This window comes from Peromyscus leucopus, chromosome X, assembly GCF_004664715.2.
Source record: "Peromyscus leucopus breed LL Stock chromosome X, UCI_PerLeu_2.1, whole genome shotgun sequence".
Lineage (NCBI taxonomy): Eukaryota > Metazoa > Chordata > Mammalia > Rodentia > Cricetidae > Peromyscus > Peromyscus leucopus.
In genome coordinates, this window is record NC_051083.1 from 79,561,472 (window position 1) to 79,633,560 (window position 72,089).

At 36.0% G+C, this 72,089-nt stretch overlaps 1 long non-coding RNA gene across 2 annotated transcripts; it reads right to left on the minus strand.

Moving 5' to 3' along the window:
- Positions 1-19,019: 19,019 nt before the first annotated feature.
- LOC114686082 lies at positions 19,020-45,080 on the minus strand. Of its 2 annotated transcripts, XR_003733525.2 has the most exons (6): positions 44,428-45,080; positions 37,116-37,228; positions 33,620-33,766; positions 29,227-29,305; positions 28,222-28,421; positions 19,020-19,247 (listed from the first exon to the last, which is right to left on the minus strand). It is a non-coding gene; the product is annotated as an uncharacterized LOC114686082 (long non-coding RNA). The 2 variants fall into 2 exon arrangements; XR_003733523.2 differs by lacking the exon at positions 19,020-19,247 and having other exon boundaries at positions 24,773-28,421.
- Between the last annotated feature and the right edge of the window lie 27,009 nt (positions 45,081-72,089).

A 72,089-nucleotide genomic window follows, 5' to 3' on the forward strand; every position in this document is an offset into this window, starting at 1 on the left:
AGATCAGCCGAGAAACTGACGAGGTGAGGTTGGCTGTGGCTTATTCTGTCTCTCTGATTTTTCAGAATTTACCCCAATAGCTGGCACTGTGTTTTTTATTAATAAGACCTTTTAAGATTCATATTACATTATGCAGTGTACTATACTACCTTAATTTCCTGTTTGGACCTAGCAAATGGTAATAGTAGCTGAAGAAAGGCAGTAAATGAAATCTCACTCACCACTTAAAGCTGAAAAAGCTCTACCTTCTTTGTCCAATGTACTACCAAAGAGTAGTAGCATAGGAATTTCTGACTCAATAAATGTTAGTAAACCATAATGAAAACTAGTTTTAATTTTAGAAGTGCCATAAATAAAAGTGAAGCACATTAAGTTAGTTTTAAAATCTTTAATATAGTTACTATTGCCCAGTTTTTACAATAATGAGAGTGAGTAGTTAGATTAAAGTTACATAAACCTGAGTGAGATCTTTTCAGTGCATATTTCTTACTTGCTGAAGCAGTTCTTTTTTTATAAGGCAGGAGCTAAAAGCATACTAGAGTAAAAGAAAACTATAAATATTAAAATGCAAAACTATTATGGCAAGAGTACAAACTTGTCTCAACGAACTGCTTGCCTTTAAAATCTGAATTTTCTTATTAAAGGTTTATTTTAAGAAAAGTCCAATTCCATTCAGTGCAAATACAATTCTTACAGTAACAGCCTGTCTTTCACAGTTAATTGCTGCTTGTCTCCTTGGATATAATCATTTGCATAATTGTGATTCTTTTCAATAATAAAAATGGATTATATAATCTTGGAGAAGCAAACATCATAAAATTTAAATTTACATGAAATTAAAGGAATAAATGTTCCATGGTAACAGAACTATTAACATCTACCAAAAGAATAAAGTCTTTAATGCTTTAGCCTACATATTAACAGAAAATCACTTTAGCATACACTGCTCTTCCAATGTCATTCAAAGTTTTAAATCTCATTTTGAAATTAAAGTACTAAAAGGAGTATCAGTAGTGCCAGTCATAAGATAATATTTATAATAAGTGTAGCCATGGGTTAGGAAGTATAAATACCAGAGCAGGTTTGCCTAACTGAACTACCACAGCAAGAACAGAAGCCATAGTCCACTTGAATGTCTTTCTAATTTGTACGTTCCAATCTATTTACTCTCCACACTCTGGCACTCCAATCCAGTACCCAATAGCCCTGAACAACCTCAGTCCCCATTCTCTGTAATTCTAAGATTGACCCAGATGCGTCTCCAAGCCTTCAATGATAGGTACCAGGGCTGTGTGGAAGCTGACAGTCAACTCTTGAGGAAATTTAAGGGAATAGAGCCAAGTTATGGAGCTGTGACCCTGGCAAAACATAGCACATTGTTGGTGACATACTGTGTTCCCCCTCTGTTCCTAAACCAGAGTCAGAATGCATTTGCTTTCTGTATTAACTGTCCAACTCCCATATAAAGAAAGCATCACCTGGGTAGGATTTTGATGTGTACAGTAAATTGCTTTCATGTCACATAAAATATATCTGTTAAGGAATTTAATTGGCTAATGTGGTATTGAGTAATAAGTGACTATAAATGCAGTCATGTATTTTGTATCTCAAAAAAACTATATGAAAATACTTTAAATGTTTTCACCAGGAAGAAATCATAGGTATTTAAGGAAACATATATGTTTAACATGATTTAACAGAAGGTAACATGTACATATTTAAAAATGATGTTATATGGTATTCTATTAATATGTATATTGTTTGTATTATATATCAGTTAAAAATGAAGATCATTGAAATTATAATCAGTGTGTCTTAGTTAGGGTTACAATCAATGACTGTGATGAAACAGAAAGACCAAAGCCACTTTGGGGAGGAATGGATTTATTTGTCTTATACTTCCACATCATTGTTTATCACTTAAGGAAGTCAAGACAGGAGCTTAAGGGTAGAAACCTGGAGGTAGGAGTTGGTGCAGAGGTTATAGAAGAGTACTGATTTATTGGCTTGCTTCTCAATACTTTCCCAGGCTGCTTTTTTATAGAACCCATGATTACAAGCCTGAAAGTGTCCCTACCCACAATCGGCTGGGTTCCTCTCCTCCACTCCCCGCACCAGTTGCTAATTAAGAAAATGCTTTACAGACAGATCTGATGGAGCCACTTTCTCAATTGAGGCTCCCTCCTTTCAGAGAATTCTAGTTTGTATCAAGTTGGCATAAAATTATTCAGCACAAGAATGTATATTTTATTTCACAAAGCCCCCTTAACATCCAGTCCAGAGGTGTACCAGGATGACTAAGCTGCTTTAGCAGAATGAGATGAACATCATAATTCACTGGTCTATGAAAAGCTTGGAAGGTTGGACATGCTGAAATTGTAGGTCCAATATTGTTAAGTTTCAGATAAATATGAATAAAGATCCGGAGTACATAAATTCATGAACAAATTATACTTAAACACTCAGGTTTTTAAAATACGGACACATTAAAAGATTGAAAAACTGTATTTTAACTTATGAAGACAGAAAATAGTGGCTTTATTGTTGTTTGGTTAAAAGGTCAATATTTTGGCCTTTAGGCTTGGCCAATTAGCTATGCCACTGTTGGGATGCAGTGATAGAGCACTTAGAAGAAAACTAATGCAAGAAAGTTTGTGGAGGAGACCCTTAAAAATGTTATTGTGATCCTAACCCTTCTGCTGTCTACCTCCCTTTGCTTCCCAGGTGTAATGAAGTGAATATGCTTGCTTCACAACATACTTCACCGTCATAATGTACTGACTGTGCCTCTTTAAGGCCAATAGGATGGGGCTAAACAGCCATTTGAGTGAAAACTCTGACTCCATGAGCTGAGAAAACCTGTTCTTCATTTTAGGATGAGTATCTCAGTTACAGTAACAGAAAGCCCGATAATATAGATTATAGAAAAGTCTTTAAAGAAGAAAAATTTAAATGAGTTGCCAGTAATTCAGCTTAGATTACAAACCTTATAAATGATATACAAATACTCTGAGCAAAGGTTCCAGTTTATCAACAACAACAAAAAAGTTGCAGCATATATAATATATGATTGCTAATAGTATAAGATAATGTATTTAAAATCAAGATGGTGACTGATATAATAGCTATTGAAATTTTGTTTAATATTTTCATTATTACTATTGATGTTGTAGTGTCAACATCAAATAAGATTGGCACTCTAGAGTGCAAATGCCAAAATTGTGGGGTTCCCTTTCCTTTCCATTCAATCAAAACCACCATACTCTGAAAGTGCCAGTGAGTTTAATCTCCATTTATTTGCACATATGTATCCTCTTCTATGATTATGGACAAGAGAACTTTATACACATGTAAGTCATTGTTATGCTTCTCTTTGCCCTGTCTCTTTTCCATATTCCCATAGGACTGGTCACATGAGTTTTAGAAGGACAAGCTACATTTCCATAAAATATCACTCTTGAGAAAGCTGAATAATCATGAAATATAAGCATGTAAAAGATTCAGCTGAGAAGAACTTATGTAAGGGTCATTAATTTGAACAGAAAACTAACCTCAAAACCATGTCTGCATAGTCACGGAAAGTATTATACATCTATCAAGTAAAAGAAAAAAATGTTTGGCTTCTTTTCACACAGTTTTACTTTTAAAACAAAGGTACAGATTAACTATAGCCTCAATCTGTCATTTTTATTACATTAGTAACTGGGTAAATCTCTAAACTATAGAAGTATTAGGGGAAATATTTACTCTTTAATCCTGGTTTCACTGAAGAACATTTAGCCTCTATGCCCCTTAACCTACCACTTACTCCATTCTATTGATGTAAAGTAAGATACCTAGAAGGTGGATTTTGCATACAGCCATTGTTTTTAAAGTAAGGTAGTGGATCAAGAATCTGAAAATTTTAAGTATTCTTCCAGCTTTCACATCTGAATAGTGTGAGACAGCAACTCTGAATAATTGGCATGCTCTGAAGAATCAAATTTACCTTCAGTTAGGCAGTTCCATGACTGTGAAAGGGTGATGCTAAGCCACTGCTTCAAAAACACCTTAATTTGGATACATTACTATTCATCTTCTACTCACAGTGATCCTTATTAATTGATTCTGAAACTGGATTAATAATGTGTGTTATTAACAATTGAACATCTGGAGCCTTATTTGTTCAAATAAGATCCCTTGTTATTTCTGTGTTTGTAAAGTTAGGGCAGAGCCATGTCTTCAAGGTTCATGAAGCTCATTTAATGTACTAACTGCAAACAAAAAAGCATGATATAAGCATTTTACAGAAGATACAAATGAATCTTACAGAAATAGCTTGTACTTGGTTTACTCTGACACTAGAGGTTTTAATCTTCAGTGCTATCTTTTTCCCTCACAGTCTTCAACAAACAGTAGTGCTTGACTTTTTTCAAATATATTTCAAATAATTTAAACACTGTTTATTCAAATTAAATAAGGTAAGGCCATATGCTGTGAGAATGGTTCTAAACGGCCTCTTATACTTACTCCAGTGCTCATGGAGAAGGTAAAAAAAATTTATTAGGCAATATATTTAACCTAATTGTGTGACTTTTCAAAAGGATGACTTTGACATTTCAAAGTGAGATGGAGCATTAGAAGGATACATATAGTTGGCATAAAAAAGACAGAAATTTATGATGCTGCAAAAGAATGTAATTTTTCAAAGAAAAAATCTTATCTTCTGAAAATCACCTGAATATATTATATATTTGCAACACTGAGAAAAATGAACAATTTTGGCAATTCTTGCTAACACTGACTTTCTTTAGTGCCTGTCAATGAATCATTTCTAAATACATTCACAATTCTCTCTACATGCAGATGCACACACATAAACAATATATACATATAAATTTTTCACAGATTAAAATAGACTATAAATTCTTTCACATACCAGCCTGAAACTGGACCTGCCTAGAAGTGAAATGGCTCACATGTGACACAGATCTGCTGAAGCAATTATGAAAAGACCATAATAAAAACATCAGTATTAGGGTTTTAAAAATGCTTTCAAAAACTGGTAGTAGATAAAATTCAAGAAAGTGAACATTCAACTTCTGTTAAGTGTAACATCAAATGGAGATTAGGACTTACCAACCTGTTAAGATAAAGACTCTAACCCCAGGAGAAAGCAAACTGGGATATTGGCCAGCAGGATCCTAGTTGTAAAGGACTGATATTGAAATTTTAAACTCCAGACAAAGTTTTTATAGTGGAATGAGTGAGAAAATTTAAAACTACCTTTGTTTTTTCTGGTTTCTTTAAAACGTAACTCTATTGAAGGTTATAGGAATGAAGTTTCTCAACTGTTGGTGAATACACCATTTTTTAAAAAGGTGGTAATAAAATATGTACTGTGGAACATTGAATTGGAATTGAAACTATCTGTTTGAATTGAATGTATTATATATAATCTCAACCCAATACTCCCCTCCCTCTAAGAGACTGAGAAACAATACAAACAACTGGTGAATATGAATAAAGGATATATGGATTTTCTTTGAATTATTTTTGCATGTATTCTCATGAATTTAAATAAAAATAAACATTTAACACCAACAAATACAAGGGTAAGACTTGTGATATTTATTCCACCTTAAGCACATCAGTTCTTTTGAGTATCTGTTATATACATTACGTTCAGAATCCATCATAATACCTAAGTATACAACAGATAATGGGAAAACCATTTTTCCATCTACAGGGTTCAAAACAATTATCAGTCAATATTGAAGAAGGCAAACTCAATTAATAAAACCAGAGTACAAAATAAAAAGAGAAGCAGTGAGTAGGCAATTTCCAAGTGTAAAACTCTGTATGGTACTCCTGCCTAGTGACAGGTAAGTACAAGATTTTGAAAATTCTATGTAGCAGCAACATGGTTCTGCAATGAAAAGAAGGGCTGTGAACCAAGTCCACCATTACAGTTAGGTTAGAGGAACGATTTTGCAGTTGCACAACATAACAGTCTGAAATCAGCTGGAAGCAATTGGAGAATAGATTTTTTTTTATAACTTATTTCTGTAAATCTCAAGAAAGAAACTTTGGAAAGTATAATCATCCTCGATTTTTCCAAAGCATCACCCTTTTCCCCTGGTGACAAAGCATGAGCCAATGCATGGACAGACAGAAACATTTGCTTTCCATTTCTCCCTCATCCCCATGTTTTTCACCCTTTTTTGTGTCCTTTAGAACCAAAGGAAAAATATACTCTTTACTTTTATACTCTTGGTTCTCAATCACAGCTACATTTCAAAATCGCCTAGACAGACTTTAAAAAAAAAATCACAATACCCATGTCTCACACTCACAGATTATATTTCATTGGTCTGAGATGAGGCTCAAGCTCTGGGATTTCTTAAATCTCCTCAGATGATTCAAATGTGCATTTGTGGTTACAGACTGTCAGTCCAGACATTGCTTCTCAATGTGTCATCACTGTATCACATGTATCAAAACCATCTGGTGGATTTATTAAAAATGTAATGTTCTGGATGTTACCTCATATTAAATTAAAATTTCAGAGAACAGAGAACTTATAGTTAACACATTAACAAGTGCCAGTTTTTCATATCGAGAATGATGTAGTTCTCTGTAGTTTTCATTTTCAAATGGCAATATACATTTTTCAAAGGCAATAAATACATACATTCATACATACATACATATAGTATATATGTAAGTGTTATGTGTATTCACTCTTTTACTCAGTCGGCCCCCCTCCATCATTCATGATAATTACCTCATTACTCCTTTGAAAATTGCATGGTATTCAGGATACAATTCATAAGAAAGGTGGCATTTCTTGGAAAAATCAGTGCATTGTGTAAGGATAACGCAAGGCTTTCATTTTTATTTTAACACAGAAAATAATTATTTTCTTGAATTCTATTATCAGTCAAATGTAGTTGGACTAATCCTGTGTCCACCCAGATCTTGCAGCTGCTCAGACCCAATTAAATACACAGAGACTTATATTATTTATAAACTGTATGGCCATGGCAGGCTTCTTGCTATTTAGTTCTTATATCTTAAATTAACCCATTTCTATTAATCTATAAGTTGCCACATGGCTTGTGGCTTATTGGTACTTTACATCTTACTTCTCACAGCAGTGGCTGGCAGTGTCTCCTGACTCAGGCTTCTACTTCCCAGAATTCTCCTTTCTCCTTATCCCGCCCACACTATTCTTTCCGCCTGGCTACTGGCCAATCAGTGTTTTATTTATCAATCAATCAGAGCAACACTTTCACAGCATACAGAAAAACATTCCCAGCAGTCAAATATAACAGAAGCCAAAGAAAATATTTAAGTATTGAATTCATCAACAGGATTGCTGTTATCTGATGATGGTGATTGTGACAAATAAGTCACTCTTAATTTATACCCTCCACTGTGTCATGCTTTTAATTTTTTAAATGGTGATGGTTAATTTGCTTAAATCCAGAGTTAATATTGCTAATAAAAGAATATACATACAAGTTTGTGAAGTCCATGATGTGTTTTGAAAAGTATAAAAAATAAGAGTTTGTGTTCTGAATCCTGCAGCCAACTCAGAAGGAAATTATGGACATGGCAAATAAGAAGGTCGTATAGAGAATTAGAAAACACTCAGTTTTAATACTCAGTCCAATAACTAATTGTATATAAAGAGAGACATATCATGTTGCTCAAAATATTAATTTCTTTTACCTCTATATAGAGAAATAAATAAATTTAAATGAAAGCTCACATCACCGTCTTTTTACAAAAAGAAGTACCAGAACACTGCTGTGGTCATTGCAGCTTCTAGACTATAAGCAAATCTACATTTTAGAATAATTATTCTGAGTCATTAATATACACTTAAATGACAGCATAACATATTTAATTGGATAGGACACATGCATATCACATTTCAGGAAATTTTAACCAGATATTCAGTGAACTAAAGCTCTGGTGTACGGAATGTAGGAATTCTTGAGTGAATGTGTATTGTTGACATGGGCACAACAATGTCAAGAATGAATGCCTCAGACCCATGGGAATTTTGCAAAGTCTTCCTCTGGTCTGGGTAAGAATGTTGGCAATGTGTTCAAAAACCAGCAACCCCAGCTCCCTCCAGGATGTTCATAGCCAGAGACTGCTTGTCTATAGAGACCTTCTAATGAGAATGGCTAACTATGCCCCCTTATGCTGTAAATAATTGGCACAATAAAATTTGATATTGCTGGTTAGTAGACACTGTTGTGTCAGCGTGTGCATGATCTGCTTGACTCCATCTTTTCTGCATTTGTGCCTGTATATCTGTCCTTTCTTCATCTTTTCATGGCCCTATAGTAAGGTCAAGGAGCCAAGCTATTGGACAAAACACTCTGGCCTACAGAGAATTAACCCACTATATGGCAATCATAACTATACAATTTGTCTTATGATCCTTAGTTTTGTGGAATAAACTCTATAAACTGTTGGAAAGGAGAATAATGGAATTATTTGTACACTTCTTTAGCACCCAGGATTGCAATTCACTTTGTTTTATTTGATTGCATTAATGTGTCTTAAGAAATCAAAAATTTCATTTTTATCTATGTATTAAAGAGTTAAGGAGCAAAAAAGATATTAGCATCCTCTCTAAGTATTCCAAACCCATGCAATTCCAACTGGAAATTGTCACAAAGGAAAAGAAATACCATATGTTCAATCATGATCTTTAAGTTTTATATTGCAATGTTTGTTTGCTTGTTTGAATTCAAGGCATTACCACAATTAAAAATTTCATCCCATACACTGGAATGTGAAACTGGCTGCATTTGGGGAAATATAAACAGACTCTTTAGTTACTCAATAATGTTTGTTTATAATGGTTACATTTTGAAAATATTATTTTATTCCACTAGATATCAGCATTCTGTTACAATAAACACAAATTCCATCAAAGTTGGATATAGTTCTTCTTTCCTAATATATTTATTATCCACATGTCATGATAAATACAAATGCCATCAAAATTAGACATACTTACTCTTTCCTAATATTTATTACCTATCTTTTCAGATACAGCTTACATAATTGCAGTTGGCTATATATGCATTTTCCACTGGGTATTTATTAATAGAAAAAAGCATATATATTCATACATTTGTAGACTGGAAAAGTAGTGAAATTTTTTTAAAAGAAGTAACCAGTGAATCAGAAAAAGGTAAATGGTTAACATCCCAGCTTCTTTCACACTATTTCAAATGGGGATAATACCATAGAATGAGATGCAGACAATGTGGATGGGAATTATATTAAAACCATGTCTTGAAGTGCTAATTACATTTGAAATATTTAGAATTTCTTGAGGGAAAAAAAAGAAACCAAGCTGTGTAACCCTTAACAAGCAGGGTTTTTTTTAGAACAATTTGACCAAGGGAAGTGATCATAATTATTGCCAGGTCATACTAGTCTTTTTAAATCATAATTCAAGGAGAATTCAACCAGAATTTCCCTCTAACAAAAGACAACTTTCTTTTTCAATCATTGAACAAGTTGCTCTTTTAAAATGAGTCAGCAAATGATTTTCAAGTAACTATTTTGAGATTGGCCCTGGGTAAGCACTGCAAACATAGTCTTTATTTTTTATTACATTTACTTATTTATCTGGTGTGTGTGTGTGTGTGTGTGTGTGTGTGTGTGTGTGTGTGTGTGTGTGTGTGTGTGTGTGTATGTGTGTGTTGCACTTTCTGTCTTTTATATGAACATTACTCTGTGCCAACATGAAGGCTGTCTGGTGAATCTGTCCCTTTGTCTGTGTTTGTATCTGTACCCATGTGTCTCTAAATGCCTTTTTGTTTTGGGACCATGTGAGTCTGTACTTCACAAAGGGTTTTGCTCTGTCTTTATGACTAGCACAGAGAGTATCACATGGAGAAGGAATGAGATACTTTACAGAAAATTTTAACTGAACTTTACAAGGGAATAAGTTACTAGCTCCAACTGACCCTTCTGACCCAGATAAAAAACCGTACTACAAACATTATTATCAACAAATATCTATAAATGCTGTGTTCAATATTTATAGTTGATGTTCATTTTATATGATTACTTTCAACTTCTATTGTTCCTGTTTTCAGCAAATGATATACATTCATTAGTCTGGGTCAGGATCATGGAAGAATACTAATATAAAATTGCAGCTACGTATTAGCTTAGGTTGTAAAAGTTGATTACATGGGAAATTCAAGGCAAGTAATGTTGATTTTCACATTGTTCTCTTAAAGGCAGGTCAAACAAACGGAGTATACAGTAGAACAGCAGTTTTAAGTCCTGAGTGACATCAAAGTGTATTATTAACTTTGGCTGTGAAGTTCAGCAAAAGTTCTAGTCTCAGCATGTAGAAGATATTTTTTATAATATTACATCACAATGTGGTGTGTGTGTGTGTGTGTGTGTGTGTGTGTGTGTGTGTGTGTGTGTGTGTGTAAACACCATGGTGTGCATAATGGAGCTAGAGGACAACTTGTAGGAGTCAGTTCTCTTCTTCCACCTTATTGGTCCCTGCAATATAACTCAGCAATCCATTTCTCTCTGGTGAGCCATTTTCCTGGCCCATAAAAATAATACTGATCAAGGTAAATGAAAAATTGGAGCATCTGGAGGACTCAACTATCATATTCATAGGCTAATTGTAACTAAAGAGATGTCATTAACCTGTTCATATAATTCCAAGAGCAGTTATTTCCTGTGAGTAAAATAACACAGCTGATATAAGTGCAATATCCATCAATTTCTAGTCTGAAAGATTTTATGTGAGGCTGGTAAAAGAAAAAAAATCAATTGTTATGCTAAAGAGTGTATATAAATTCTTCATGATTAAGATATGTTAGAAACTTTACAAAGGATTGATCTCATCAGTCTTATATTGCATAAAAGTGGACACTGGCTAGAAATAGCTGCTTAAATATTAGGGAAAACATTCTGTAATGGAACTAGATCATGCTTTTACTTTTAATGACACCAGCATCACATAGAATAATTTTTGGAAGCTAAACAAGGTACATAATTGAAAAAGTAAAAATACTGTTTAGAATATTGGTGGAACCAGGGGGAATTAGCAATTCAACATGATGGGGACATTTAGACAGAAAAGAATAGGCTGAAAAAAATGAATCTTGTTTTACATAAGAAATCATGTTTTTTATATGTATGATAATTGTAAATATAACTCATAAATTTTTCCTTATACATGGAAGTCCTTTCTATTGCTTAAAGAAATCACTGAAACTATAAATCTTGCCTTATTTAAACAAAGAATTTATTTCAGCTATGATTAAGTTAAATGTGTTGAGTTGGCATATATTGAGTTTTTGAATTGAACCTAAATACAAACCCAACAATAGTATGAAAATGAGAGTATGGGAGACTATACACACATACAAAAACACAGAGGAGAAAGGCAATACAAAATCAGAACATACATTTGGGTGACGATGCAAATCAAGTCACAGATTGCCAACAACCACCATCATGCCAGAGGGAAAAAAAAGGTTTTCCTCTTGAGCCTGAACAGGCCAATGATTAGCACTCTTCCATAACTTAATTTCAACCCAATGGTAGTGAGTTTGGACTTCTGCCTTCATGACTATGAAAGGTTAAATTTCTTTTTTATGTATGTGAGTGTTTTGCCTGCATATATGTCATTGTGTCATATGTGTGACCTGGAATTGCAATCACAGATGGTTGTGAGCCACCATGTGTACTAGGAATCTAACACAGGGATTCTGCAAGAGCAGCCAGTGGTCTTAACTCCTGAGCCATCTCTCTAGCCTGAATAAATTTACACTTTTAAGGAATCAGTCCTATGGTAATTTGTTTGAGTAGCTCAAAGAACTTGATAGAAACACATTGCAGAATTGACTGGTTTAGGTGTTAAGACACTACTGAGAGATACAAATAAGAAAAGGAGGCAAAGATGAGTTCCTACATTTACAGCTTCTAAAGTAAGAATTCCATAAATCTCTGATAGAGGTTGGTGACAGGAAGCTGAAATGGTCGGAACTTTTGTTATGGCTCCTAAGAGCTGTTATATTTTACAAAAGTTTCTTAAAGGTACAATGAAAGAACAAATATATTCATTTTCCCCATTTCCACAGCTTTTAATATTTCTTCTTATTTTTCTTTTCTTTCTGACAGAATCTTCTACATACATAAATAGTTTAAAGAAATCTCTCAGTCCCTGCTATCAAAATAGCTTTTTTTCTTTGATGATTCTTTTCCAAGAAGAAATAGGTTATGTCTTTTAAATATTGATAGCACAGACAAAGAGAAAGAGAAAAGCAACAGATAACCTAGGTTACTTACAGAAGCATAATATATTTACAGCTAGGTGGTTCCCTGAAACTCACATCTGAGAATGAGGGTGATATATTTGAGGAAAAAATCACAGGTTTTGTTTGTGGTAGGATTTTAGATTATTTTATTGATGCTTTGACACCTGAAACCCAATTCAACGTTGCAGACACTTTAAAAGACCAAGTTATGGCAACTTCCTTAGTGAACAATTCCTTCCTAGTTCACTGCACAAGCATAAGCCTGTGCTGCCCAGTCTACCTTGCACATTAATAACTATAGTAGATGTTTCCTTCATATATTTGGCATCTCATTATGTCTAGTACCCACTAATTTAAAGTGGGAAGTTGATAAATTTGTTGTGTTCAACTTTGGTTGTGTGTAGGAGTCTCTTAGGAGAAGCTTTACAAATACTGTGTCTAGGACTAAGTTCTAGGTATTCAAGTCCATGCTATTCTCGAGATAGTGTGGTTTCATATGATGTTCTGATATTAAGTGGTGAGGCTGCATGAAAACCATGTGTGCACAAACCTATTGCTTAATCCAAAGCTTTTCAATTTTACTACATTTGTTTATTTATTTACTTGTTTGTTTGTTTAATGTGTGTGTGTGTGTGTGTGTGTGCACATCTACATAATCATGCCATGGCACGTGAGTTGAAGTCAAGGGACAACTTTTGGCAATTGGTTCTCTCCTTCTAACCAATGTGTCCTGTGGATAAACATCAGGTCTTCAGGCCTAGCAACAAGAGTCCTTACCAGCTAAACTATATCCTATGGCTCCTTTTCGTGTTTTAATTTGAATATGTACCACCTGGAGGAATTTGTACAAATATAGACTGATTCATCAGAAAGGAGGAAATTTCATATTTCCCACTGTCCCACTAATAAAATTGTGACTTGGTTTTAGTGCTATAAACTGGGTAGTAAGAGCCATGATCATTGTTTCTCTAATTATAGAAATTGACTCTGTGCTGTATCTATGTACATCTGTGATTCACTTTGTTGAAGAACAGAGCATACAATTTGCATATCTTTAGTTTAGGTCCATAATATAGAACCAGTACTCATTGATAACACAAATACATAGTCATGTCCATAAATACAGAAGTAAGGGATATTTTGGAGCTAAAATAAAACAAGGGAAGAGAAAAGGTAAAGGAGATTTGAAATAGCTTATAAATCCAAACATTTTCCCCTTAAGCTGGATGTTCAGTATTGTCTCCCCTAAATTGTGATTCTCGATGTGTAAACTAATCTCAGTAAAATATTCAGCTATTTATGGACAAATACAAAGGAAATAATCAAGACTGGATATAAAAATATTTTAACATTCTTGCAGCACTGGAAATGTCACTGGTATTTTATATTCTGGAACTACACAACATAGATAGATATACATATGTAGCAATGTAATGCTTTTGACTGGTCTCAAACACTGGTAGACTAAATTGTGTTTCAAGATGTTGGAGTTGAAAAACTCTTTTATAATAATGGTAACTTGCTTCTACATAGTTGCCTATAAATCTTATTCTTCATTTGTTTTGTGAATGGTAAAATTAAATTATTGCTGCCACCAACAGGATGTTTTCATTTCCATTTGAACAAAATGCAGATAAAAGTTTAAGGATAAAATTTTTAAATAAGTAGTGCAATATCTAGCATTTGCTGAGCATCCTACAAATGCTAAGCTTATAAAATATTTTGCATATAAATATGGGTATATAGGATGATTGCATCTTCCATACAGACCCAGTTTTAATGTGACAAAATTAGCTGATTAGTGGAAGATATACATGTCCCCAGATTCCTATGTGTTATTTTATCAATAATTAAATCACACAATTTTGTCTCTTTGTTTTTATTCTTTTCATTATAACACCCATAGTAGGTATTAGAATTCATATGTTCAAAAGACAAAAGAATATTAAAAAGCTCATGTCGTATTTCATGTGTGTAAAAATGGAAACTCAAAATCCTATGTGGTTGTCTTGAGACTATATAGTTCAAAAATAATACAACAGGACTATAGTCAAGTTCCCTTGTGTGGGTGTCTGTTTACCCTTAGGTGTTACAATGACATTTTTTAAAGTTATCTTAATTATTAACCAAATATCCTCATCAGTAGAATGATTTTATCGCTTTTATCTAAAGGAAGACTGAAAATTTTAGAGACCAGCAGCATATTTTCAGTCAACATTATTCTTTCTATACCTCATTCCTGTGAAAATATGTGAAATTCCAACACAAAGGTTTCCTGGTTCAATGCTTTCTTGGATTTAAAGCATTTAATTTAATTTTCACATTTAAGGTAAAGCATTTAATGAATTTGAAGTATGTATATGACATGATATTTTTCCAAAGCTTAATATTAAAATTTGAATTAATTCCTTGAATTTTTTCAATAGTGCAAAGAATAAGTGTAAATACAATAAAATATGGTATTCATTCAACATTTTAGTTTAATATTTTGGCATGCATTTGAGACTTGAGGGGATTTACCTCATCAGTTTCTGAACAAACTGAAAAACAGAACAAAGGAGAGTTAGGTTCAGAACCATCTCACCTTTATTAGTGATAAAGGGTTAAGAATATATCATTAGTTCAGTTAATCTGGTTGGTTTGTTAATCACACATTCTACAGTCAGACATTTATTCATAAGTTCACAGCAGCAGCATTAAGCAGGATAGGCCTCCCTTTCTAAATAGGCAGAGCACAAGTAACTTCCTCTAACAAAGAAAAACAGTTATGGCCAAGTCTAGAAGTTGTTTACCAATCAGATAATAAGCAGCAATGTCCCCTGGGCAAAAACAATAAAAGAGTTAAGAGGTACTAAGTATATGTTGATGAAATACTCTACTTAGAGAATTTTGTGGAATGGCATAACTCTGCTTTAACATGAACTGACTGAGACTGGAGCCAGTCTTAATAACATTGCTTTATATCTCTACCAGTTAAATCTGTCATCATCTACTCTTACCTCTTCTCTGAATCCTATACCCATTTTTCACTAGGAGAAATGAGAATCTTGTTCTCTTTGGTTTCCACGCATAAGATGATAGATGGCATTTAATGAACAGCCTTGAATAACTGGATTCATGGAGACATTTCAGTCTTTAACAAAAACAACTGTAGAATTGAAAGGTCATGATAATATAACAAATATGAGAAATATACTACTTGTTCAAGGAAGTAAACAGGCACATCCAGAAACATTCAGAACAGATGAACAAGTTTATCCTTAAAAGGTACTAATATTCAAGAATTCCAGACATTTTCACATGTGTAAAACCTCTCTTGCTTTTCTTCAGGACATGGTTTGACTTCCATGGCACGAGTTACACTGTGTGGTTAGCAAATTTTCTAACTTTTTTTCTAGCCTAGAGCTATAAGAGCAAAAAATTAGTGTGGACTAAAATATATAAAAGGGGAAAAAGAAACCTGGCCCACAAGCATAATCTATCCACATAGGTAAATATATAATGAGTTGATTATAAAGAACTCAGTGACTCCATAATTATTGTATTTTAGGGTAAAACATTGTTTTCACAGCTGTTATTAATACTGTATATTCTAAAGCTGATTGATCTATAGTAATCAAGAAATTTTTGTTTGAAACAAAATGTTTACTCTTCAACAGAGAAGCTATGGAAAAGACAAAATAGACAGTAATTCAAAATTTCACTGCTTTATGTCTTGTCATCAAGCAGTGATTTTCTTCCAATATCTCACCTCCTCCTGTACTCATGAATCTATGAAACATACTGTGTTCCAAGACATGGCTTTATTGTCATTTTCAATGTGGTAATCATCTTTTGATAAGGGAAGAAATACATGTATCTGATCTATAGGCTCATAAGATGGCTTCTTACATAGGCTATTTTAATCAAAATTGATAATGTATTATTGAAAGCATTCAAAGAAAATAACATGTTATCCAGCGATTTTTTTCTATCTTCTAGGTTATGAGAATATTTTAGCATTTCCTTGAATGCAATAATTCTCTTAGAGGCCATAAGCAACACAAAATCTGTACCTTAAGTTGAAGAGCAACTGCTGTTAGAACCAGTTAATCACTGTCAACATTCTAGGGCAAAAAAGTGCATTCTGAGAAACAGTGACTATACTGAATCTACTGATGATCCCTGTCTCCTGGACCAAAGGGAGAGGGTAAAGTGCACTGGGAAGTGTCTTCAGTGCTAGAACTTTGGAGCAAATTGAAAAGAAAGATAAATTACTAGGAGAAAGATGAAAAACTAGGACAGTTATTACCTAACACTCTTGAAGAGAAGTTTTCTTGACTGTTTTGATAAAATTCTTTCAACTAGAATTTGTTTCTTTTAAATAATAAAAATTGCTCAAATGATTTAGGATGTATCAAAGAAAAGTAAGTCTCCACTCAAACATTCCACCGTACTTAGCACAATTAATACATATTTTGCTTTAGCAATATATATGTATATATATATATATACATATATATGTATATACAGATATCACTTTATATGTACAACTGCCCCATGAAATATGCAAACAGTTGCTCTTTTAACCCAACAACATAAAGTTCCTTCTGCTACTTTATCTCTAAGATTTCTTACTAGAACTCATATTTCTGGATGCATTATATATTATAATGGAATTATAAAGCAAAATCATCTATGTGGCTCCAGAATTTGAGCTATTTATTTGTTCATTTGGAATTAGTCTGTTCATAAAACTATTAATTCAAAAGTCTGGGAAAATGTTGTTCATTAAATAATCATGTCTGTTTTAATCATACACTCCATTTTTCTACAATCATTTAAGACCATGGGTGTTCTGTTAAGATGTTCTAGACTGAGTACTAAATATGTCTTTTCTTTCTAAAAAAACTTCACATTGTAAAGTGCTGACTCACATTTATTTTCATTCCTAATCTTTGGATCTTTCAACGTTTTCTAAATTAGATTGGTTTGCCTAATGGGTACCTTACACTTCAGTAAACAAATGTGATTTAATTTTAGTTTACATAAGTCTATCCTTATTAAACTTATCCAAAGAAAAGCATTAAGTTACTGGGCTAAAAGATGTTAACAACAGAGTCAAGCCAGAAAATATTAATGATATTCTTAGCTTGATCTTTCAATAATCTAGGCTATGTTCATAATTCCTTAACAATGTAAGGAAGGAAAGAATTCTGAAGATAAATTTAAATCTATGAAATACTGCTGTCACACACACACACACACACACACACACACACACACACACAGAGGCACTCCATGTAAAATTACAGAATATTTTTTCTGGCAATGTGTCATCATTTACTATCCTGTTTCCAAGAATAACCATTAATAGTTAAATCATTAACTGGACAGTTAAAGGCATAAACTCTGGAACGTCAAGATTTAAATTCTATCTCTTTCATCATTGGTCTATTTAAGTCACTTCATCTCATTGAACCTCTAGTTCCTCAGTTATTCACTAATAGTGATGATACTACTAGTAATAATAAAAGCACAAATGTACACAATCACACACATAAGTACAAACATGTATATCTCATGGAATTGTTTTGGCAGACAGTATTAATAATTTTGGAAATGAAATAGTATTTATTGAACAACAGATGTCAAATTCTGTGATGGCAACTTGGGGGGAATCTTTCAGTCATCTAGAGAACTGTATATGTTAGAGAGAGGCATCTAAGATCACTGGTAGAAAGCTTTCTTAGTATGTCTAAGGTCCTCTGTTTGATTCCAAGGACTGGAAAAAAAAGCAAATAGCAAAAAGGAACAAAGAAAGAAAAAGAACGAAAGAAAGGGAGGGAGAAAGAAATGAAGGAAAGAAAGAAGGAAGGAAGGAAAAAAGAAAGAAAGAGAGAGAGAGATAAAGGTAGTAAGAAAAAGATAAAGAAAGTAAGAAAAGGAGAAAGAAAAAGGAAACTGAAAGAGAGGAGGGGCAGTGAGAAAGAGACAGAGATAGGAGTTAGAGAAATATGAGAGAAAGACAGAGAGACAGACAGACAGAAAGAGAAGGAAGAGGGAAGGAAGAAAGGAAAGAAGACAAGTCAAATACTTAGATATCTATATTCTTATTTTTTTCAGCAAAGGAACTGAAGTTTGTGAATTACTGAAAGACACTGGGTAGTAAATCTAGGATTAGAATCCAGTGAAAGTTTATATGATCAGAAAACCCATGCTTTCTCTCTCTCTCTCTCTCTCTCTCTCTCTCTCTCTCTCTCTCTCTCTCTCTCTCTCTCTCTCTCTCTCATTTGCTTTTGTTTTTTGAGACAGGGTTTCTCTATGTAGCTTTGTTCCTTTCCTGGGCACTTTGGTAGCCCAGGCTGGACTTGAACTCACAGAGATCAACCTGGCTCTGCCTCTGGAGTGCTGGGATTACAGGAGTGCACCACCACTGCTGGGCCGCACTTTCTTGTTATATCATTGGTTTCTTACATGGAAGGTAATAGGCACTGATAGAGGAGTGGAAAAGAGCAATTTTAACAAATTCGCTTCTGCCCATTTACATTTTGTCCCAGAACAGCATTCTACACATAAACATTGAGTACTAATTATGTTTGTTGTGGTTTCTTCCTCAGCTATCAAGGGAACACTTGTACAATAACAACTCTTTGCAAATATATATATATATATATATATATATATATGAACATATTTCATCATGTATACCTGAAATAATTAATCAGACTTTTATTCAGTTTGCTTTTATGTTGTGCACCGTGTTAGACTGTGAAGCCAAAGCATATTTCAAAAAACATAAGAGAAAAACACACCAAATGCAATCTGAGAAAACAAATAATAGACAAAACCCAATAGCTACCTTCAAGAGTCACTTGTATTCAGACAGATAGAGAAGGAATAGGTGAAGCAAAGCCATTTATCCAGGAAAGTCTTCTATTTCTCTTCTGGCTCCTAGAACAGAATGGTACCTCTGAGAATTAAAGCCTTAAGATGCAAAGAATCAACTAAAATAGTCGCCCCAATTCACCTAAATTCAATTTTCCAAGGGAGTAATCTCCCAAGACCTAGTTAGTAAACACCTATAGGAGTTCTCAACATTCTGACACATCTTTCCAAAACTAGATGAAAAGCTCATTTTTAACAGTGTCTTCATATAAAAAAGTCTGAGTCTATTTTTAGAAGTTTAAGAAGGTTAAACAATTATTTAACTTCTTTTAACCTCTTTGCCCCCTTCATACTATTTTTTCCTAAACACCACAAGGGGAAAAAGAAAACAAGAAACAAAGAAAAAAGCTATTTGAAAAGTCATAGCAAGAAAAGGAAGATGACTCTCTTACAGTCATGAGATCACAGAATCAAAACTACAAAGTAACATTTAAGCTAAGGCTTCTTTTTTATTATTATTTGTCATGAATGCATGCTTTTCATTGTTGATAGCTAGCTGCCTGCATCCCCAGCATGAAGTATGTTTTATTAGGATTCTTTTCAATTAAATGTCTAAAATCGTGGTCCCAAAACAAACTTCAAATATATGTAGCCCACTCTCTTATTTATTTCCTATTTCTGTTAAATAGCTTGAAATTGATCGTAAAAGCTAACTGCTTATTGGACACTTACATGAAAATAACAAATTCATTAATAAAGAAGAATAAGACAAAATATAAATGGAATAAAATCTAACTACACGTGTTCCAAGTTATAAAAGAAGGAAAGTGTGTCCTACTGAAATGGTTAGTTAAGTAACACATTCCCTGCATGCATTTCTTAGCTTATAAGTCATTTCTTTGAAGGTCAAAGCTGCCAAGGCTCTCTTTGTATGTGTGTGTGTGTGTGTTCATTTGATTGTGCTATGTTTTCAAAAGCCTAACATGTGCTAAATTGCTGAAATTCCACACAAAGCTCTAAATAATTCAACCTTTGGTAAAAATTTAAATTACAATAGAAGGAATTCACAACTGACTAGCTACTACTATTACTAATTGTTGCAAATCATGTGTCTTCATATCTTAGAATGTTTCTCTGGAAAAAATCTACAGTTTTGCCTTATCTAACTAGGAAAATAATATTAAATGCAGTTTTCACCTTTTTATTTCTGAATTTGCCTAACCTAGGTTATTTTACAAAGGCCTGTTTCACCTGTTTGGCTGCTAATCACCTTCCTTATCTTATATTGCCACCTATTGGTAAGTCTGAAATATTGCACATTTTAAAACTTGGAAACAAAGGTAGAAATACATCTAAAACTCAGTTCACTTCACTGGTGAAGCTTTGATGAGCGGCACAAAGGCCTATGCTTTTCCCTATAACATTCTAATGGAAAGCAAAAAAAAAGTTTGCAAATTTTCTCATTGCTTTTCTTCAAATAATTTTATAGCAGTGTTTTTTATAGTGGTGTTCAAAATTAAACCTAATCATTCAGTCTTCTGTATTGGAACTTTCTGTTTAACAGTAAGAAGAAGGTAAAATAAAATTTCTTAAGGACAACTTTGTGTTTTTCAATCAAATGAACAACAACAAAAAATAATAAAAAGGTAAGACGTTGAAAAGAGCCATATTTCACAAGTTTATACATACCTGGAAGAGTGGATGGAGAAGATGTTAGCAGATAAATACAAAGGTTTTATTCTTGGATTCAATAATGCTCACTTCTGCAGGGATGACTCACTATGGATCCAGCTATAAGGCTGGTATCTACCTTTGTAACTAAGTGGTATAAATCTGGACATCTGACTGTTTTTTCCCACTAGCATTGTAATACATGGGCTTAAAGAGAAATAACAGAAAAAGGGCACCAAAAGGGCACTTATCCATGGCTAGATTAAGGGTTTCATTGGTTTTCCTTTGTTGATTTCAAAGTCGTGGACAAAGCCTACATTTCATGCTCTTAACAGAGGGTTTTTATGCATCATACTCATTCATATTTGTGTTAAACATTGTATCCAAAATAAAATAAATTGTCAGAGAACATTTACTAGACTTATGGGAAATTTAGGGACAGCCATTTGATAACCTTATCATATCTCATTGTACTAATTCTATTTCATTTATAATGGATTACTAATGAATTACTACCAAATAACAAAAAGATATTAAGTTACATAAAAGGTAGCAATGATATGTGTGTCTCTGGTACCTTAACATCAAACCATGCAACTATAGTCAGAAAAGAAATCTCAGATTGTTAAACAAAGAAATTATATGATGTGGTCTTCTGAGAGCTGAACACAAGCCTTTATAATTTTGTTCAGTTATAGTTACTCTGAGGATATTTGCTAAACATTTGGCAAAAGAGTGCACTCTAAGAAGAATACAGTTCCATCTCAAATAGTATGGAAAATATTTTTTACTCTATTAGCTACTTCCTCTGATAGTTAATCAAGCAGCTGATCTCCAAAGACTGGGTAAATGGAGCCTCTATGGGATTATTTAAGCATAGGAAATTACTCTATAAAGTACAGGCAACCTCGGATATTGACCAAGACAATCACTTAGCATGGTATCTTAATATCCACGCATAAGAGAGTGTATGCCTTCTGCATATAAATGGCACCTCTATAATTAAGAGACACAATGATCTGTGCCCTCGAAATGTTAGTTCAATATGTTAAATATGAGTTCTATATGTTGAAAATATTTTGTTCAGTTAGACCAGTTTCACTAAACATTTCCAAAGGAATGGAATAAAAATGGCTGGTGCATTAGGAAAATCAGAGTATTTGTCACCATGAATAGGGGTCCTTTCACTTATTTAAAAAAGCTTAATGTTATAGAAGACATAAATGTTTCACAAACCTGAAAATGTAATGGAAATCTAGAAAAATAGTCTCTGTAAGCAAAGTATCATTTATTAAACACCATATCATCATGCTATACTAAAAGCATCTGAACTTAACAATATAAGCAGAGTGTTGTAATTATAATTCAACCTGCCCAAGGTCACTCCTTTACTGGCTGGCAGAGCAGATGCTCAAATCCACAACGGTCTGACAACAGTCAATATGCTGTGCTTTCATGTTGTGTGAGAGGAAGCAGGAAGTACTATGGAGGAGCAGTTTGGGAGAGGTCTGCCAGTATTCCCAGCAGGGATGAGCATTTAAGCTGAGACTCAAAGGACAAACAAAATTTGGCTAAAAAAGGAGGAGCCGAAATAAGAATATGCCAAAATAAAGTTAAAGTGAGAGGAATCACAACAAGAAAAATGTGGTTTGTTTTAAAAAAACAAAAAAAAACTGAATAATTGAATGTAACTGAAACACACACAGAGAAGATCAGAAGGCCGTGGAAAACTACATTTGCCATTTTAATGGAATCTGAAATTGGTCAAGAAAGCAATAAGAGACAAATTTAAGGGGGTATGTAACACGATCCTATTTGATTTGGAAACAGTCCATTTTAGATCAAGAGGTCAATGTTGCTAGAGTTTTCCTGCCTTGCCCACAGTCAGGACAAATCTTTGTCACCTGCCAGTCCCACAGCCGCTCAGACCCAACCAAGTAAACACAGAGACTTATATTGCTTACAAACTGTATGACTTTGGCAGGCTTCTTACTAACTGTTTTTATAGCTTAAATTAATCCATTTCCATAAATCTATACCTTGCCACGTGACTGGTGGCTTACTGCCGTCTTCACATGCTGCTGGTCATGGAGGCGGCTGGCAGTGTCTCTCTGCCTCAGCCTTCCACTTCCCAGAATTCTCCTCTTCTCCTTGTCCCACCTACTTCCTGCCTAGCCACTGGCCAATCAGTGTTTTATTTATTGACCAATCAGAGCAATTTGACATACAGACCATCCCACAGCAGGTCAAAATACATTGAAGAAGGGCATCACTTCAAGTAAGAACAGTTAGTAATGCGCATCAGTTATCCATGAAAGAAATCATGGCATCCAAAACTAAAAGAACTTTTAAAGTATCATATAGAGAACAGATTTGAGAGATATTTGGGGAATCAAAAATAAAAGACATGGCTCAGAAACATTGTGGAAGATGAAAAAGTGAGGAGGGTAGTGTCAAGCATTATCTTTAGATTTCTGTCTTGGATTGCTAGTTGCTACAAAAATTAAGACTGAGAGAATGATTTGGGAGCTTATGGGTTTATAGAAACCTTCTGTGACACTCTCTGATGAATTCTGATAAGGATTCAGCTTTTAGAAGGGATCCTGTAAGGAAAGCAGTCTCTTATAGATCTAAAATACTGGAATAACTTCTTCATTTGATTAACATTCACTAGGGGCATTGTATGCATTTGGTGTTATGCATATGGTTGGTAAGTTAGGACAACCACCCTCTGAGATTTGCATATATATTATATGCATTATATGTTACATATGTATATACTTCAACTAGTCTATACAGATACATACACATACACATTTAAATGCCAATTATACTGTGAATCCTGATATACTACTGTTCTGGTCTAGTCAGTTCTTTAGAAGTTCTCAGCAAGATGGTTGTAATTCCAAAATATGTGCACCTTAAAGCATTTCCCTTTCATTAGCAGGACAATTTGGAACCTATAAGGTGAAGTAGACAACCCAAAAGCACTGAGACCCTTCTGTATGACTTAAAATAGAAAGGCATTAAATACTGGTGAACAGCTGTGATATTTATATCACATTTTGATCACTAAGTCACCATAAATATTAGCTTCTTTAATCTTTCACTGAAATCAATGAGTTACTCACTTTTAGAAGCCTCCTTTTACGTTGTACTTTATAAATTGTATCTTCCTTTTGAACTAAAATTGTAGAAATCATGTAAGGAAAAAAATGTAGTTCCTTTAATAGCATTGAATGATTCTTGAGCTCTTGACTAGGATCCTATCATGTATAAATTATCACATAATACATAGTTCCATAATAAAAACAATCAATTTTAAAGAATTATATGCAATTTTGTATGTTACTATGTTGTTTATAATACAGACAAGGAAATGAAGTCAGAGAAACACTACAGAAGTTTCCCATTCAGCTACCTGTTTAATCCAAATCATGGTCTGTTCCACTGCTATGCTATGTTATGTATTTATAATTTATAAATACTTTGTGTTTTGCTAAGCATAATAGCATAATTTCTTTTGAACCTATTAATAATAGTAATTGTATTGAACCTTGATTATTCTAAGTTTTCAAATAAAATCATTTTCATAAACCATACTAAAGTTATTTAAATATTTCAGTAATTGTTTTCGGAATCATTTCTTCATGAATCTAAAACTAATAACATTGATATTAAAATGATTTTAAAACCTATGCAATAACAATTAGTTAAAAAAAAGCCATGAATTTAAAACAGAGGAGTGAGGGGTAAATGGGAGGATTTGGAGGGAGGAACGGGAAGGATGAAATTTTGTAATTATATTATAATCTAAAAAGTAAAATTTAAAGAAGTTTTAAAAGCTATGCCAGTATCTTTACATTATTATTCCATTCCATTTAATATATAAATAGTTATGTATCTAGAAACTCATTGGAATGCCAGTCTCTTTGTTCTGTACCATCTCAGAATCATAAGAGTATCTTTTAGACTGAGTATTTATTCATAATGTTAGGTGTTAGTATACCTCATATATTAAAGACAGTTACTAAATCTCTCTTGGTCATATTCCTATGTACCTATGTGAGAAGTGCACTTGGAAATGTCTCTTTAAAGATCACAAAAATTAATAAAACAATTCTGTAGAAGATTGCTAATCTTAAATTGGCAGCGAAAACACAATAGTGGAAAGTGTGAATGGAAATATCATTGTGACAGTTGAGTATTCCAATATTTTGAATGCTTAAGGATATATATATATATTCTTTTAGAGTCCAAATGAGAGCATTTTACTGTTAGGGGGTGCAGAATGAAGCTATTAAAATCGTCTTTCTCTAGGACAATATTTTATAAATATATCTACATGACACCAAGAAATGATTGATTTGGTGAGTCTAATATGTTTAAAGAAATTGCATAATTTAGTAAAATATGAATCATAATAGTTATTTGACTGAGTGGAGCTGTTTCATTCTATTTATTGAGTTGGTTTTGTTATTATGAGACAGGGTTTCACTATATAGCTGTGGCTTTCCTCAAACTTTCCATGTAGACCAGGCTGGTCTCAAACTCACAGAGATCCACATACCTCTGCCTCCCAAGTGATGGGATTAAAGGTTTGTACTGTTGTTTGGATGGATTTCAATCTTCATGTGTATTGTTTGTAAATAAAACCTGAATGGTCATCTTACATTGCATGTCGTGAGAAATACAAATCAGATGTGGGAAGCTATGAAATGGATGATAAATCCTTAACACCATGTTACTTTTCTCTGATATCCTCAGGAAATAAAAGCTGCAACAATATTAACAAATGTCCCCTTGGAGCTTAATAAAGATACTTTTCAAAAGTGTATATCCCATACAAGTGAAAACATATATGTTTTCAGTTTCTTTTGATGTACAAGTTATGGCTTCCAGTTTAGTGTTTCTATGGGACTTCTGATTGTGCAAAAAAGTGGGTCTCTGTTCCTTGTGTATTCTCTCAGGCTCTTTTCATTCTGTTGATTTGTTTTCCTATTCTGATGTGTGAGTTTTTGTTTTATCTTATTTTTGTTTAATATCCCTTAGAATCCTGTTTGTTTTCTAATGAGTGACAGAAAGGGGGGATGTAGACCCAGGTAGTGGGTGGGGGGAGGAACTGGGAAGAGTCGAGAGGCAGGAAAATGTAATCAGAATATGTTCTGTGATGAAAACAAATCTATTTTCAATAAACAGGAAAGATAACATTTATAGCTGAATCAAGTTGTTTAGAACTGCATTATGCATTAGAGTGGGGGAGACTAATTACTTGTGCTTATTCAGTTTATGAAATATGAATTGATAGGACTGAATAATATGCTGAATATTATACAGACTACACCTGTCCAACTCTTTTGTCTATAGGAAGAAATATATTGATAAAAAAGACATGAATTAAATATCACAAAGCAGTATCCGTGTCTTGCAGCACTAGGAAAGAAAAAAAGAACAGCAAAGAAAAAACAAGCATAATAGAAAAATTTAGGTCAAAAGGTCAGAATCTTCTCAGAACACCTGCTACTGTTCACTTCAGTGTAATCTACTTTATCCAAATGATGTGAAAAGAAGAATTGCTCTATGAGTAGCTATCTCATGCTGCAAGAAGCTCATGGAATTTAGTTTTGTAGGCACTCCCTAGCCATACTAAAAATAAATAAAGAAACAGAGTTCTAAACATATGAGCTGAGCATACGGTCATACTTTTTACAGCATTCATTTGTGTTATGTATGCTTTCTTCATTCAGAATCATGTGGATGTGAAAGTTGTGTTTCTTCAGTTTTTAACCAACCACTGATTACAGAACACTTCATGCTATAGTTTATATCAATCTTTGAGGTGAATTTATTTTCCTAAATCAATCCTTGCTCTGTTAATAAACATTTCTTTACAGCTGGTAACAATTATGGTGGTACCATTGTGGGAACAACATAGTTACAGATGGTGCTGAGCACTTTGAATATAATAAAAAGTTACTTCTGTCCTGTCAGATCCCAGAGAAAAAGCTAAAGAGTATGAAGAGTATATTAATTTACCAGGTAAGCCCCATTTTGAAATTATCTGTTCTCCTTTGGTTGTTTCATCTATTTCCCTTATAGATATATGTATGGGGGGTCCAGTCAGTCCAGAAAATTTTGCTGAATGTTATTAGGGACTCTTCTAAAAACAGTAATAGTAATAGCCCATTAAACCATTGACAATTCAAAATCATAAGTCATTTTGCTCAAAAGATCATTTATTAACAACAGAGAAGTCAAACAATACTGAAGTAAATCTCAGAATATTATATCTGATCAAATGCACTGATAATATCTAATCTGGCAAAATTAAGATAAGATTATTTCCAGAGTATGCCATCTGGTCTGCCAAGGTTTCTGCTTTTTCTCTTGTTTCATGAACAGTTACTGAGGTTGACTGGATTCAATATCTGGTCTTTCAGCCAACTAAGTAATTGAGTGCCAAAATTTCATTTGTCTTTATACAATGGCAAAGGCATATGCACTTTCATGGAAAATAGAGAACACAAACAAACAAACAAGCAAACTCTTTCTCATGTTTCTTTTTATACTGGAGCCAAGCTAAAGTAAATGAAATAAAGTCATGGAATGAATATTTCTACATGAAAGTTAAGTCCTAACCATCACTATTTTTAATCTCATGAGCTTTTACTTTTCTCCGTCAAAATTTGCTAATGTAGGAAATGTTTCTTTTCAGCCCCAAATGAGTCTGTTCCACTACTTCATGAAATATTCTGGCAAACTTAGAATTAAAGAATTTTAAGCAAGGGGTGTACATGAGATTATTTGGCTCCAATAATACAATTGCAGTGGAAAATCCTGAGTTAGAGTCTATAGATATGATTGTTAAACAATATTCTGAAAATAACCAATCACTATACCACTTACAATGAATGAAGGGAATGTAAAACTATATAGATCAGAGCCTCTCTCTACAATGCACAATGACAAAACAGCTTACATTTATTTAGTGCCTAGTGTGAGCTAGATATTTTATCATCATCTTCAATGCAAAAATTATAACTAACATGTAAGACAAGTACATTGAGGACTGGAGAGGTAGCTCAGAGGCTAAGAGCACTGGTTGTTCTGCTATATGACCCAGCTTTCCAGACCTCATGTGGTAGCTCACAATCATCTGCAATTTCAGTGCCAGAGTGTCTAAATCATTCTTCCGGCCTCAGAAGATACCAGCCAGGTTTGTGCTGCACAGACATACACGCAGACAAAACCCTCATTCACAGAAAAATAAATAACCTTTTTAAAAATCTTCATTGATTAGCCAACACTCTGAAACGAAGTACCACAGACACAAGATTGTTGAGTATTGCACAGAAATATATTTTCTTACAGTTCTGAAGTACATATTTTCTTGCAGTTCTTGGAATATTAAACAGAAATATATCTTCTTGAGCTCTGGTTGCTACAAGTTCGAGATAAAAGTGTCATCAGGATTTTTTCCAGTAACCTTTTCCCTTTTATTGCATATAGCCATCTTCTGTAGCTTCAAGAGGTTCCTCTGGCATTTATCTGTGTCCAAAATTCCTCTCCCTGTGGAGAAGCTAATCATATTAGATAAAAGTCCATCGCAGTGACATATTTATTTACTACATCTTGAAAGCCCACATCTCCCATATAGCTCCATTCTAAGGTGTCAGGAGTTAGGGCCTCAAGGTACGAATTTCAGGAACAAGCATAAAAATTTACCTCATCATAGTCAAGTAATGTATGTGAAAGCTCAAATTTGCCCCCTTTCCCCAGATTCTCTAACTCTTAATCCTGGCTGCCTGTCCATGAAACAAATGAGAGATTAGACAAACACATAGTCATCATCTGTGAGAACTTCCAATAACTAATTGATATCTTCTCACAGTAAGCCACCACAGCTGCTGTCTAACATATATGAACTGAATTTTTCACTACCCTAGAGGAAATATTTTTTATATGTATTAATTTCTACAAAATAATAAAGAGGCAATATAATGATGAATGCCTTTGGCTGGGAATGCACTGGCATTCTGCCTGAAATAAAAGTGTGAGGTTTGCCACTAAAGTGTAATGCAAGTTTCAGAAGACAGTCTCTGACTTAATTTCACCTACCTTTTAATTCCTTTGTATATTTGAAATATTCACAATGAAATAGAGATACATAATTCCCAACATTTTGGATAGAATTGTGAATATAGCACCAATATACTTCTACATCTTATGGGAAATTATTTTCCTTTCTTTTCTTAAGCTGAGCACTCAAACACATTAAACATTCACAAAGAATAACCAAAAAGCTTCCAGGATTCAAAACATATCAATGAATTTCTATCTAGCATGTAGCAGAAATGTCCTTATAAAGTATTACCTTACTAGCTTTTTTTCTATGCCATCCTTTGTAGGTTTACTTTGAAAGCATTCTTAATGTCCCCGAGTTAATAAAGCATCTGTGAAAAGTAAATGTTCAAGATCAGCAATAATGTTTCTAATTGTATCCCATTGTCTTACCTCTAATCATTATCTTCTAGAGATTCATAATTCATTACCCCACTTGATGTAGCAGAAGATTTTACCAGAACCTTTGCTGCAAACACATTCTGAAGGTCAAATCAGTCAAGCAAAAGTTCATATTTCATGGAATTATTTGATGTACTTATCACTTCCTTGAGGTCTGGCCAACATCCTAGTGATTAACTCCTTCAGATAGATTTATATGCTCTGGAAAATGTTTATTTGACTGATCCCTGGAGAACTTTTTTTTTTCATTTTTCTTTATTAAGAAATTTTCTACTCACTCCACATGCTATCCACAGATGCCCCCTCCTACTTCCTCCTACCCCCCAGCCCTCTTTCCCAAGCCACCCCGCATCCCCACATCCCCCCAATTGAGGTCCTCCCATCATGATCTCGACATCTCTTGCCTGCAGTATCTCTCCTCTCTCTCCTCAATTGGATTCCTGGAGCTCAGCCTGGTGCCTGGCCGTGGATCTCTGTATCTGCCTCCAACTGTCACTGGACAAAGGCTCTATGCTGACAGCTAGGTTATTTGCTAGGCGTGTCACCAGATTAGACCAGTCCAGGCACCCTCTGGACCACTGCCTGTGATGATATTGTGTTCCCCAAAATATCGTGTACCTTAATAAACTTATCTGGGGTTAGAGAACAGAAAAGCCACTAGTTAGGCAGTGATAGCACACACCTTTAATCCTAGCATTCCAGAGATAGAAATCCCTCTAGATCTCTGTGAGTTCAAGGCCACATTGGAAAAAGCCAAGCATGGTGACACACGCCTTTAATCCCAGAAAGCCAGCCTTTAATCCCAGAGAGTGGTGGTAGAAAGCAGAAAGATATATAAGGCATGAGGACCAGAAACTAGAAGCATTTGGCTGGTTAAGCATGTGGCTGGTTAAGCTTCAGGCTTTCGAGCAGCACAGTTCAGCTGAGATTCATTCTGGATTGAGGACACAGAAGCTTCCAGTCTGAGAAATCAAGACCAGCTGAGAAGTTGACCAGGTGAGGTTAGCTGTGGCTTGTTCTGTCTCTCTGATCTACCAGCATGGACCCCAATAACTCACCTCGGGTTTGATTTTATTAATAAGAACTTTTAAGATTCCTGCTACAACTGCCAGCAGACCAACATTTTATATAAGGTCTCTCTCCATTGTTTAACAATTCGGCAAATTTTAAAGATGTTTAGAGGGGATAAGGAGCAGGAATATATGTTAACCATTACATGTCTTACAGAAATTAAACTTATAGATGGAATGGGGTTCTCAGGGAATAAGGACTATTTCAAAGCTTTTTAAAATTGCTGTTTTTAATATTGCTGAATCTCATAACATTCCAGATTTACCCCAGATGTGAAACATCTATAGTTCACCCCAGTTGCACACAGTTCTGTGTTTTTATCCTCTTTTTTTGGCATATTAAATTTATCCTCTTACTATTCTAGTCTGTGACCATGCTCAATAGGAAGGCCAGATGTTTGATAGAAGATAGCCAAATAAAATTTTAATGAAATTGGATTGCAGAATAATAGGTATAAAAGCTTTACAAATAGCACACATGGAATAGATTTTATACAAGGGATAGACAAGTTCCCTAATTTGACTCATCAGGGAAATCTGAAAAGTATTCTGAAGAATACTTAATAAGGTATTCTACCTTTCCCTCTATCTTATTATAAATATCTTATCCATTGACTATGTCTCATTATTCTCAAGTTTGTTAGATTACAGATGCTTTTGGTCTTCTTGAATAGCTTTTAAATGGCTTTACCTAAAAATATAAATACATCAGAACTCTGATCTCAGAAATTGGTGAGTACTACTTTTTACCATTCCATGTACTGGCATTAATAAGCCAGGTTTTAGTTATTATTATTTAAAAAACATTTTTGCTGTCCTTATCATTTTCCTATGCCTCATACCCAATTCTTCTACAAAATATGATACTTTTCAATTAAAAATTATATTTCAGTGGCTGGAAAAATGGCTAAGCTATTAAGAGACCTTGTTGCTCTTCCAGAGGTTCCGGGTTAAGTTTGGTTCCTAGAACACAAGTCAGAATACTCCACTAAATGTGATTTCAGTTCCAGGAGGTCTGATGCCCTCCTCTCCTCTGGCCTCTGTGGACATCAGACAGAATACACATAACATAGCAAATATTCACACAGACACACAAAAAATATAACAAAATAAAGATTATGCATCTATTCAGGTAGTCCATATTTTTTCCAACATCACAAATCCAGGATACCCCTTCAGTGTCTGCATTTAGCAAGTATGTCTTCAACAGTTTTTATTAGCTTACAGATCTCCCACTGGTTTTTTTCTCAGTAAAATAAAAATTATCTCTGTATAGGTAATGGTTGGAGGTTGCAGCATAGATGTAATATCTAGTTTACTCTGGCAAAAAGTTATTTCCAAAAAGCTAAGGAGAAACAGCAAGCTAAAAATTGCAAAAGGGGAATGAAATTTTCATTTTTTTTAAATATTTATTTCTCACAACATTGTAGGACAAAACAAGGTTGTTTGAAGTTCATTGCATGCTTGTGCATACTAGATTAAGCATATACTGTCTAGATATATTTTTCGTGTCAAGAGCACTCCATGCTATGCCCTAATATCAATCAGTGTAAAAATAGAATGGACCTACTCAGAGTCAAAGTTTCTAGAGGAGGCTACACCAAGACACCGTCACTCCAAATTTCAGAATTAAAAGAGAGATGAAATTCATCTTATAGAGTTATCTAAATTCAAATTGTTTGGAACAGAAAGTGGTTCATATTTTAGAGATTTATGTTTTTAGAGTATTCTTAATCTAAAAATCCAAAATGTAACAAAATCCAATACAGTCCAAAACTAAAACTTTAGCATATCATGTGAGGCTAGAAATAATTTTAGATTTTAGAACAATTTCAGATTTTCAGAATATGGATACCTAGTGGAATTAGTTATGATGCTGATAAGACAATTTATGTTCTTTAGCAACTTATTTATATGTTCACTTTTCTTAGTTCTTCAAAACGTTGTTCTGATCTTTTTGTTTTATTATTTATTTTTCTGTATGTGTATTAGAATTTTGCGTGCATGTATTGAGATGCAGCTTGTGTCCAGTGCCTGTAGGAGCTAGAAGACAGTGTTGGATCTGCTGAAACTGGAGTTACATAGAGTTAAAAGTTGCTATATGGGTCCTAGTAACTAAACTCAGTTCATCTGCAAGAATAGCAAGTACTCTTAAGCACCAAGACATCTATCAATCCCCATGCTAATCCTTTTAAAAATCTTCACATGCATGTTTTTACTATTTGTACAATATTTCACAACAAACCCCATCCTGGACATGTGGACACACATGCACATACCTATACATCTCTAACAGTACTTCCTCAGAAAGTAAATTTTTCAATATCACACTATATTGCACTTTATTTTGTTTCACCAAAACATTTTTATAAATTTTGCCTTTCATCCTTCATACAGTTCCATGAAACTCATGCTCATACGTAGATATATGTATCAGCAGGTTAAAGTCTATTTTCAGCATTTCACTCTAAATTACAGAGCATTTCTTTGTTTTACAGTATAAAGCCAGGATTGAGAGCTATGTATTTAAAACAATTCATTGAATTTGACAATGCAGGGGTGATTCATTTTAGTTACCATTTTATTACCTTACTTCAAGATAATTAGCATGATATCAGTATTATTTTTATGGAATGACTAGTAGGCTTTGGTCATTTTGCATACAAATGAACTAACCTTTACTTATTTTTCCTTTTATTGAAAATAGATATTTTTTCTTTTTTTTTTTTTTGGTTTTTCGAGACAGGGTTTCTCTGTGTAGCTTTGCGCCTTTCCTGGAACTCACTTGGTAGCCCAGGCTGGCCTCGAACTCACAGAGATCCGCCTGGCTCTGCCTCCCGAGTGCTGGGATTAAAGGCGTGCGCCACCACCGCCCGGCGAAAATAGATATTTTTTCACACATAATGTATCATGATTAAATATTCCCCTGCTTTTACTCTTCCCAGTTCCTCCCCAAAATTCTCCCATATAGACCCACTCCCTTTCTTTCTCTCATTAGAAAACAAACAGGCTTCTAAAGGATAACAATAAAATATAATGAAATCAAACAAAAATTAACATACCAGAGTAGACAAAGAGAAGGAAAAGAGCCCAAGAAAGAGCACAGGATTCAGAGCCCACTTTTTCACACCCTCAGGTATCCCATCAAAACACTAAAATATATATACAGAGTACCTGGTATAGCCCCATGCAGGCCTTGTTCATGCTGTTTCAGTCCCTATTTGGTCATGTTGATTTACAGAACCTCATTGTCTTGAGGTCCTCCAGCCTCTCTGGCTCTTATACTCTTTCTGCCTCCTTTTCCTTGGAGTACACTGAGTTCTGAGGGGAGAGATTTAAAGGAAATATTTCATATAAAGCTGTGTGTGTTTCAGGGTCTCTCTCTTTGTATAATATCTGGCATGGGTCTCTGTATTTGTTCCCTTCTCCTGCAGGAAGAAGCTTCTTTGATGATGGCTGAGCAACAAACTGGTTTATGATTATAGTAGAATATCATTCATAGATAAATTAACTCTGAAATATAGAGGAACAGGCTACTGGTTTGTGAAAAACAGTTTCCTTTAAATATAAATGTCTTAGTGAACAAAGTAAACACTGATTATATAATTTACTAATACTGAACTAAAATATTCAAGAACAAATTTCCTCAGAAACTTGCACATTGCCAATTAGGACAGTTGTGCCCTGTTCACTGCAGCATTCTGAGAGCTCTGAGCAAAGCATGACATTCTCTGGGTAGGAACACAATAAATATTTATTGAATGAGTGCATGAATCGTTATTTGTCTTATCTAGCAGATTCTCCTTTCAGTGTATTAGCCATTATTCTTCCAAAACAAAAAAAAATCCCTTTATGTTATAGTTATTCAATTTTTTGAGGCTACATTTTATTATTAAATCACTTATCAATTATTATACGGCAAATATTTATCTCATTCTAATCTAGAAGACATTCGTGCATTTACTATTTGGAACATGAATATCACATATACTTTTTGCCTCAGTCTAATGTCTAATTAATATCAACAATTTTTTGCATCTTACCATTTATACTTGTTTTTATAGTATATTTACTTGAAAACATTCATCCCCTGTTCCCCAAAATAATGCAAGAACTAGCTAAAATTACTCATATTAAAAATATATTTTGTAATTATAGAACAGATATCAAATCATCTCTTGTTTCTATAAACTAAGAATCATAAAAATTGCCCTATTAATACTTTAGGAATATAGAATATTGCAGAGCAAATATATGCAATTTGAAACTGTCTTCACCAATACTGTCATTATTTTGGAAGCCGTGCTATTAATAAAGGGCTAGAACAATGTGACTTCAAAAAACAATCAAAATGACAATATTTAAATCAAGTTTATTCTGTGGCTGTCCATGTGATACCAAGGAGATATGTGACTTTACAAAAGTCACTTCTCATTTAGAGTAAGGATAGTGAAGGGTAAGGTAAAATACCCCCAAACTTCATGTAAGCCCTTAAGTACACAAATATTTATTGGTATTTTCATAACTATCTCTAAAAGTCATCACTATTATCCTTTAAATAGATTATGACAGATAAATGTAGTGAGAAGTTTTCCTGTGTCCCAGCCAGCAGGCAGTCAGGACAAATCTCTCCCACTCGTGACCCCCAAGTAAACACACAGAGGCTTATACTAATTATAACTTCTTGGCCATTAGCTCAGGCTTATCACTGACTAGCTCTTACATTTATTTTAACCCATAATTCTTATTTATGTTTAGCCATGTGGCTTGGTACCTTTTCTCAGTTCTGCCTTGTCATCTTGCTTCCTCTGTGTCTGGCTGGCGACTCCTGACTCAGCCTTCCTCTTCCCAGAATTCTCCCCTATAATTCCTGCCTGGCAACTGGCCAATCAGCATTTTATTTATCAACCAATCAGAGAAACACATATTCACAGCATACAGCACAACATCCCACAGTAAAGAAATGAAATATTTTTAGTATCAGTACAGGTTTACAGCTGTAATTAAACAATTTGAGAGAAAACCAGAAAATTGCTCATCATCACAAAAGCATTAGGTGTGTAGTGTTGCTTAATTCAAGTCATCTGTTTCCACTTAAACACTGAATAGACTCCCTACTTCTAACAAGGCATGATTTAGGTCACGAAGCTGCTAATCAACCTAATACCCAGTTCTCTGTTCCTCGATTATTTACTCTACTGGCAGACAATTTCATTAACCCCCCTCCTGTGTTATAATTTGCTCTGCCACATGTTCAGGAAAAAATATTTTCTAAGTGTACAATTATGTGACCATAGTAAATGACAAGTATTTTCAGAAATTCATCAGGAGAGGAACTCTGACACCTAACCTATTTGAACTAACATTAAAATAATTAGGATTTCTATTAGTCTGTTTGCATGAGAATTTTAAACTTTCAGATTCCCATTAAAAACATACTTATAGCTAAGAACTTGGCACATCAGGGCATCTCATGATATTTGCATTTCAGAAATGGATCTTATAATACAATATTGAGGAAAATGAGAAATTCTTCTACAACACAGCGCAGAATTCAGGCATCCAGCACCTTAGTAAATATCAGCATTACTGATTTTATCTAAAAGATGTAGCAGTTCTAGCTATAATTGGGTTGTGTCCTTACCAACTGAAGGGTTTAACTGCCTCCGTAGGGTTGAAAACAATTACGGGGGGCTTTTCAATGTACGTAGTCACTGGAGGGAAAATTACCTAGTGATTTGAGGCTTAGTACAGATAGGCCAAAAGCAGGTACTCTGTGGGACAGCTGTCACCCGCAGAAGAATGCCCTTGTAAGCTCATCTAACAACTAGGCTGTATCATAGAATTTTTCCAACTACACAGGCACGAAATGAAACATATAGACAGCTATATGACATTATGGCTTTGTCTATTTCAAAATTAGTCAAATCATAAAACTGTCAAAGAATCTACTCTTTTCTCAATGTGTTTAGGTCATCTGAGTCTCTGATAGTTTAAACTGCTGAACAAATTTTTTCAGACTATTCTGCAACTCATTTGATTAGCTACATCTTGCAAAAAGATATGAATAAAGGCACTATGAACAGAAATGAATAAAGATGACATTCTTGTCCCCTAAAGTTGCATAGAATCTATTAGAAAGATGTATAAATAGATTGAATGTGTGCCAATGAGTAGGTAAAGGATATTAAGGCAATACTCAGGCAAGCATTCAAACAGTGTGGAATTGTTCAGAAAGACTACCTAGGAAAGGATAATTTAAGCTGTGTCTAGAAAAATTGCTAGTTTGCTAATTTGTTGGATGAGAAATTAGTGTATTTAAAGGACAGTAATCATCACACATAAAACCAAGGGGGTAGCATGAACAATTAATTAGTTGAAAGTAATATAAGCAAGACCATATTGTGATAACAGCTTAACTTTAAGGAATAGATCATAGAAATGAGCCTATTTCTTCTTATCTGCCTTTTTTTCTGAGTCAGAAGAAAACAGTGACAATTAGTTGAGGAGTCTGAATAAATAATAAATGTCTGAATAAATGTTAAATACATAACACAGTTACAGTGAAAGAATAGAGGAGACAAGAGGGTCAATTCCAGCCCTAGTATAAGAAATATTTTGCAAGAGGTTTTTTTTTTTTTCCTACTTGAAGAGCTTACTTACAACTTACTTGTATGTTAATGTTAGGTTGGACGTCAGTTGCCCTGAGCCTCATAGCTGTGTGTAATTGATTATTTCATTGAAATTGCTGTCCTGCCTTCCTCCCAGAAATTTGAATTCACCCTGGAGATAAGAGACAAAATGTGTTGATTAGGCAAGCTATTTTCTTCTATCTTTCTCATCTTTACTTCCTTCTCTCTCTTTCCTCATTTTTCAAAAACATTATAAGGCAAATCGGAAGTTCATAAACACGATGTGAACCAATAAAATGAAGTAAAGGTAAAAGAGACTGTTAAATAAAGGAGAAAAGAGAGCAATGAAGAGAGAATTAAGAATGCCATATTAGCAAGGAAAGGATGCCATGAAACTTTATACAATATGAAAAATAGAACACAGTATTGACTCTAAGCTATCTAGTATATATGAGGAAAGATACTGTTTCATGACTACCCTTGCAAAGATAAACCATAATTCAGTAGAAGCACAACTTATTCCATCCTGTATTTCTCCCATGTAAAGACAGTGTATTGAGTTCAACAGAGTTTATCAGAAGCTTGAGTAAATATAATATTGTGAAGAAAGAAGAAAAAATTATAGCCTAATGCAATGATTAATGCTAACATCTTTATTAAATGTTTCCTATCTACCAATGAATAAACAAATTTACAGTAGCTTTATCTATGACTATCTCAATTTTTTCTAAGTGTTCTAAATAGGTGATTTCGTTTTATCAAGATATTAGCCCTGTCTTGGTTTAATTACTTCTATAAGTTTTGTGACATTCTATGAAGTCTTCACAAAAGGAAAAATGGATTGTGATTACTGCTCAATACTGTTTTTCTGGCAAAATATACCAGGCCTTTATGCCTTTGAACTCTCCTCTGAGGTGACCTGTATCTCTCCATTTGCCTTGTATCTATCAGCCTGTCTGCACTGTAACTCGGGATTTAAAAATGAGCACTTATGCTGTAGAACAGAAAAGGATGTAATACACTAATGAGATACTGGTGTATTACTCAGTAGCTTTCCTGTAGGGTGGAAGTAAATTTAAGTAAGTGAATAAGATAGGTTGTGGGTGTTGTGGAACTGTTGTTGCTTTCTACCATAGTAAATGATATGTCATCAGTATTAGGTACCAAAGTTGTTAATTCCCGTGAAAAGTAATGAGAAGTACCTGTATTATACAGAATGAAGGTACACCTATATAATCCTAAAACACTTCTTCAATGTAGCAGTCACAATATATTGTAAGATCAGTATCTCCACTGATGACAGGGTAATTCAGAAAAATCAAATTTATTACCTAAAAAGGTATTTTTTAAAACAGTTCTGTCCATTTGAAGAAAATAATTTGATTCAAAGGTATAAAGCTATCTATCAACTCCCAGCACCCTACAGGGCAAAGCTTCAGGCAAAATCCTGTCACAATTAGATATGTTGCAGGAAAATAAATGTGTTTCACTTGTCACCTTTGTTCTATGGTTCTTTCAGAGAGAATTGTCATATGGCTTGTCGATATTTCAATCCTAAGAAGTCATTACTTTTGAAAATTAAACTTAGATCATTAAAATGGGCAAAATATGAATTGGAAATCAGGGATAGCTACTTATACCCTGGAATTTAAAACTGGCTATTACTATATAAGAGGACAATATAGATGCATCTTCAACAATCCTTAAGAAAACAAAGTTTGTGTAACCTGAGACCGCTGGGTGAAGCATCCTCATTATCCCTTGCAATAGTAAATAATGTACTTACTTTGGAAGGGACCCACCCAAGCAACGTTTTTCTCTTCCAGATACATATATTTCCTGAATATGTAACTTAGTTGCAGTGTTCTGAATGTGCTCACTTACCATATTTTAATGTAGAAAACAACTAAATATCATTTTCAGTCAATAATACTTTTCACTCTTCATAGAGCATTATGAAGACTAAATTTTAAAGGTGACTCATGTAAATAAATGTTACAATAAATAAAAACAAATCCCAATAAAACCCAGCATCATAATTCTCAAACAAATTTCTTGGGTAGTTGTCAAGGTGATGGGGACATTTCCCATGGCAGATTTGAGGGAAAACAGTTCTCAGGAGACTGACTGTTCTGTAGTATGATTGTTTCTCTCATTAAAAGTTTTCATTCTGCCGGGCGGTGGTGGTGCACGCCTTTAATCCCAGCACTCGGGAGGCAGAGCCAGGTGGATCTCTGTGAGTTCGAGGCCAGCCTGGACTACCAAGTGAGTCCCAGGAAAGGCACAAAGCTACACAGAGAAACCCTGTCTCGAAAAACCAAAAAAAAAAAAAAAAGTTTCATTCTGTAATCTACTACAGGTTCCTTACCTTTTCTGGTAGCAAGTTACATGCTTAAGAAGGCAACTCTTTCAGTGACCTAACTACTATGTAAGACACATTTCATTCTTATGACTCTTCCTGGATACCGATAAAACTAAAGGATTTCTAGGCTGACATGTCCTGTAAGCACCTGGGCACCTTGGTTAAGCTACCAAACTGTACATGGCTGCTTATCACCACCCATGTTGATTTTGAATAATGAGAATTTGAAATGATGTACTGAAACTTGAATTTCTAGCCCTGATATGAATTGCAGATAGTCCTTTTTTAAAAAAGCAGATGAATAAATTCCCCACTATGACTCAACCTTTTGACTTATGTTAACATTGTTGAAGCCAGCTGGCATCAGGTAAACCTGGATGCTTGTCTTATTCGAGTATCAGTTTGAAAGCAACCAGGTTGTGCAGAGAGGGAAGAAAACATACAGCAGATGGGATTTTCAGAAACCCCATGATCTTTCCTCTCATGAGGATTCCACTTGAAACAAAGGATAAAAATTCTGAAAAAAAATATTCATAGTGTACTAAAGCATCCTATTTCCAGAGCATAGATTTGTGAAGATTGTCAAAGTTTTTACCAGGCAATGAATCATTTAATGTAGATATTGATTTGATCTCTGATCATCAAATCTAACTTGCTTTCTCCACTTAACACATTATTTTCCTTCCTTGTTGGTAATCCCTGCTGTGATAAAGTAGGAATTGGGCTTCTAGTCAGAAAAGAGTCTTCTTAGCTCAATATTTTACCTTGTAGTTCCTTATATTTTGTACTTACTGTCATGTATCAAAACTCCTAACTGTAGTGACTGGTCCATCTATTCTCAAATCACTGCCCATTTCCAGTTCACTGCCTTATTTTCCTGTGTACAGGTTGAACAATTTCCTTAAGTGGCCACTAGAAGGCACCTCATGCATAACAAAGTCCCTTTTGAACTATAAAATAACTACCAAATTTTTCACCTGTGGCAAGGAGGTACCCTTTACAGTATTGCTCAAGGCTCTCTAGCACCACACTATAATATTAGAATAAGTCTTCAAAGTGTCATACTTGTAACACTCATATGAAATCCATTTTAATGTGTCACAAGATGAGGCTCAGGTTCACTTCTCCAATTCATCCAAAAATGTCTTTAGGTTAGTGTCAGTGTCTCAACTTTCATAATCAGAAATCTAAAATCCCTTTGCACAAATTTGCAGCAACTTTAAGGAATAGTTTGGCAGTATCAGAGATTTTTGTGTATAAGTGTATAGAGTAAGACCTTGCAAGGGAGTGTATCATATGAGTAGAGTAAATGGTGATATTCTCATCCACTCATGTGAATTAAATCCCTAATACAGAGTCTAGAACACCCTGATGAGTTCATAGCCACATCTCATGCCCAGTTTTCATTGTTTTTATCCTTCAGAATGATATAGATTCTGCCTATTTTTGTTTTCAATACCCTAGTCCATTTTTAAAGCCTTCGTTTTCTCAATCTTCTTTCTGCTCCCATACTTTCCCTCTGAAGTCTATTCCTCACATTACAGCCAAAGTGAAAGTATGAAACACAAAATATTAATACCCAGCTGGTGGAACGATGCACATCAACATCTTTGATTTGATTTCTGATGACCTCAAATGATTAATCCTGTATTTTATTCTAGCCTGAAATCCCCAAATCTCCCCCATACTTTTTGGTGCTCAAGCCACATGGGCCATTAGCCAGTTTTTGCACTTTTCATGATCCTTTATTCCTTGGAGATTTTGTATGTGCTGCTCCTCCTGCATTGGTTGCACTTCCATTTCCAGCTTCTGCTTCATTTGTTTAACTCCCATTTAACATTCATATTTCTGCCCAGATATCTTTAAGGAATTATTTCTTAGTCATCCCCCTTCTCTGTACCCAAAATGATCATATCCCTGTACTGTATATTATAATAGCTCTGGGTACCTTTCCTTATTATCAGCTCCATTTTAATCATATATTTTATATTTAGATTGATGTATGCCTCCTTTGTTAGGATATTAACTAAAGGAATGAGCTATATTAAATCACAATTTCATTTCCAAAGCCACAAAGTATAGGGCTCAGTGTGGATTCATAAATTGATGAAGGGAAGAATAAATCAGTAAACAAAAAACTAGATACCCAAAAGAAGCTGTTAGGCACTAAATGCTAATCTACACTGAGTCATGATTAAACAATCCTTCAACTGCATGTGTGGTTTCTACAAACATGTAATGGATTTTCCAGGAGATACAGAGTTTTAATCAAACACAGAAAAATAACCCAAGTATCATCTATTACTCTTATTTTTCAATTACAAATGAAAGCAAAGACACAGAAAGAAAATGAGTTTATACTATTTAAGAAATAACAAGAGATCAAGAAAAATCTTCTAAAAGTTAAAATGATAGAAAAACAAATTTGGTATATTTATAGTTTGGACTCTTGCAAATATTATGAAAACATCATCCACTGAGACAAATTTCATGATAAGCCAGTAAAAAGCCAATAAGTATAATTGTATATTGCATAGGAAATAGCAGATGGAACTAATTTTCTTGACTTTTAAAGTTTTAAAATATGGTCATATGTAGCTAGAGTTTTCCTGCCTTGCCCACAGTCAGGACAAATATCTTTGTCACCCGCCAGTCCTACAGCTGCTCAGACCCAACCAAGTAAACACAGAGGCTTATAGTGCTTACAAACTGTATGGCCGTGGCAGGCTTCTTGCTAACTGTTCTTATAGCTTAAATTAATTCATTTCCATAAATCTATACCTTGCCACGTGGCTTGTGGCTTACCGGCATCTTCACATGCTGCTTGTCCTGGCAGCAGCTGGCAGTGACTCCTTCTACCTTCCTGTTCTTTCTTTTCTCCTCTCTGTTAGTCCTGCCTATACTTCCTGCTTAGCCATTGGCCAATCAGTGTTTTATTTATTAACCAATAAGAGCAACACATTTGCCATACAGAACATCCCACAGCAGTCATTTATTCATCATAGATAAATACTTGAAACAAACCAGTATGCAGCTAAATGAGAATGGCTAAGTAAATTGTATAATATACATAAAATACAATACTGTTTAGCAGCAAAGATAAGGGGACTGTTGATGCACAAAAGCATTCTACAAAAATATAAAACATTTTCCAATCTTAAAAAAAGTCAACTTTTGACAAATTAGAAATAAAAAGAAAATATGTCAATGTAATCAAGCCTATATATGCTCAATTGTGAAACAATCAAAGCTTTTTTCCTCTAGGATCAGAAGTAGGATAATTTTCTCTACTCAAAGAAATACCAGAGTTACTAAACTAGAAACAGAAATAAAATCCAGGAATCCAATTTGAACAAGAGAATTAATCTTTGTTTAAAGATCACATGATCTTGCATGTGAATAAACCAAAAGTACACAAAGGTATACTAAACCATTAAAAGAACTTGCAAAATTGTAGGCACAATGTTATGATCATCCTATGTTCACTAAAGTAACAATAGGAATAGAAAAGTAAGAAAGAATACACTTACAACAACACAAAAAAGAAAGAATAATCACTTCAGATTAAGCTCACCTGAGAAAAAAAATAGACTAAAAGCTACAAAACTTCTAGGGAACAAAGAAATAAATTAATGAGCTTTTTGGAGCCCAGTGCCTACATTGGGACACCTTGCGCAGCCTTGGTGCAGTGTGGAGGGGCTTGGACCTGCCTCAACTGAATGTACCAGGCTCTGCTGACTCCCGTAGAAGACCTTGACTTGGAGGAGGTGGGGATGGGCAGTGGGTTGGGGTGAAGACTGGGGGGTGGGAAGAGGGAGGAGAGGGGATCTGTGGTTGGTATGTAAAATGAATAGAAAATTTCTTAATAATAAAAAAATTGAAAAAAATTCACTCTGTTCACGTAATTGAAGATTTACTATGGGTAAAATGTCAGAATTATCCAAAAATAATCTAATATTCTATGAACTTCCTATCAAAATACAAACAGCACTTTCTGCATACATATTAAAATTCATATGAAAACCAGAAGAATTCTAAGTACACTAAATCATATTAAAACAGAAGGAACAAATTTGGAGGTCTCATATTTTTCCAACTCAAGACCTATTAAAAAAGCCAGGTGTAGTAGAGTATCCTGTAACCCCAACATTTGAGAGATGGATGCAAGAGCATCAGATTTCAAGGTAATAACAGACTACACGATGAGTTTGAAGACATTCAGAGCTAGAGGAAAATTAATGATTAATTAATTAGAGTAAAATTATATTACTCAAGAGATTGTCATAATAGCATTAACACAATCATATAAACCAGATAATAGGCATTTCAAAAATAAACATATATCAAGAAGTATATGACAAAAAGTGATGTTATCTATGTGGAAAAGAATGAAAATAAATTCTTAGCTTACCCAAATATACAAAAATTAAGCTTAAAAAATTGAAAGATCTAAGTGAAAGACTTATGAAAAAATTACTTCCAGGGGAAAAAAAGGAGATAATAGTCATGATTTTTGATCTGGAAATGATCTGGAATATGATGTACTCAACCTTCAGTTTTTAGGACAAATATTTAAAATCATCACTTTATAAACAAAATGGTTTATCTTCAGTCATAAATTTCAGTTATCTCAATTCATGATATGTCTGCTTCATGGTTTGGAGCCTGAGAAGAAGTACCACATTATGGTTGCAGTATATGGCAGAGCAAAATGTTCCCCTCCTGACCAAAATGGAGAAAAAGAGAAACTTGGGGCGGGAGGGGGTTGTTTCTTTGTTTGTTTTTTAATTTAAAAATTTTCAGCTTTCCACAAGTGATAATATTTTTGTAGAAAACACTGCTTATATTTTGATAGGAACTCCATTGTGCTCTCAAGGAGGCTACTTAAATTTTAAAAAGAAATGATGTAGCTCAGGACACACTGGCCCTAAATATGACATCCCAGTCTAGCAAGCAATTTAAACTAGAAGAAATAGAAAAATACACACATGTGAGACCTCAGAGCTGACTTTCACCCATCCACCTTGTCTTCTAAAACAGATCATTGAAATTAGCATTCTCTTTGCCAAGTTTCCTCATGAAGCAGATTCACAATCTTTATTCCAGGGCAATCCTCCCTGCAGGGGACCCCTCCCTTTGAAGGAAACAAAGGAAAGTTAAGACAGAAAAGAACCTTAACACCCAGTCCTTTTTAAACAACTCCACATACAGTTTATAGCCATTAGAGCATGTCCGCTTGTCTTCCAAACATACGTGTATATACATTCTACAAAATTCCACAGTCTTTTGTATTTATTCAGGTCTTTAAAGATTCTCATGTCATATGTAACATGCCAAATAAATATGTAAGTTTTGCTTTTGTCAACTGTCTTTCAGTATAGAGGAATGAATCATGAACCTTTTGATTGGTGCATAAAATATTTTCCCTTTCTTTCTTTAAAAAATCAAAAGTAGCCCATCCTGCCCCCGACTTCCCTTCTGGACCAGAGGTGAGTATCCACGTCCAACCGGACCCCATGCCTGGGCACCAGCCACTCCTGGAAGACCCGCCCAACTCGGCCCCAGGCTCTGGTCACCAGGCAGGTCCCCTTCTAGCCCCACTGGGAGGGATCCCCTTTTCCAAGCCCCCCACAGCCCCTGCAATCTCCGCGCCCTGCCCCCATGCCCATCTGCCCGAGACCCCAGCCAATTCCTGAGACTTAGAGACCAGTCCCCAGCTCCCATCCTGCCCCCCGACTTCCCTTCTGGACCAGAGGTGAGTATCCACATCCAACCCGGACCCCATCCCTGGGCACCAGCCACTCCGGAAGACCTGCCCAACTCGGCCCCAGGCTCTGGTCATCAAGCAGGTCCCCTTCTAGCCCCACAGGGAGGGATCCTTTTTTCCAAGCCCCCCAGCAGCCCCTGCAATCTCCGCGCCCTGCCCCCACGCCCATCTGCCCGAGACCCCAGGCACTTCCTGAGACTTAGAGACCGGCCCCCAGCTCCCATCCTGCCCCCGACTTCCCCTCTGGACCAGAGTTGGACAAGAGAACTCCCTTTGGACAAGAGAGAGAGTCTTCCTGAATCTCTCAGCTCTTGCTGAAACAAGTACACTGATAAGACCAAGAAGGAACCACAAGGAGATGGGCAGACATCAAGGCAGAAGTAGATACAACAAAATGAAGAGCAATACAGCATCACCAGAACCTAGCCCGCCTCCAACATCTAGACCTGAACACCAAAAATTGGAAGAAGCAGAAGAAAGTAGCCTTATGAGTAACTTCATGAAGAAGGTAGAGGCTTGTGTAGAGGAAAAGACAAGAAAATTGGAAGAACGCTATAAACAACTAGAGGAAAGGGCAAACAAATTAGAAGAAAACAATAAAGCCCTCCAAGAAAACAATAAAGTCCTGGAAGAAAACAATAAAGCACTGAAAGAAAATCATGAAAAAGCAATGAAACAAACAAAGGAAACAGTCCAAGTACTGAAAAGGGAAATTGAAAAAATAAAGAAGACACAAACAGAGGGAATGCTGGAAATAGAAAACCTGAGTAAAAGATTGGGAATTTCAGATGCAAGTATAACCAACAGAATGCAAGAGATGGAAGAGAGGATTTCTGGCATTGAAGATACAGTAGAAGAAATAGTTTCCTCAGTTGAAGGAAACACTAAAGCCAACAAAGTCATGAACCAAAATGTCCAAGAAATTTGGGACACCATGAAAAGACCAAACCTACGAATTATAGGGATAGAAGAAGGTGAAGAATACCAACTCAAAGGCACAGAAAATATATTCAACAAAATTATAGAAGAAAACTTTCCCAACTTAAAGAAGGAAATGCCTATGAAGATACAAGAAGCCTATAGAACACCAAACAGACTAGAAGACTAGACCCCCCAAAAAAGTCCCCTCGACACATAATAATTAAACAACTAAATGTACAGAATAAAGAAAGAATATTAAGAGCAGCCAAGGAAAAAGGCCAAGTTACTATAAAGGTAAACCCATCAGAATAACACCCGATTTCTCAATGGAGACTTTGAAAGCCAGAAGGAACTAGACAGATGTAATGCAGACACTAAGAGACCATGGATGTCAGCCCAGACTAATATACCCAGCAAAACTTTCAATCATCATAGACGGAAGGAACAAGACATTCGAAGACAAAGCCAGATTTAAACAATGCCTATCCACAAACCCAGCCCTACAGAAAGCACTAGAAGGAAAATTCCAACCGAAGGAAGTCAGATACACACTTGAAAACACAGGCAATAGATAAAGCCACAACAGTAAACCCCAAAGAAGGGAAGTACACACACACTACCACCAAAAATAACAGGGATGAACAATCACTGGTCATTAATATCCCTTAATATCAACAGACTTAATTCACCTATAAAAAGACATAGACTTACAGAATGGATACGAAAGCAGGACCCAACTTTCTGCTGCATACAGGAAACACATCTCAAATTCAAAGACAGACACTACCTAAGAATAAAAGGCTGGGAAAAGACTTTCCAATCAAATGGTCTGAAGAAACAAGCAAGGGTAGCCATCCTGATATCCAACAAAATAGACTTCAAACTAAAATCAATCAAAAGAGATCAAGAAGGTCATTACATACTCATCACAGGAAAGATCCACCAAGATGAAGTTTCAATTCTGAACATTTATGCCCCAAACACAAGGGCACCCACATATGTAAAAGAAACATTACTAAAGCTTAAACCACATATAAAACCCCACACATTAATAGTGGGAGATCTCAACACCCCACTTTCACCACTGGACAGATCTCCCAAATTGAAACTTAACAGAGAAATAAAGGACTTAACTGATGTCATGACCCAATTGGACCTAATAGATATCTACAGAACAGTCCATCCTAACAAGAAAGAATATACCTTCTTCTCAGCACCCATGGAACTTTCTCAAAAATCGACCACATACTTGGCCACAAAGCAAATCTCAACAGATACAAAACAATTAGAATAACCTCCTGTGTTCTATCAGACCACCATGGTTTAAAGTTAGATTTCAACAACAACAAAAACTACAGAAAACCTACAAACTCATGGAAACTGAATAATGCTCAACTGAATCACCAATGGGATAAGGAAGAAATAAAGAAAGAAATTAAAGACTTCCTAGAGATCAATGAAAATGAAGACACCACATACCCAAACTTATGGGACACTATGAAAGCAGTGCTAAGAGGGAAATTCATAGCACTAAATGCCCACATAAAAAAGTTGGAGAAATCCCACACTAGTGACTTAACAGCACACCTGAAACTCTAGAACAAGAAGAAGCAAAGTCTCCCAGGAAGAATAGACGCCAGGAAATTATCAAAGTGAGAGGTGAAATTAATAAATTAGAAACTAAGAGAATAATACAAAAAATTAATGAAACAAAGAGATGGTTTTTTGAGAAAATCAACAAGATAGACAAGCCCTTATCCAAACTAACCAAAAGAGAGAGAGAGAATTCAAATCAACAAAATCAGAAATGAAAGGGGGGACATAACAACAGACATTGAGGAAATCCAGAGAAGTATCAAGTCATATTTCAAAATCCTCTACTCCACAAAACTGGAAAACCTAAAAGAAATGGACATTTTTCTGGATAGGTACCACATACCTAAGTTAAATCAAGACCAGATAAACTATTTAAACAGTCCAATAACCCCTAAGGAAATAGAAAAAGTCATTAAAAGTCTCCCAACCAAAAAAAGCCCAGGACCAGATGGTTTCAGCGCAGAATTCTACCAGATCTTCAAAGAAGAGTTAATACCAATACTCTCTAAATTGTTCCACATAATAGAAACAGAAGGAGCATTACCAAACTCCTTCTATGAGGCTACAATTACCCTGATTCCTAAACCAAACAAGTATGCAACAAAGAAAGAGAACTACAGACCGATCTCCCACATGAACATTGATGCAAAAATACTCAATAAAATACTGGCAAACAGACTCCAAGAACACATCAGAACAATTATCCACCATGATCAAGTAGGCTTCATCCCAGGGATGCAAGTGTGGTCCAACATACAAAAGTCCATCAATGTAATACACCATATAAACAAACTCAAAGCAAAACACCATATGATCATCTCACTAGATGCAGAAAAGGCATTTGACAAAATCCAACCCCCCTTCATGATAAAAGTCTTGGAGCGATCAGGAATACAGGGAACATACCTAAACATAATAAAGGCAATATATAGCAAACCAACAGCCAACATCAAATTAAATGGAGAGAAACTCAAAGCAATTCCACTAAAATCAGGAACGAGGCAAGGCTGTCCACTCTCCCCATACTTATTCAATATAGTACTTGAAGTTCTAGCCAGAGCAATAACACAACATAAGGAGATTAAGGGGATACAAATTGGAAAGGAAGAAGTCAAGCTTTCCCTATTTGCAGATGACATGATATTATACTTGAGTGACCCCAAAGATTCCACCCAGGAACTGATAAAGCTTATAAACACCTTCAGCAACATAGCAGGATACAAAATCAACTCAAAAAAATCAGTAGCCCTCCTATATACAATGGATGAAGAAGCTGAGAAGGCAATTAGAGATACATCACCCTTTACAATAGCCAAAAATTACATAAAATACCTTGGGGTAACACTAACCAAGCAAGTGAAGGACCTATATGACAAGAACTTTAAGTCCCTGAAAAAAGAAATTGCAGAAGATCTCAGAAAATGGAAAGATCTCCCATGCTCATGGATAGGCAGGGTTAACGTAGTAAAAATGGCAATCTTACCAAAAGCAATTTACAGATTCAATGCAATCCCTATCAAAATACCAACACAATTCTTCACAGACCTGGAAAGAATAATACTCAACTTCATATGGAAAAACAAAAAACCCAGGATAGCTAAAAGAAACCTGTACAATAAAACAACTTCTGGAGGCATCACAATCCCTGACTTCAAGCTCTACTATAGAGCTACAGTAATAGAAACAGCTTGGTATTGGCATAAAAACCGACATGTGGACCAATGGAATCGAATTGAAGACCCTGACATTAACCCACACACCTATGGACATATAATTTTTGACAAAGAAGCCAAAAGTGTACAATGGAAAAAAGAAAGCATCTTCTACAAATGGTGCTGGCATAACTGGATATCAACATGTAGAAGGCTGCAAATAGATCCATATCTGTCACCGTGCACAAAACTTAAGTCCAAGTGGATCAAAGACCTCAACTTAAATCCAGCTACTCTGAACCTCCTAGAAGAGAAAGTAGGAAGTAGTCTTGAACACATTGGCATAGGAGATCACTTCCTAAATATAACACCAGTAGTGCAGACACTGAGACAAACAATCAATCAATGGGACCTCTTGAAACTGAGAAGCTTTTGTAGAGCAAAGGATATGGTCAACAAGGCAAAGCGACACCCTACAGAATGGGAAAAGATCTTCACCAACCCCACATCTGGCAGAGGACTGATATCCAGAATATATAAGGAACTCAAGAAATTAGACATCAAAACAACCAAGAGTCCAATTGAGAAACGGGCTTTAGAACTAAACAGAGAATTCTCAACAGAGGAAACCCAAATGGCTGAAAGACATTTAAGGAATTGCTCAACATCCCTAATCATCAGGGAAATGTAAATCAAAACAACTCTGAGATACCACCTTACACCTGTCAGAGTGGCTAAGATCAAAAATACTGAAGACACTTTATGCTGGAGAGGATATGGAACTAGGGGAACTCTCCTCCACTGCTGGTGGGAATGCAAGCTTGTACAACCACTTTGGAAATCAATATGGCGCTTTCTTAGAAAATTGGGAATCAATTTCCCACAAGATCCAGCTATACCACTCCTGGGCATATACCCAAGAAATGCTCAATCATACCACAAAACACTTGCTCACCTATGTTCATATCAGCATTGTTTGTAATAGCCAAAACCTGGAAACAACCTAGATGCCCTTCAACTGAAGAATGGATAAATAAATTGTGGCACATATACACAATGGAATACTACTCAGCAGAGAAAAACAATGACATCCTGAAGTTTGCAGGCAAACGGATGGATCTAGAAAAAATCATCCTGAGTGAGGTAACCCAGACTCAGAAAGACAAATATGGTATGTACTCACTCATAGGAGGATGCTAGATGTGGAACAAGGATGACTGGACTGCTACTCACATCACCAGTGAGGCTACCTGGAAAACGGGACCCCCAAAAAAAGACACGTAGAAATGGATGAGATCTACATGAACAGCCTGGTCATGAGTGGGAACAATGAAGAGCGACGGACGAGGGAAAGAGAGTGGGAGATCCTAGCTGGATCAAGAAAAGAGAGGGAGAACAAGGAATAGGAGACCTTGGTAAATGAAGACCACATGAGAAGGGGAGGAAGCAGAGAGCTAGGGAGGCCCACGGAGATCCACAAAGATACCCCCACAAAAGACTGCTGGCAATGGTCGAGAGATGGCAGGAACTGACCTACTCTGGTGATGGGATGGCCAGACACCCTGATAGTTGTGCCATAAACCCCATCCAAGGACTGAGGAATCTGGATGCAGACATCCACGGCTGGGCCCCTGGTGGAGCACTGGTAGTGTAATTAGTGAGAAAGAAGAGGGTTTATATAAGCGAGAATTGTTGAAGCCAAGGTTGGATAAAGCACAGGGACAAATAACCAAATGAATGGAAGCACAGGATCTATGAACCAAAGGCTGAGGGGCCCCCAACTGGATCAGACCCCTGAATGGGTGAGACAGTCATTTGGCTTGATCTGTTTGGGAGGCAGCTGTGCCTTGGTGCTGGGTCCTGGGCTCGTAGCATGAGTTGGCTGTTTGAATCCTGGAACTTATGCAGGGATGCTTGGCTGGGTCTGGGAGGAGGGGACTGGACCTGCCTGGACTGAGTCTACCAGGTTGACCCCGGTCCTCGGGGGAGACCTTGATCTGGAGGAGGTGGGAATGGGGGGTGGGTTGGGGAGAGGGGAGGGGGTCGAGAGGGGGAGAACAGGGGAATCTGTGGCTATTATGTTGAACTGAATGGTGTTGTAAAATAAATAAATAAAAAAACTGGAAAAAAATCAAAAGTATATTTGCAACTGTGGGAGAGATGACAACTTTATGGAAAAAAAGACAGACAAGTGAATTAATGAAATTGTTGTCCTTGTTATTGTATTACAGATGTTTACAGCTGCTGATTTACATAGGTATTAAATTTTGTCAGAAGATATTTTGTACATATGATATGTGCATTTCACTATGTAAATTTTACCTCTTGAGAGGGAACATGAGTAAATATTTAACTTCACTTAATGATATGTATTCTGTGCAGTTGAGTATACAGATATCAGCAACTTCAAAATGTGCCAAAATATATCAGCCTTTATGTCTGAATGAATGAATGTAAAGTGTTCATATAAGTGATAAAACAAATATGTTAAATGTTAATTGTAGATTACAGTGACCAGTGTACAGACTATTATATAGTTCTGCGATTTTTTTTATCTATATTTCAATTTTTTAAATGAAATGTAACGAAGGTTACAGTGAATGTACCTACGAGACACACTTATGAGAGCCCCTATTATACCTTATATGCACCCCGACTGCATTGTTTATCCAGTATGGCTTTCATTAGTTTTATCGTCCTAATTTTCACACTATACTATATACATTGAAGAATGAGTCTATATCACCTACCTTTTCCTCAAGCAAAACCCACTGTCATGTAGTTTATAATTTACAAAGAAGTGAGCAGTACACTGCTATGCATTCATTCAGTTGAGAAACATTACCTTGGTTTTCAGAGCTTTCATTCTTGTGTGCTTTCCATGATTCACAGTACCATGTATGTGCTTTATCTACATTCGTCATTTCAACTTTCAGACAGTTCACAGATTTTGAGCTATTGCTTAAGTATTAAGAGTAAAGTGTCCAAGCAGAGTGCTAGAGAGGTCTCCAGAAATCCACAAAGATACCTCCAACTGTAGACTACTGGCAATGGTCAAGGGAGTGCCTGAGCTGACCTGCTCTGGTGATCTGATGACCAAACACTCTAGCTGTCATGATAGAACTCTCATCCAGAGTCTGATGGAAGCAGATGCAGAGATCTACAGCCAAGCCCCAGGTGGAGCTCCGGGATTCCAATCGGTGAGAGAGATGTTGAGACCATGGTTGGAGGAAGCACAGGGACAAATAGCCAACCTAGTGGAAGTGCATGAACTGTGAACCAATGGCGGAGGAACCCCCATGGAACTGGACCAGGCCCTCTGGATAAGAGAGACAGTTGATTAGCTTGAACTGTTTGGGAGACCCCCAGGCAGTGGAGCCAGGACCTGTCCTTGGTGCTTAGGCTGACTTATTGGAGCCTGGGGCCTATGCTGAGACACTTTGCTCAGCCTTGGTGTAGGGAGGAGGGGACTAGAACTGCCTTGGCTGAGTCTGCAAGGCTGGGCTGACTCCCCAGGGGAGACCTTGCCTTGGAGGAGGTGGGAATGGGGGTGGATTAGGAGGAGGACTGAGGGATGGGAGGAGGAAGGACAGAGGGATGGGAGGAGGGAGGACGGGGAAATTCGTGGCTATTATGTGAAATTAAGTTAATTATACAATAAAAATACTATTAAAAAAGAGTAAAGTGTCTTTTACTTTACTAAGTAAGTTACCCAAGATTAGCGCAAGCCAATTAGTGGTAGAATTGGTGTCTGGCTTGTAACTCAGAAATGCATTTTCTCAATCAATTTAACCTCTGCTCTAACTAAAATATTCAAGACGGTTTCTTTTTTTTCTTGGTGAAGTTTTGGAATTGGTGGCACAAAGAGAAATAAGTCTGTGGTCAATGAGGAAGACCAGGTAACAATTAACAATTAATTGCTTATGTCTAGAAAAATCATAATGTCCAGCCTATCTATTCAATAAGCTGTATAGGAATTCGAAGGCTCTTTCTGCTAAGGGTACTCATACATACATACATACATACACACACACACATACACGCACATGCACACGCACATGCACACGCACACGCACATGCATGCATGCGCATGCATCCCAAGTTAACTGCATTCATCAGTCAAGGAAATCAAAGAAAAAGCAGTTTTTTTTTCTCTTTAGCTGTGCTGGCTCTGTTGGGGAGGGCACTTGATAGCATTCTTTTGTAAATGATTGCTTTGCCTCAGGAGAGAGATTAATTTGTTTCTATGGTCAGCTACCCTTCTTAGAGAAAAATCTGTCAGGAGAATAGAATAGAGAAAGCAAACTCTGTGTGTGTGTGTGTGTGTGTGTGTGTGTGTGTGTGTGTGTGTGTGTGTGTGTGTGTGTGCCTTTTTTAAAGCAGTACTGAGAGTTTGGAAGAAAAACCCTGTGTGCATATGTGGCAAGCTTCTTATTCATCTTAGCCTGCATAAAAATTGGTTTCAAAATTGGTATAGACAGGTTGGTAGATTTTGCAGTGTCTAAGGAAATAGATTTCTCTAATTATATTAATTTATATTTAAAAATAAACTTTAGTACAGTAATTAAAATTGAGTACATACTCTGAACTGAGCTATATACTTCAAGTTTTATAAGATTCTCTATTAAAATTTCACAAGTTTATGAAGATAACATATTAGTCACACCATTCAAATGAAAATGTATATCATTAACATAAAATACTTCCTTAGCATCACAGAGGAAGTGGTGGCACTCACTTTGCCCAGATAACATAGTTTGGAGTCCACATAATGAATTTTCATAATACCAAAAACATTAATTCAGTCCTAGCCTACAAGAGGTAAGAAGACAGTATTATCCTAATAAAACATTCAGCCATTCAAAGGCAGATGGGATGAAGTACTTGCAAGAGATGTTGATTATGATAATAAATATATAAATAAAATGATGATATATATTTAACCAGAATATTTAAGAAACTTAGAATGCAAAAGTAAAATCACTAGACTGTGGGAACCTGGATAAGTATCAAGAGACTATATGAGATTCAGCCTGCAGGATATAGATATAGGATGAAAACCTTGAATTAGAATCTTGCAGTGTTCCACAACTTGGAAGCCTGAAGGGAAGAATACTCTGGAGTAGACCTATAGTCAGGGATCAGAACCACACATTTCCAGGTTCTTGGCCTCTTATTTAAGGATCTAAAATAAAAGACCTCACAGATTTACAAAAGTAGCTTGGAAATTTTATTTAAATCAAAGCAAAAGATCAAAATACACTACAAGGGAACAGTCAACATAAGTGATGATAATCCAAGGCCCTGTTTATTGCTTATGGCTTTCTTAAAAAAAATAGAGTTCAAGAGGAGGTTGGTTACTAAGAGGTATAGTGAGGGTGTTTCTCTTTTTATCTTTTATCTTTTTTTTTTGGTTTTTCGAGACAGGGTTTCTCTGTGTAGCTTTGCGCCTTTTCTGGGACTCACTTGGTAGCCCAGGCTGGCCTCGAACCCACAGAGATCCGCCTGGCTCTGCCTCCCGAGTGCTGGGATTAAAGGCGTGCGCCACCACCGCCCGGCTTTTATCTTTTATCTTTGACGATTTTGTACATGTAATAATCCAAGGCCCTGTTTATTGTTTATGGCTTTCTTTAAAATAGTGTTCAAGAGGAGGTTGGTTACTAAGAGGTAGAGTAAGGATGTTTTGTTTTTTGCCATTTACTTTTGACAATTTTGTACATGTATAAATTGATCTGTTTTGACAGCTATATTAGGTAATCAGTTTTTTTCTATTGTGCATGTCCTTTCACATAGTGTATCAGATTTTACTCATATAAATGTCCAATTATGATTACACATAAAATAATAAATAGGCCAATCGCCCTAAAAAGTCACTTGAAGACAGTTTGTCTTATTGTTGACATACCCCAAAACAGTTCAGGCCAAGTTGAGCTTTGTATTCTTGCTATTGGATACATTAGGACCATGGAAAGAAAGAAAGAAAATTTCGAAATTTAGTATTCATGAAGGGAAGAGAAACTCCCCACCTTGTTTTGGAAATGCAGTGTATATGTACAGGTAGAAGAGTATCTAAGCGTAGTACATGCAAGTAGGGAAGCTAGGGTGCAAAATGCATTATTAGAAGATGCCAGTGTTAATAACCCAAAGTGTTGTCCCAGGTTGCTCTCTGCTTGTCTGCCTCAGACCTCATTGAGACAAGTCTGGCAAGGATACTCTGCCCACATGAAGGACAGCACAGAATTGGAACAAGCAATTGCTTCCCATGCACCCAAGGGTCTGTACAGAGATTGGACCACCAACAACGGCAAGGTTGTGAAAGATAGCAAAGAGACATGCCTGGCAGGTGCACTCTCACAAAATACCACAGAGAAGCAAGCCAAGTAATCTTATTCCACCCACCAAGGAATCTAGGCCTGGGATCCCATGAGGGACCTCAGCAAAGCCTACTCAGTACCTGTATAGCAGAACCACAGAAAAAGAGCAAGCACAAAAAACTGTATAAGGACAAAAGACCTGGCTCACATGCACAGGTGAGGGACTGCATACAGACTCTGCACCACTACATCATTTCTCTTACTTAATATATAATTTCAATTTATTAGACCAGTTGTGCCCTGATCTGTTCTCCTTTATCCTTTGTGTGTATGTTTGGGGGTTGCAGGAGCACTCCTAAAGACTAGTATTTGGCCTGAATTTAAGGATCTCTCTGCTTTGTCCTCCTGGGTTTCAGGATTGTTGTAAGTTGTTCTGCTTTGCTTTGCCCTCCTGAGTTTTGGGATTGTTTTAAATTGCTTGATTGGCACTTTTTTTCACCTCTTTCTCATCCCATAGTTTATCTTCAGCTGTATCTATCTTACCTCTTCCCTTTGTCTTTATTGTTCTTGGCTTCTATTTACTTTTCTGTCTTTTATTTTTCTTTATTGCTCTAATACTAATTTCTTTCCATCCTATATTAATTAGGGTTTCTATTGCTGTGAAGAGTCACTCTGACCACAGCAACTCTTATAAAGGAAAACATTTAATCAGGGCTGGCTAACAGGTTCAGCAGTTTAGTCTATTATCATCATAATGGGAAGCAAGGTAGCATCCAGGCAGGCAGGCAGACATGTCACTGGAGAGGCATCAGAAAGAGAGTGAATCACTGGGCATGGCTTGGGGATTTGAAACCCCAACGTCCACCCCCACCAGTGACATACTTCCTCCAACAAGGCTACACCTATTCCAACAAAATCACACCTCCTTATGCCACCTCTAAGCATTCAAATATATGAGTTTATGGGGGGCATTCTTATTCAAACCACCAGATATTCCTATCCTTAATAACTAATATCTTAGTGTACATCATTCTATGTTTGCTCTTAAACTCCCCCAAAATTGTTGCTCTGAAACAGTGTTTCTCAATCTTCCTGATGCTGTTTGCAACATTAGAAAGTTCTCTTTAATACAGTTCCTCATGTTGTGGTGACCCCCAACCATAAAATTATCTTTGTTGCTACTCTATAACTATAATTTTGCGAGTTATGAATCATAATGAAAATATCAATGTTTTTCAATGGCCTTAGGCAACCCATATAAAAGGGTTGTTCATCCACCAAAGTGTTGTAACCCACAGGTTGAGAAACAATGCTCTGTTTTCATAGTGGGCAAAGAGTCGTAATACTCAGGCATTAAATAAAACTTACAATTTTAGGGAAACAGACACATACAAGATTAACAAGGGGAAAGCAGTAAACAGTTACTGACAGAAGAGAAACCCTGACCAGCTAACCTGCCTGCAAGTCATGTAAGGAGATCCAAGGCTGCATGTTTTGTTTCTTTGTTTGTTTTTGTTTTTGTAAATTATCAACCATGTTGGGATGAACATTTTTGGGATGAAAATGCCTTTGTGTCACCTATCCTATTATTAACTCTCTCTTCCTTCCCAAATAAAGCATTTCAATTCAAAAGAAATTTCTATACAACAGCATGTCCAGCAGTAGATGCCCAACATAAAAAGAACTCAATGGCATCTTTGAAGATACTGTCTCATAATGTTTGGTTAAGGCATATATTGGCTGATTTTGTGTGTAAACTTAACACAAACTAGAATCATCAGATTGGAAAGAGTCTCAGTTGAGGAAATGCCTCCATGAGATCCAGCTGTAAGGAATTTTCTTAATTAGTGATCAATGGGGAAGGGCTCAGCCCATGGTGGGTGGTGCAATCCCTAGGCTGGTTGGTAGTCCTGAGTTCTATAAGAAAGCAGGCTGAGTAAGCCAGGGGAAGCAAGCCAGTAAGCAGCAGCCTTCCACGGATTCTGAATCAACTCCTGCCTCCAGGTTCCTGCCCTATATGAGTTACTGTAGTGATTTTCTTTGGTGATAAACAACAATGTGAATTGTATCCCAAATAAACCTCCCCAACTTGCTTTTTGGTCATTGTGTTTTGTCACAGTAACAGAAATCCTAACTAAGAAAGCATTTTAATTTTTAACTCTACAGGTCCTTTGCCTATATACTATGACTTCCATCTGTGTGTTTTTGTGGGATTCCTGTATGTGCAAGCATGCGTGTCTGTGTCTAATATGTGTTTCTTAAGCTTTTTTATGACTATTTTTCTACTGATTGTTATTTCCTATTCTGATTTGTTGTTTATCTCGCTTTATTTTATTTTATTATTCTTTAGATGCCTGTTTGTTTTCCAATGAAAAGCAAAGAAAGCTTGTTGATTCAGATGGGAGGCAAGGTAGGGAGGATCTCGTAGGAATTAGGGGAGGGGAAACAATAACAAAAATATGTTCTGTAAAATGAATCTAGTTTCAATAAAAGAAAAATATGGAGGAAAAGTATGTAATGCTCTTATACAGGACTCAAGCTAGGTTGTAAGCATACATATCAGTTGCCTCAAAACTGTTGGTAACATCAGCTCTGGGGAATCAATGGTTCTCTTCTACCCTTCATGAGTACCCATGGTTAAGTACACAAACCCGCAAACAAACACATATAATTTAAAAATAAATTAAACCTAAAAGAGGACTAACTTTATGAATCATGTGCATGCAAGAGAAGAAAGTTCAAGCTAAAGGCATTGAAAGTGTATTTGACCAAAAAAGCAGAATATTTCCCAAATCTGGTGGGAAAGAAGACTCTCCAGATAGAGGAGGCATTGAGAATGCCAACCTGATAAGAGAAGAAAAGAACCACTGATGGGGAAAATGTCTTTCTGTATGCTTCAAGTATGTGCTGCTCTGATTGGTTGATAAATAAAGTCATTTGGCCTATGGCAAGGCAGCTTAGAGGCAGGTGGGAAATTCAAAGGGAGAGACCAGAAGAAGGCAGGGAGGAGATGCCAGCGAGCCGCCCAAGGAGCAACATGTAATGGAACTCAGGTAAAGCCATGGAACATGTGGTGATACATAGATTAATAGTTATGGGTTAATTTAAGATATAAGAGCTAGCTAGCAAAAGGCTTGAGCCATATCCATGCAGTTATAATTAATATAAGCCTCTGTGTGTTTACTTGTGGGATGCAAGTGGGAGAGATTTGTCCCAACTGCAGGCAGGTCGGGAAACAGGAAATCTTCTGACTACAAACCACCCCCAACATATTACTGTTAAGATGCTGAGTATATATAATACAGAAGAAATGTTGAAAGATACAAGTTGGGCAGTAGTGGTACTCAACTGTAATCCCAGCACTCAGGAGGCAGAGGCAGCAGATCTTTGAGTCACAGACTAATTTCAACATAATATTATAAAGCAATTTGTTACACATTTAAGAAAGTTGAAATAAGTTTTGCATTGTATTTAATCGTAATGAAGTAAAACTTGAAATTAACAGGAGAAACAATGGAATATACACATACTTGGGGATACTTATTTTTTATTTAAAAATTTTTTTTTATTCTTTTTACACACGAACCACAGATCCCCCTCTCATCCCTCCTTCCAGTCCCTCCGCCTCCCCCCCAATCTACCTCCCATCCCCTCATCCAAAAGGGTAAATCCTCCCATGGGGAGTCAGAAAAGCCTGGTGCATTCAGTTGAGGCAGGACCAAGTAACCACCTCCTGCATCAAGGCTGAGCAAGACATCCCACCATAGATAATGGACTCCAGAAAGCCAGCTCATACACCAGGGATAGATTTTATGCAATTCAATGATGAGTCATCAAAAACAATAAGGAAGGAAATTAAGAAATTTTCAGAATTTAATGAAAGTTAAATACACAAGATACCAGAATTCCTGGGATACACAAAATTCAGTTCTTAGTAGTAAGTTTATATGCCTACACTGAAATATAAGTGAAATCTAAAAGTGAAAAAAAAACACAAAAAAACCTTAATGTTTTAGTTTCCTCTCTCTAAGAAAAGACAACTTAGAAGAGGGAAGGATTCATTTTACTTATATTTCAAGAGCACAGGGCAGGAATTTAAGGCAGTAACCATGGAGGAATGATGTTTGCTGCCTCATAGGCTCATTCTTCACAGTCTTTCTTAATACAGCCCAGGACAACCTGCCCAGAGAATGGTGTTACCCACAGTGAACAGGACCGTCCCGCATCAATTAAGACAATTTCCCACAGTCATACTCCCAAGTCTGGGTAATTCCCCAATGATATGTCCTTCTCAGGTGACGCTAGGTTGTGTCAGTTTCATAAATAACTAGATAAGATAATGATGCACTACAAGATCACTAAAAAAACAGCATCATAAACTCAAAATCAGTAGATGAAAACATATGATAAAATCAAAGGGAGAAAACAATGAAACTGAAATGAAAAGAATAAAAATGAACAAGATTGAATAAAATACCGTACAAAAAGAAAGAGAAAGAATACCCAAATTAATAAAATTAGAAATAAAATAAAAGACATTACAATAGATAGCACTGAATGCAGAGAATGATTAAGGCATGTTTTAAAAAATTATACTCCAGTAAATGGAAAAACCTACAAAAAGGACAAATTTCTATAGAGAGATTGACTTAATTAGGGTTTCTATTGCTGTGAAAGACATCATAACCATGGCAACTCTTATAAAGTAAACATGTAATTAGGGTGGCTGGCTTACAGTTTCAGAGATTCAAACCATTATCATCATGGTGGGAGCACAGTAAGTGCAGGCAGGCATGGTGCTGGCTACATCTTGATAAGAAGGCTACAGGATGTTGACTGAGACACTGGGTGGTGTCCTGAGCATAGGAAATCTCAAAGCCTGCTCCCACAGTGACACCTTTCTTCCAACAAGGTCATACCCACACCAACAAAGCCATACCCTCTAATAGTGCCACTCCATATGAAATTGTGATGTTCAATTACATTAAAATTACCACATTCTAATCTCTGGCCCCCATAGGCAGATGTCAAGGCAGAAGTACATACAACAAAATGAAGAGTAATGCAGCATCACCAGAACTTAGCCCACCTCCAACATCTAGACTTGAATATCAAAAATTGGAAAAAGCAGAAGAAAACAGCTTTATGAATAACATCATGAAGAAGGTAGAGGCTTGTGTAGAGGAAAAGAAAAAAAATGGGAAAAACGCAATAAACAAACTAGAGGAAAGGGCAAACAAATTAGAAGAAAACAATAAAGTCCTGGAAGAAAACAATAAAGTACTGAAAAAAAATCATAAAAAAGCAATGAAACAAATAAAGGAAACAGTCCAAGAACTGAAAAGGGAAATAGAAAAAATGAAGAAGACACAAACAGAGGGAATGCTGGAAATAAAAAATCTGAGTAAATGATCAGGAACTTCAGATGCAAGTATAACCAAGAGAATGCAAGAGATGGAAGAGAGGATCTCTGGCATTGAAGATACAGTAGAAGAAATAGATTCATCAGTCGAAGGAAACACTAAAGCCAACAAAGTCATGAACCAAAATTTCCAAGAAATTTGGGACACCATGAAAAGCCCAAACCTACAAATAATAGGGATAGAAGAAGGAGAAGAATACCAACTCAAAGCACAGAAAATATATTCAACAAAATTATAGAAGAAAACTTTCCCAACTTAAAGAAGGAAATGCCTATGAAGATACAAGAAGCCTATAGAACACCGAACAGACTAGACCCCCCCAAAAATGTCCCCTTGCCATGTAATAATTAAACAATTAAACGTACAGAATAAAGAAAGAATATTAAGAGTAGCAAAGGAAAAAGGCCAAGTGACCTATAAAGGTAAACCCATCAGAATAACACCTGAATTCTCAATGGAGACTTTGAAAGCCAGAAGGACCTGGATAGATGTAATGCAGACAATATGAGACCATGGATTCCAGCCCAGACAAATATACCCAGCAAAAGTTTCAATCATCATAGACGGAATGAACAAGACATTTCAAGACAAAGCCAGATTTAAAAAATACTTATCCACAAACCCAGCCCTACAGAAAGCACTAGAAGGAAAATTCCAACCAAAGGAAGTCAGATACACACTCGAAAACACAGGCAATAGATAAAGCCACAACAGTAAAACCCAAAGAAGAGAAGTACACACACACTACCACCAAAAATAACAGGGATGAACAATTACCGGTCATTAATATCCCTTAATATCAACGGACTTAATTCACCTATAAAAAAACATAGGCTTACAGAATGGATACGAAAGCAGGACCCATCTTTCTGCTGCATACAAGAAACACATCTCAAATTGGAAGACAAACACTACCTAAGAATAAAAGGCTGGGAAAAAACTTTCCAATCAAGCAGTCTTAAGAAACAAGCATTTGTAGCCATCCTGATATCCAACGAAATAGACTTCAAACTAATATCAATCAAAAGAGATCAAGAAGGGCATTACATCCTCATCACAGGAAAGATCCACTAAGATGAAGTTTCAATTCTGAACATTTATGCCCCAATCACAAGGGCACCCACATATGTAAAAGAAACATTACTAAAGCTTAAACCACATATAAAACCCCACACATTAATAGTGGGACATCTCAACACCCCACTTTCACCACTGGACAGATCTCCCAAATCGAAACTTAACAGAGAAAAAAATGGACTTAACTGATGTCATGACCCAAATGGACCTAATAGATATCTACAGAACATTCCATCCTAACAAAAAAGAATATACCTTCTTCTCAGCACCCCATAGAACTTTCTCTAAAATTGACCACATTCTTGGCCACAAAGCAAATCTCAACAGATACAAAACAATAGGATTAACCTCCTGTGTTCTATCAGACCACCATGGTTTAAAGTTAGATTTCAACAACAAAAACTACAGAAAACCTACAAACTCATGGAAACTGAATAATGCTCAACTGAATCACCAGTGGGTTAAGGAAGAAATAAAGAAAGAAATTAAAGATTTCCTAAAGATCCACGAAAATGAACATACGACATACCCAAACTTATGGGACACTATGAAAGCACTGCTAAGAGGGAAATTCATAGCACTAAATGCCCACATAAAGAAGTTGGAAAAATCTCACGCTAGTGACTTAACAGCATGCCTGAAAGCTCTAGAACAAGAAGAAGCAAAGTCTCCCAGGAAGAATAGATGCCAGGAAATTATCAAAGTGAGAGATGAAATAAATAAAATTGAACCTAAAAGAACAATACAAAAAATTAATGAAAAAAAGAGTTGGTTCTTTGAGAAAAACAACAAGATAGACAAGCCCTTATCCAAACTAACCAAAAGAGAGAGAGAGAGAATCCAAATCAACAAAATCAGAAATGAAAAGGGGGGCATAACAACAGACATTGAGGAAATCCAGAGAATAATCAGGTCATATTTCAAAATCCTCTACTCCACAAAACTGGAAAACCTAAAAGAAATGGACATTTTTCTGGATAGGTACCACATACCTAAGTTAAATCAAGACCAGATAAACTATTTAAATAGTCCAATAACCCCTAAGGAAATAGAAACAGTCATTAAAAGTCTCCCAACCAAAAAAAGCCCTGGACCAGATGGTTTCAGTGCAGAATTCTACCAGATCTTCAAAGAAGAGTTAATACCAATACTCTCTAAATTGTTCCACACAATAGAAACAGAAGGGACATTACCAAACTCCTTCTATGAGGCTACAATTACCCTAATTCCTAAACCAAACAAGGATACAACAAAGAAAGAGAACTACATACCGACATCCCTCATGAACATTGATGCAAAAATACTCAATAAAATACTGGCAAACAGACTCCAAGAACACATCAGAACAATTATTCACCATGATCAAGTTTCATCCCAGGGATGCAAGGGTGGTACAACATATGAAAGTCTGTCAATGTAATACACCATATAAACAAACTCAAAGAAAAAAACCACATGATCATCTCACTAGATGCAGAAAAGGCATTTGACAAAATCCAACCCCCCTTCATGATAAAAGTCTTGGAGCGATCAGGAATACAGGGAACATACCTAAACATAATAAAGGCAATTTACAGCAAGCCAACAGCCAACATCAAATTAAATGGAGAAAAACTCAAAGCAATTCCACTAAAATCAGGAACAAAGCAAGGGTGTCTGCTTATTCATACTTATTCAAAATATTACTTGAAGTTCTAGCCAGAGCAATAAGACAACATAAGGAGATTAAGGGGATACAAATTGGAAAGGAAGAAGTCAAGCTTTCCCTATTTGCAGATGACATGATAGTATACTTGAGTGACCCCAAAGATTCAACTAAGGAACTGATAAAGCTTATAAACAACGTAGCTTCAGCAACGTAGCAGGATACAAGATCAACTCAAAAAAATCAGTAGCCCTCCTATATAAAATGGACAAAGAAGCTGAGAAGGAAATCAGAGATACATCACCCTTTACAATAGCCACAAATGACATAAAATACCTTGGGGTAACACTAACCAAGCAAGTGAAGGACCTATATGACAAGAACTTTAAGTCCTTGAAAAAAGAAATTTAAGAAGATATCAGAAAATGGAAAGATCTCCCATGCTCATGGATAGGCAGGGTTAACGTAGTAAAAATGGCAATCTTACCAAAAGCAATCTACAGATTCAATGCAATCCCCATCAAAATACCAACACAATTCTTCACAGACCGGGAAAGAATAATACTCAACTTCATATGGAAAACAAAAAACCCAGGAGAGCCAAAAAAATCCTGTACAATTAAAAACCTCGGGAGGCATCACAATCCCTGACTTCAAGCTCTACTATAGAGCTACAGTAATAAAAACAGCTTGGTATTGGCATAAAAACCGACATGTGGACCAATGGTATCGAAATGAAGACCCTGACATTAACCCGCACACCTATGAACATATAATTTTTGACAAAGAAGCCAAAAGGGTACAATGGAAAAAAGAAAGCATCTTCAACAAATGGTGCTGGCATAACTGGATATCAATATGTAGAAGGCTGCAAATAGATCCATATCTGTCACCGTGCACAAAAAAAAAGTCCAAGTGGATCAAGGCCCTCAACATAAATCCAGCTACTCTGAACCTGCTAGAAGAGAAAGTAGGAAGTAGTCTTGAATGCATTGGCATAGGAGATCACTTCCTAAATATAACACCAGTAGCACAGACACTGAGAGAAACAATCAATTGGACGTCTTGAAACTGAGAAGCTTTTGTAAAGCAAAGGATACGGTCAACAAGGCAAAGTGACACCCTACAGAATGGGAAAATGTTTTCACCAATCCCACATCTGACAGAGGACTGATATCCAGAATATATAAGGAACTCAAGAAATTAGACATCAAATACCAATTAAGAAATGGGCTATAGAACTAAACAGAGAATTCTCAACAGAGGAAACTCAAATGGCTGAAAGGCTTATAAGGAATTGCTCAACATCCCTAATCATCATGGAAATGCAAATCAAAATGACTCTGAGATACCACCTTATGCCTGTCAGAATGGCTAAGATCAAAAACACTGAGGACACTTTATGCTGGAGAGGATGTGGAGCTAGGGGTACTCTCTTCCACTGCTGGTGGGAATGCAAGCTTGTACAACCACTTTGGAAATCAATATGGCACCTTCTTAGAAAATTGGGAATCAATGTCCCCCAAGATCCAGCTATACCACTCCTGGCCATATACCCAAGAAATGCTCAATCATACCACAAAACACTTGCTCACCTATGTTCATATCAGCATTGTTTGTAATAGCCAAAACCTGGAAACAACCTAGATGCCTTCAACTGAAGAATGGATAAATAAATTGTGGCACATATACACAATGGAATACTACTCAGCAGAGAAAAACAATGACATCATGAGGTTTGCAGGCAAATGGGTATATCTAGAAAAAATCATCCTGAGTGAGGTAACCCAGACTCAGAAAGACAAATATGGTATGTATTCACTCATAGGAGGATGCTAGATGTGGAACAAGGATGACTGGACTGCTACTCACATCACCAGTGAGGCTACCTGGAAAAGGAGACCCCAAGAAAGACACGGAGAAATGGATGAGATCTACATCAACAGCCTGGACATGAATGGGAGCAATGAATGGCGAAGGTCAAGGGAAAGAGAGCAGGAGATCCCAGCTAGATCAAGAACAGAGAGGGAGAACAAGGAATAGGAGACCATGGTAAATGAAGACCACATGAGAAAAGGAAGAAACAAAGAGCTAAAGAGGCCCACAGAAATCCACAAAGATACCCCCACAAAAGACTGCTGGCAATGGTTGAGAGACAGCCGGGACTGACCTACTCTGGTGATGGGATGGCCAAACACCCTAATAGTGCCATAAACCCTATCCAAGGACTGAGGAATCTGGATGCAGACATCCACTGCTAGGCCCTGGGTGGAGCGCTGGGAGTCTAATTAGTGAGAAAGAGGAGGGTTTATATGAGCGAGAATTGTTGAAACCAAGGTTGGATAAAGCACAGGGACAAATAACCAAATGAATGGAAACACATGGACTATGAACCAAAGGCTGAGGGGCCCCCAACTGGATCAGGCCCTCTGAATAGGTGAGACAGTCGATTGGCTTGATCTGTTTGGGAGGCATCTAGGCAGTGGTACCAGGTCCTGGGCTCATTTTATGAGTTAGCTGTTTGAAACCTGGGACTTATGCAGGGACGCTTGACTCAATCTGGGCGGAGGGGACTGGACCTGCCTGGACTGAGTCAATCAGGTCAATCCCATTCCTCGGGGGAGACCTTGATCTGGAAGAGGTGGGAATGGTGGGTGGGCTGGGGGGAAGGGGAAGGGGGCAGGAAGAGAGAGAACAAGGGAATCTGTGGCTATTATGTAGAACTGAATAGTATTTTAAAATAAAAAAAAATAAAATATAAAAATAAAAATAAAGAAAGACAAATACGGTATGTTCTCACTCATAGGAGTATACTAGATGTGGAACAAGGATGACTAGACTGGTACTCACATCACCAGGGAGGCTACCTGGAAAACAGGACCCCAAGAAAGACATGAGTATCACCCAATGATGGAGAAATGGCTGAGATCTACATGAACAACCTTGACATGAGTGCGAGCAATGAAGGGCGAGGGTCGAGGGAAAGAGATCCTGTGGGAGCGGGAGATCCCAGCTGGATCAAGAACAGAGAGGGAGAACAAGAAATAGGACACCATGGTAAATGAAGACCACATGAGAAAAGGAAGAAACAAAGTGCTAAAGAGACCCACAGAAATCCACAAAGATACCCCCACAATAGACTGCTGGCAATGGTCTAGAGACAGCTGGAACTGACCTACTCTGGTGATGGAATGGCCAAACCCCATCCAAGGACTGAGGAATCTGGATGCAGAGATCCACGGCTAGGCCCCAGGTTGAATGCTGGGAGTCTAATTAGCGAGAAAGAGAGGGTTTATATGAGCAAGAATTGTTGAAACCAAGGTTGGATAAAGCACAGGGACAAATAGCCAAACGAATGGAAACACATGAACTATGAACCAAAGGCTGAGGGGCCCCCAACTGGATCAGGCCCTCTGAATAGGTGAGACAGTCAATTGGCTTGATCTGTTTGGGAGGCATCTAGGCAACTAGGTACCAGGTCCTGTGCTCATTACATGAGTTGGCTGTTTAAAACCTAGGACTTATGCAGGGACTCTTGGCTCAACCTGGGATGAGGGGACTGGACCTGCCTGGACTTATTCTACCAAGTTGATCTCAGTCCGCGGGGGAGGCTTTGCCCTGGAGGAGGTGGGAATGGGGGTTGTGCTGGGGGGAAGGGGAGGCGGGCAGGAGGGGGTAGAACAAGGGAATCCATGGCTGATATGTAGAACTGAATGGTATTTTAAAATAAAATAAAAGGAAAAAAAAGAATACCATCTAGAAAGATCTCTGGAGAACAATAAATGATTAGGCTAATTTGGGAACTGGCAAAAAAAAATAATAATTTAAACCAACTCCATCAACTCCTGTGACTTCCATATGAGCATTGTGCAGCATTTAGCCCCCAACCACATGCACACACCGACAAATAAGTGTTACAAAGAATAAATGCAAATGTATATTGGATTATATATGAAAATATTGGAAATTATAAAATAATTGCATATATCATTTGGAAATAATTGCATTAAAATTATTTAAAGCTTCTTTTATAGGAGAGTTAGTTGTCTCTATTCATAGTGTGTCTCAAACTAATTTAATGACAGAAGTCCTATTCCCCACTAGTATTTTCCTCTCTTCTCTTCTGCGTCATGTTCTACTTTTACTTTTTAATTTTAATCCCAATTACTTCGTAGTCAATGTCATTTATAAAATGTTTTCTGTGTTCAAAAAGGGACATCCCACCATTTCATTCTATAGGAGCTCCATGATGTACAATCTGTTATTATCATCATTCAGTGGATGAAGTGTCACAGCTAATAATGAAAGGCAATGAGAGTTAAACTCTGGTGAACTGAGTTTAAGAAAATATTTTGCGGGCTGGAGAGATGGCTCAGAGGTTAAGAACACTGGCTGTTCATCCAGAGGTCCTGAGTTCAATTCCCAGCAACCACATGATGGCTTACAACCATCTGTAATGAGATCTGGTGCCCTCTTCTGGCCTGCAGGGATACATGCAAACAGAACACTGTATACATAATAAATAAATTGTTAATAAATAAATAAATAAATTATTAAAAAAAAAAGAAAATATTTTGCAACTGATTTAAAAAATGAGGAAGTAATTCATTTTGATAGTACATATTTGTGTGATATTTGCAGAGGTGTACATTGAACATATCATAAGTAGGAACATAATCTAGTGATATTCATTCAAGTTGATTGATTCACACCAATGCAACATTCCTTGATGTATCATGTATGACTAATCTGAACTAATTTTTCATGTGTAAAAGATTCTTTCCAACTCTCAATGTTATTTAATTTCTCTAATATGTACTTCACAGTAACCTTATCTAAAATATATTACCAAACAGATAACCTCACTCTGTTAGAACTCTCCCTGAACCCCAACATTTATATAGGTGTTATATTAGACCGTGGAAAAGATGGCCAGAGCTGCAGTTCATCCAGATTTGTATCCAAAATTCAAATACTTAATCTAATATTTAATATCATTATTAAAAATCCTGAATCTCCTCAGGATTATCCTATTGAGGTATGAGAAGACTTTCTACAGAAAAGTTGACAATGGAGGTATATGAAATTTTATTTGAGTATGCATGTAAATGGTGCTGTCCCTACTCCATTCACATCAGTGATACTAATAGTACATGGTTTAAATCATAAAAAAACCTGTCCTATACTTTTCTCATTTATAAAATGTATATAATTGTATTACTTATATCATTGGAACAAATGTTGTAATAATAAAGTGAAGTATTTTTGTAAATAGTCCAACACAATGCCTAGAGATTTGTCATAGTACAATAAATTTTAGTTGTAATTCATTTATTTTCAAAAGGCTCATTGTCTTCCTATGTTCTGGATCTATCCTTTCCCTTGAGCTTTCATCCTTAACCCTTCCCAGGAGCCACAAAATCTAGTGGGTTTATGGCAACAATTGCTGGTGAGCAATAAATTATATTGTCTCTCTCTGTACTAAGGATGGTAGAGTAGGAATATCCACTCATTCAATATTTTTAGAAAAGATATTGACCTGAGAGATTTCCATTAAGCAAACATTATCCTATACTTCTTGCTTTGGAGAAAATTGATGGTGGATTCTTCAATAAACACAGGGCATTAGACTAATAATAAAATAATAGTGATGCCTCCCAAAACTAGGAGCAGGGGATGCATATTTTCCATGTTTTCTTTTGGCCTACGATTTTCCTGCTGGTGAGGTTACTTGAACTTCACTTGATTCTAGAATTAAAATACAATCTAATGTTTCACCCTTCCTTCCATACACAGAATACATTATCTGGCATATACTGATGATCCTTCCTGTACTTTTGATAAGTTCCCAAGTCAGCAGAAGTAATGTTAATGAAACATGAAAAGTCAACATTAATTATAGTTAATGAAAAATTAAAAATCTCTTTTAATTACTATGTGGGTCTGACATTTTGCCCTCACTGAAATATACAAGAAAACTAATTAATGAGTTTAATCTTACACTCTTCCTTACTGCATTCTTGAAATTGACTTGGCAAAGTTTGTCAACAAGTCCAAATCACTCATTCTCTCGAGGGCAGTGTTCTTTGCCTAGGATCTATCCATTCTTGCTTGAATAACCCCAAATAATGATTATTTATGAATTGTACTAGTATTGAATACCATCTAGGACAGCTGTGACCCACAGTAACACTATCTATATTGTACAGATGAGGTTTTTTTCTCTCTTCTACACAATTACTGCATGTTTCTATTATACAACTTACAATCTACCACACAGTAAACTGGATATACAATGTAAAAGTTTTAGTATTATTTTCTGGTCTGAAGAATTTGAAGATATTTTGCTGAGTGAAGCAAAAGAGTGAAATGAATTCATATACATGTTATTTGTTGGGGTATCTCTAAGGATATGATATGCATACAGACATGATTTCTGTATTGATTCTTAAAGAATTTTCACCAAATGTATTAACATTAAGCTATTCCATGACTGGAGAGATGGCTCAGTGAGTAAAAACAATTATTGCTAGTGTGATGACCTGTGTTTGATCCCCAGGACCCACAGGTCAGAATGAGAGAACTGACATCCACCAGTTTTCCTCTGACTTCCACACATGCATAATGATGAATGCTCTCACATACATATATTAAGGAATTAATTCACATACTTAGGGATATTTCAGATGTCCAAAATATGAAGAGTAATATAGGAGCAAATGGGCCTAGGAAAGTGTATGGTTCAAATACAAGTAATTTTGATGGCACAATTCCTATCTGCTGTAGAGAAATCATCCTTATTCTTCTAGTATTGCTTTCTAATATTTGGCTGAAGTCCATGCACATTATAAAGGATAAAATACTTTATTTGAAGTAAGCCAATTTAAATTTTAAACTGCCCCAAAAATCACCCTACAGAAATACCCATAATATTTGATCAAATATCTATAAATCATGATCCATCCAAATCAACAATAAAATTATTCATTTTACAGTATTAAAGAATGATATTATGCATTTTAGAACTCTTTAAAGCTAGAGCCAAGCCAATATTCTAGAGGTAGTGGGGAGGAAAACTATCAATCAAAAAGTTTATTAAGACAACTTTAAGAATCTGAATTATGCAACTGTGAAGACTTTTTCACTCACTTTTTCAAACTTAAGTTTCTAAGATATTTATCAAATGCACTATATACCATGTAAGTACTTAAGAAGAATGTTTTCTGTCAGAATTAAAAAACATCCAAAATGCATAGTTTCATTTCCTAATATAACATCATATAAGAGTGCTGAAAGTAAACCCTAAGGAACTATTTTTGTTTGAATAATGTTTCAGTGGGTTATGTCAAGAAATTGAAACACAAAGTAGATGGTTTTGAAAAAGAATTTAAAGTTTGAGATATAAAGAGCCTTTAAGTCACTCTGAAAGATAAACAGGCCATGGGCCCAGCTCCCTGTGCCAACAGATTCATGATGGTTTCATTTCTGGCCAGAAAAACTTCTGATTGTAGAAGACAGTAGTTAATGCTGAGACTCCTAAATTTTCAAACTACTGAGAATAAGAGGTGGAGAGTTTTCTGGCATAGGTGGAACTTCTGTGTCATCACCATGTAAAACACATAAATCAGAAAACATCACTGAAGCAGAGAAGTGGAAAGAACAGAAGACTCGGAGGATGGAAAGGAGGAGTACTGTTTAAAGCTGCCTACTGATATAATATGAATGCTATAGATATGAATGCACAGCAGCTTTTTGCACCTGCAAAAGATCTGTGCAAGATCGAGAGAGTTAAAATTCCAACCTGGAAAAAGGAAAAGCTCCCAGTGCTTCATTCCTAACAAAGGAGCTGATGGCAGTTGATGAGGGAAGGACAACTGTATTTCTTTGGAGAAGGGCAGAATTTCACCAAGATACATTGTATACAAGTATGAGAATTTCAAAAACTAATAAAAAGTGACATTAGATGATGGATTAGATGATAGAATAAGGATCACAAATAATATTTTATTCAACAGTTATTATGTGTTTTAGCATTGTGAGCACAGTAGAAATTCATATGTTTGAAAAAATTAGGGATTGCCTTAAATTACCTTTCTGTTGCTGTGAGGAGACAACTTATAAAAGAAAACATTTAATTAAGATCTCACCATTCCAGAAGGTTGTAGAGACCATGAAAATCATTGTGGGTACATGGCAGCAGCTGAGAGCTTAGATGTTAAAAGACAGTGATTATAGGAAGAGAGAGAGAGAGAGAG